Source organism: Anolis carolinensis, chromosome 1 (genome assembly GCF_035594765.1).
Source record: "Anolis carolinensis isolate JA03-04 chromosome 1, rAnoCar3.1.pri, whole genome shotgun sequence".
In the NCBI taxonomy this organism is placed as follows: Eukaryota; Metazoa; Chordata; class Lepidosauria; order Squamata; family Dactyloidae; genus Anolis; species Anolis carolinensis.
Genome location: NC_085841.1, coordinates 74,651,480 through 74,723,568, shown reverse-complemented (window position 1 = coordinate 74,723,568; position 72,089 = coordinate 74,651,480). Strand labels below are relative to the sequence as shown.

General features: G+C 41.3%; 1 long non-coding RNA gene across 1 annotated transcript; it reads right to left on the bottom strand.

Moving 5' to 3' along the window:
- Window positions 1–43,454: 43,454 nt before the first annotated feature.
- On the bottom strand, window positions 43,455–65,097 carry LOC134297972 (uncharacterized). The gene is made up of 3 exons (XR_010004925.1): window positions 64,321–65,097; window positions 52,097–52,223; window positions 43,455–45,775 (listed from the first exon to the last, which is right to left on the bottom strand). It is a non-coding gene; the product is annotated as an uncharacterized LOC134297972 (long non-coding RNA).
- Window positions 65,098–72,089: the final 6,992 nt, after the last annotated feature.

Genomic DNA, 72,089 nt, shown 5'->3' with positions numbered 1-72,089 from the left:
TCATGGGAGTTTTAGTTTTGCAAGGTCTTTATCATTCTCTTAAAAAGAAAAATAAATTTGAATAAAAATTGTAAGCTGGCTGTCATGTGATGCTGTATGTTAGCATCCATAATTCGGTTAGAAGCCACATGAATGCCCCTTTCCTAGAAAAAGGAAAGAAAAAGAATGTATACCTTCTTGAAGAAGTAATTTTTGCAGATACGATGGAGGCAAATGCCTTGAGTGCATATGGTATCGAGCCACTGCACCCCCTCCAAAATTAATCTCGACCTTTAAAGACTTCACACAAAGTTATAAAAAATTATTTTTAATTTTTAAAAAACCTTTTCTGCTCTATCAAAGTTTCACTGAATCAAAGCTGCTGTAAGCCTCGGGGGAAACCAGCACAAAACTATATTAAAAACTAAACAATTTAATAAATGTACTAAATGATATTTTGGGTGTAACTTGTATTACTTGTATATTGTATTAATTCATAAGTGTATAAAGCTAGAATCAAATGTGTTGTGAAGGCATCCATTCTCCCAGTCCCCTCTATTAGCATAAACCCCTGAGAAGATCACTGAACCACCAGGAAATATTCTCCTCGCAGACCTGGAAAATGTAATATTTTTGTGTATAAGTGAAAGACAGTTCATCCCTTTATTAGTAGGGCTGTGTTTTATACTGTTTACCTGGCCTGGATGTGTCCAGAGGTTTATAGCTCCCACAGAAGACAAGGCTAAACGAAGATGAATAAATTAGCCTTTTCAAAGGACAGAAAAGCCTCTAAATATTCAGCATTGCCACATTTTGTCTTCCATGCCTTACACCTTGTCTTTTTGGAATTGGGAACTTGAGTTAATCCAGGAATCATCTGCATACACATGTCATCATCATCTTCAGTTTGACACCCTCCACGGGGGCGTCTCTGCAACATAGACCTTTAAACAAACCAATAATCAGCTGTTCTTCTTCCCTCCTCCTCTCTGTATTGAAAGGGAAACTCTAGGCCAGTCCCTGCATGGATCCTAGCTGGCCCATTTCTCAGCCAATCAAGTCTGAATAGCTGTCAAAGGTGAATAAAATGGCATGTATTTCTATGAAAGGATGTGCCTGTACATTTTTGAGCGGCATCCCTTTTGACCAAACCTCTGTAGTTAGTCTTCACATTCTGGCTGATCTGGTCTAGTGTTGGGCCTGATTGTACTGCCATTCTTAACCTAATTGTATACAATAGTGTCAGAACCCTGCTACTAGAGCCTGGGTATGGCTCTGAGTTTCAGGGTCACTGACAATGTGGACTGATAAGATACCTGCATCTCGGGATCCCGAGAAGAAACGGCTGCTGGACTTGGCGGGGAAACTTCGCGGGGTTTTGTTGGGCGGGAAATGCGTTTTCAAATGAGGGGGGAGGGTATATAAAGGAATGCTGGCAGACGCCTCCCATTCTTGGCTTTTTCCATGTCAATGTTTCCTGAAGTAAACTTTCTGGTGACAACACAGCTAGTCTCGTGTATTCATTCAGGAGCGGCTGTAGTGAGCCGACATCAAAGCCAAGAATCTTGGCACCATCCCGCTACAGCGGTGAGGTGTAATATGCAGACAGAGGAAGACAAACTCCTGGGCGCAGGAGTGGATCAGTTGGGTCGGGGCACCCCCGACGAGCCGGATGCTGATTTTCACCAGCTGGCAGCCCTAGCGTCATCCACTGCTTATGCCCAGCCGAATGGGGTAACCCAAAGGCGTGGAGGAGTGCAGAGAGACAGCACCGGAGGAGAGGGAGATCTACACTTCCCATCCCCACAAAGGATGGTGTTCCTGGAGGGGAGGATGTTGGCGATGGAGACCACCCTGGCAATAATGTCGAAGGCTATAGAACGCCTAGCACCTTTGGCAGAGCCAGATAAAGGAAGGGAACTTCGGACTGGCTCAATGGGGGACTTGAGCATGGGAAGCAGCCAGAGCTTCGCAGACCTCCCAGCACCGAGGGGAAAGGGAATGCGAAAAGAGCTCGGCGCCCGACCCAAGGCCTTAGCAAGCTTGACGCGGGTGGAGGAGAGCGACAACGAAGGGAAAAGGCTCCCAGGAATCCCAGCTACGTTCCAACCGGAACCTCTGGTGCCCCTGGCGAATGCCAGGCGTGGCACAGGGCAACGGGAAGCAGCGGCGGGGCCTCCGAGGCCTCAAGGGGGCTTGCGACGGGCAGAACATTGGGGATTGCCGCCACAAGGGCCCCAACAGAGACAAGAGGAGCTGAGAATAGAGTATGGAGGAGAGTCCTCTGAACTGGATTTTTTCCTAACCACGGTGAGGGGCTATATGGAAGACAATGCCCATACCTTTAGAACCGAGTCTAGCCGGGTCCGGGCCATCGGTGCAGTGCTGAAGAGGGGAGCAGCTAGCTGGTACGTCCAGCTGCACGCGCGGCATGACCCATGTTTGGGATCAGTTAGGCACTTCATGGAAGCTCTGGAGGCCCGTTTCCGAGACCCATTGGAGCAGATCCGGGCGAGGGAGAAGCTAAAGACCGTCTCCCAGGGACAGAGATCGGTATCTGAATACGCGGAGGAATTCCAGTGCCTTGCCGAAAAGGTGCCAGAATGGTCCGCAGTGACCAAGATTGAGATCTTTAAGGAAGGACTCAGGCGGGAGATTCTCTCCTGGGCAGTGCATCATGATGAGCCTGACACATTGCACGAGTGGATCCAGCTAGCAGGGCGCGTCGAGACATCACTGGCCCAAGCAAGGAGGCACAGAGGAGGGCAGCATCAACAGCAACAGATGAAAGAGGGAAGCCGGAAGGGAGAATCGACTCCAACCGGGAGGAGAGCAGAGCCGAAAGGGAATGTGAAAACAAGCAGGAGCAGTTGTTTTGTGTGTGGCTGACTGGGGCACAGGGCTGCCGAATGCTGGCAGAGGAAAGGGGAAGGAGGAGGTCTGCCCAAACCGAAGGCTGTGGCCGGCAAACGTGCAGAGGAAGAACCACCAATGAGGGACCGTTCGGGGGGTTTGGTAAGTCAGGACAAAAGAATGTTAGTAGTTCCTATTCAGCTCGAGGGTGGCAGTAAGCAGGCAACATGTAAAGCATTTATCGATTGTGGATGTTCCAGGAACATCATGATGCCTGAGTTAGCAGCGGGGCTAGGATGTGAAAGGACGAGCCTAGAATCCCCAATAGCCTTTTCGCAGTTGGACGGATCTACGGCATCAAGGTTCGCTAGCTAGACACAGTGTCGAGGGCGTGAAGTGTAAGATAGGGCGTTGGGAAGGAAGGTTGTCATTTGTGATATCGTCAATAGCCAGCTATAATGTTATACTGGGCATGCCATGGTTAGGGCAGGCCAACCCGCAAATCAATTGGGAGGACAGGAGTATGCATTTCGGAATAAGGTTGGGAGAGTGGAGCCAGAAAGTCGAGAGGGAGCCAGGGAACAGGGGAGAGGAGGATTCCATCAGGCTAGCAGAACTGGCGGGGAAATTGCCCCCAGAGTACCGTGATTTTGTGGACGTGTTTGACGAGAAGGAGGCAGACAATTTTCCACCAAAGCGGAGTGTGGAAGTGAAAATAGAGCTAGTTCCAGGAGCAGAGCTTCCCAAGGCGAAATTGTATCCAATGTCGGCTAGAGAAAAGGAGGAACTAAGAAAATATATCGATAAGAATCTAGCGAGGGGTTTCATCGAGCATTCAAATTCCCCTTTAGGGGCACCCGTGTTGTTTAGGCGGAAAAAGGACCAATCATTGAGACTCTGCATTGACTACAGAGGCCTGAACGCAATCAGTACTGTAAATAAATACCCACTACCCTTAGTAAAGGATTTGATTGCCCAATTGTCAGAGGGAAAGATATTCACCAAATTAGATTTAATTGAAGCATATCACAAATTGCAAATCAGGCCAGAGGACAGGTGGAAGACGGCCTTCTCCTGTGCTTTCGGTCAATATAATTATCGCGTCCTCCCTTTCGGACTGAGTGGGGGAGGGGCAGCATTCATGCAATTGATCAACGAAGTGTTGCATCCATTACTGTACAGGGGGGGGGGGTGTTTTCCTGGATGACATATAAATTTTGTCTCAGGACAAAGAGCAACACGTGAAGCTAGTTAGGGAAGTCCTCCAAAAGTTGAGGGAAGCAAAACTGTACACGAAGTTAGCCAAGTGCGAGTTCAACAGAGACCAGATAGACTTTCTAGGGTATAGGATTTCTCCCCAGGGAGTGGCAATGGACCCTGCGAAAGTAGAAGATATAAAGGGGTGGGAAGCCCCCAAAACGCAGAAACAGCTGCAATCCTTTCTAGGGTTTGCAAACTTCTACAGAACATTCATTAAGGACTTTGCGCGTCTCACTTCACCATTAACTGACTTATTAAAAATGAAAGGGAGGGGAGAAACAACCAAAGTGAAGGCCCCTGGGGCCAAACTGACCTGGACATTAGAATGCCAGGAGGCTTTCGAAGCTCTTAAGAAGCGATTCACAGAGGAGCCCATCCTACAACACCCTGACATGTCTAAAGCGTTTGTGATACATTGTGATGCATCAGACTGTGCATATGGGGCAGTTTTGCTACAGAAGGACGAAGGGGGGAATCTAAAGCCATGTGGTTATTTGTCGAAAAAGTTTAGTGATACAGAGAAAAACTGGCCGATCTGGGAGAGGGAGGCCTTAGCAATTTTGAAGGCATTAGAGTGCTGGAGACACTTCCTGGAAGGGAGTGGGATAACGTTTGAGGTGTGGTCTGATCACAAAAATTTGCAATACCTGAGATTCCCTCGCAAACTGTCAGCAAAGCAAATAAGGTGGGCCCAGTACTTTAGCCGCTTTGATTTCAAGCTAAAGTTCTTCCAAGGGAAACATAATGTACTCGCTGACGCTCTTTCTCGGATGCCCCAGCATGGGGGAGGAATTCAGGAATCTGAGGGAAGTATTTTCCTAGATAAGCAATGGGGCCTGGTGATGTTAACTCGAGCACAGGCAGCTAGAGAAAACAAACGTACTGCCATTTCCACAGGGGGAGGGGAAATGTGGGAAGGAGAGTTGAAGCGAGCATACGGGGAGGATGTCTGGTTACAAATGAACAAGGAACGGGGGGAACTGTGTGGGGATTTGGTGTTTGTAAATAAGAGATTGTATATTCCCGAAAGTTTGAGGCAAGAGATGCTGAGGAAATGCCATGATAACAAGGGTGCAGGTCATCTGGGACCTACCAGGACAATTAAACTGTTAGCCAAACAATGCTGGTGGCCCGGAATGAGGAAAGATGCTAGGCTGTACGTCACTCAGTGTGAGTTGTGTGCAGAGAGCAAAACACCACCGGGAAAACCCCAGGGACTCTTGCAAAAGGTGGTGGAACCCATGAGGCCATGGGAATGCGTGGCAATGGATTTTGTCGGCGAGCTACCCCCCAGCAGAGGCCACAGGTACATTTGGACAATATTGGACCTCTTCTCAAAACAAGTGCATTTTGTAGCCTTGCCGAAACTCCCTTCTGCTGAAAAACTTGCTGATTTGTATGTAAAGCATGTCTATCGCCTACATGGATGTCCTGACAAAATAATTAGTGACCGTGGAGTCCAGTTCACTGCTAAATTCTGGGGAAAATTCTTACAGCTGTTGGGAGCAGAAAGGAATCTGAGCTCAGCCTTCCACCCCGTGACCAATGGGGGGGTCGAATGCACTCAGCAAACACTGTGTCAATTTTTGAGAATGTACACAAACTATAGACAGGATGATTGGGCGGAACTACTACCTTTTGCTGAAATGGCGTTTAACGGGGCTGTACATTCGGCTACAGGTCGTTCCCCGTTCGAAATAGTGTACGGACAGGATGTGGCACCATTCCCCAGACTACCCGGGTGGAGGGAAGGAGAGGGCCAGACAGACGAGTGGCCGGCCAAAATCAAGCAAGGGTGGCAGGACGTGGTGAAGGCACTACGAGAAACGCAAAGGAAGTACAAACTCTTTGCTGATCATAGGCGCCGAGAAGGGGACGAATTGGGCGAAGGGGATCTAGTTTGGCTGAGTACAAAAAATCTGAAGTTGGGATTTCCATCGAAGAAACTGGCACCACGCTATATAGGGCCATTCAGAATTACAAAAAGGGTAAATGAAGTAACCTATCAGCTGAGGTTGCCCAAGGACTTAGGGAAAGTACACCTGGTTTTTCACTGCAGCCTTTTGAAAAAATACAAAGGAACATTGGACAGCGGAGAACAATAGTTGTATTTAATCTTTCTCTTTCAGGACGAAGGGGAGGAGGACGCCATGTCAGAACCCTGCTACTAGAGCCTGGGTATGGCTCTGAGTTTCAGGGTCACTGACAATGTGGACTGATAAGACACCTGCATCTCGACGGGGAAACTTCGCAGGGTTTTGTTGGGCGGGAAATGCGTTTTCAAATGAGGTGGGGAGGGTATATAAAGGAATGCTGGCAGACACCTCCCATTCTTGGCTTTTTCCATGTCAATGTTTCCTGCAGTAAACTTTCTGGTGACAACACAGCTAGTCTCGTGTATTCATTCAGGAGCGGCTGTAGTGAGCCGACACAATAGAATACAAAATCCACCAAAGAGTGATATCTTTATTGACCAGCCAAAATGCAGAACATACATCATGTAAGGACCAGCAACAAAGGGCAATCAAAATAGACAATAATAAATTTTCAGCACCATTAGCAAAATAAAAGTGATTTTTCTTGAGATTCTGGCTGCTCCTGTCCTGGCATATAATATTGAATTTCTCTAGAAATACTTGATGTTAAGAGTCATTTTTGTTCTCTCACATGCTATCTATTTTTTTTTTGCTTGATGAAGATATTTGTGAAGCTTTGACAACTTACATGATGCATTTTCTGAATTTTGGTTAGCCAAAAAATGTATCACTCATTTGTTGCATTTTGCTTCATAGTCAATACTGTTACCCTTGAATATGTTGCCTTGACTTATATGACCCCATTTCAAAAGATGTAATTTGGTTCTTCCAGGCAATACCACAGCTGCAAGCCAATGCTGCCTAGGAGCTCAAGTTCAGTTCAGAAGGTAAGTCTTACAATCGGGCAACACAGATTCAAATTCTAGTTTAAAAATTATTCACATGTTGCTGAAATATAGTTCAGGAGACAGAATGCCACCTTGTGCACCAATATCTCATAACTGTTGCTCTAAAATTTTGATAAGCTGGTTCTCACATTATCAAAATGTCAGCTGGCTCAGCAAAGCCTCTGAGAAGCATACAAATTGTATCTCTTTTTAGTTCAGTGTAATATAATACCCACTGTTTTATGGAGATTTAAATTGGATACTGGCATAATTAATAACAGAATCTTTTTTCAGTATTGGTATATAATGTGCTTCTATATCAAGAATCTTCACATAGTAATTGGATGGATAAGCTTTGGTAAAGTGTACTTTAACATTGTAGGAAACTGTGAGATGGAAGAGAAAAGGTCTTATCTTGGTTTTGAGTCTGACTGGCATTTAATTTTAAAACAGCATGGCTTATTAGACTTATGACCTCATCAGACGGGGTAAAAATTGGAGGCATATGCCGGTTCCTCTTTAGTTTTGCAACAGGGCCAGCCGGCTCCCATCCCACAACATAGAGCTACTTCCAGTGGGGCTCTGTCACAAAACTGAAGAGGAACCAGTGTAGGCCGCCATGGCAACACTGGGATGAATGGGATGAGGATGGGGGAACCAGACAGTGGATGCTTCCCCCCATAGGATGGGGCCTGGGATAAGTTGGCCAATGCATAGCATGGGGCAACAGGTTCCCCCCACCAGGCCCCACCGGATTCACCACAATCCATGGCGATTCCAGCAATACGTATTATGATGTCCCTAGCCCATGTTCATACTGGCTCTGACTAATCACTGCTAAAAGACACCTATATTATTCACTCTATTATCTTGTAGTCAGGCTGACTGGCCTGTAGTTTCAAGGGTTTTCATTTTGGCCTTTTCTTGACTTAAAGACAGTGTTTGCTCATCTCCAGTCCTCTGGCAACATTCTCAAAAATATCTTCAAAATGATGGTTATGAATGATTCTGCAAGTATGTCAGCAAGTTCTTTCAATGCCTGGGATGCAATTCATCTGGTCCTAGAGATTTGACCTTATTTAGATTAGCTAGAGCAGTGGATCTCCAGGTATTTTGGCCTACAACTCCCAGAAATCCCAGCCAATTTACCAGCTGTTAGGATTTCTGGGAGTTGGTAGCCAAAATATCTGGGGATTCACAGGTTGAGAACCATTGAACTAGAGGATCCCTGACTAATTCTTTATATATATATATATATATATCAGTCCTCTTTGATGGGTGTACAGCAAATGGATGCAATATACTGCAGGTATTGAACAGTTCTGCTTTTTTTGCTGTAATCATACTGCATGCTCATTTTTTTTAAATGTCCACTAAATGCTACATACTTATTTCTGTGCAAATAAACATCACATGAGATTGTACGTTAGTGTTGATAGTTGATTGAAGTTCCATCTGCTCACCACTGACAAGTATAGTGTAGAATTATAATCTTTTTGGCCAGCTCAGATGTTGGGGCAGTGCGAATTTCTTTAGTGCAGTCTTTCACCCAGCACTTTAAAAACATGTTGTCAAGATTTATCTAGGTGGTTTCAGTCAACTGGAAGCAGTTGGATTTTCAATAGGGATGCAATTACAACACAACAAGCCCTAGGCTGTTGAGTCTGTATGAGTCAGAAGAAATAATCTTGACAGAGGTAACAGTCAGTAGCAGACGTTTGAGCAGCAAAATCAGAAGAGAGGAGATGCTTAAGGTGGATGATATAGGTAGACACAGATCTGCCTGCAGGACATTTTCATGATGGATGAGTTACCTATTTTTTTTGTACTGGTTAAATTTTTACAGAGCTTGTAATGTAGAATACACAGCTAAATAGACAATGCTTTCTTGAATGTGTCTTCTGTATTCCTTTCAAATTTCGATGTGTGCATTCAGTTTTGGAAGATTTCCCCTAAAACAATGACATTATTAAAATTAGTTTCATTATATAATATTCTAAAGGACTGTGTTTTTTAATTAAACTCTAGATCTGTCTGAGGACATGAGAAACTTATTTCCTGGCAATCATCTATCCCATTTATTTATGTGTGACCTTCTATTGTGCCTTTTGACCAGATATTGTGAATTTACTAGTGCCAACCAGAAGCAGAATCTCAAGAAAAGCATTCTGAATTATTGGATTTTCAGAGTCCTTTTCTCATTATGCAATTATAAGTTTTGTCACGCCCCTTTAATTGCAACTATTAAAAGTACCTGTTGTCCAAATATTACAATTTTGGACATTATACAACAATCTGCCTTTAGAATCCTGCCTTTAGTGATTTAGGTAAGGATGTTTAGAATTCCCAGCCAGAGAGCAATAGTGCCTCACCAGACTACAAACTTCAGAATTCTATTGGGAGGCAGCCAGGCAGTTAGTGAAATCATATTTTTCTGTCTCTCTAGTATGAAAAGGGCCCAACCTAATGTCCTTTTCTGAAATAAAGATAGCTCCCTGTTCAATTAAACTAGGACTGTGACACTGAGAAGCAGGGAATATTTTAAATAATGTTTTATTAGATAATTTCCAATATAATAAAATAAAGTGAAAGGGGGGATATATAAAAATAATAAAGAGAAATAAGAAAAAGAGAATAAAAGCAGAAAAAACTGTAAATTACAGTTGACCTCCAACTTCCCTAACATTATTATACATCTTACTACAGTAGAACTTCTATATACGAATGTCCCAACATGCATACATTTTAACTTATGAATTGTCACTTGGGCTAGAGTGACGTTTTGACATCCAAGCGCTGTTTTGACATCTGAACAGCACGTCGTTGGGAACAGAGGAAGAGGGAGAGGAGGATGAAGAGGAAGATGGAGGCGCTGCTCTGGAGGGACCCCTTTCAAAAGAGCAGAGCAATAAAAGAGGGACCCATCTAGTGCGGCACCTGCTTGGCGGCTCCCAAGGCTCTGTGTTTGCAGCAGCTGGCCTTCCTCTCCCTCCCTCCACCTTGAGCCTCCTGGCACCTATTAGTTTGCCACAGAGCCACGAGTCTGGAAGAAACGGGCACCACCAAGGAGCTGGAGGGCTTTGATGGAGAGGCCTCAAGCAGCTCCATGTTCTCAGGGGCCTGCGCCACCTTGAGCCTCGCGGGGGCCCCTCACAGGTGGCTCCCAAGGCCCTGTCCTCATGGCAGCCAGTCTCCCTCTCCTTCCTTCCTTCCTTCCTTCCTTCCTTCCTTCCTTCCTTCCTTCCTTCCTTCCTTCCTGACTCACTGCCTGTGCCACCTTGAGCCTCCCGGGCACCCTTCACAGGTACTGGGCATCATAGTGGAAACCCCGTCAGGCTCCATGGTGGGTTGATACTGAACAGTACTGGGGTGATCCTTTGCCTGCCAGAAACGTCAATTTCAGTGGCATGACACAGACACACTGTGGATTTTGGTCTAAACCCTAAACCTCAAAAACGACATCTGCAATGCTGAACCATATTCCTGAATGAAGTTCAACAGTGAGATAGTTCTGTTAACATTTATACTAAAAAAAATAGATTGGACTCAATAACCTTCACTCACATATTTTATTTAAAGATGTAATTCACTAACTTTGTTCCCAAAGGAAGCAATGAGAAATTTTTGCAATTTCATTTCTTCTGTAGTTTTATGCAAGGGTTTTTTTTTGTTATGTATTAATTGTTGCCCCTGATATGTATTAATTGTAGGGGCCCCTGGTGGCACAGTGTGTTAAAGCGCTGAGCTGCCGAGTTTGCTGACCAAAAGGTCCCAGGTTCAAATCCCGGGAGCAGAATGAGCGCCTGCTGTTAGCCACAGCTCCTGCCAACCTAGCAGTTCGAAAACATGCAAATGTGAGTAGATCAATAGGTACCACTCCGGCAGGAAAGTAACAGCGCTCCATGTAGTCATGCCGGCCACATGACCTTGGAGGTGACTATGGACAACGGCGGCTCTTCGGCTTAGAAATGGAGATGAGCACCAACTCCCAGAGTCGGACACAACTGGATTGAACGTCAGGGGAAACCTTTACCTTTACTTTTACATTAATTGTTGCATGGTGATGACAGGAAACAACATTTCTTGTTGATATATGCTGATAACAGCATTTTCTGATAATACCTCCATCCAGAAATATTAATTACTTTGCAGATAATTATGCAGCTGAGAAAAAAATCATATGTGAAATATGTGCAGTATAAGTCCCAAAGTGTGAAGATACTTGCCAAGGTCCTCTGGCACTTGAAAAACATGTTTTTGAACCACTTTTTGAAAAATTCCAGTCATTATTTTCATCTCTGGTTTAATTGTTAATTAATTGATTGACTGACTTAATAATTTTAGATTACATTTCACTTGGGACAGCCCCATGGTCATCATGGCAACCATGAAATCATGAGCTGCACCTGTTAAGGTGGTCTCAACATGAACATTAAAGTCCCCCAGCACTACTAGTCTCTGGGAGACCAATGCCACACTAAAGATCACCTCTGCTAGCTTGGACAAGGAGATTGCTGTGTTGCAGGGTGGACGGTACACCAGCAGAATACCCAAACTGTCCTGGGATCCTGCCGTAAGATGAACACATTCAAAACCTGTAGATTGCGGTACGGCACACCTGACCAGGGAGATGGACTGCAGAAAGACCACCGCAACCCCACCTCCCCGCCCTCCAGGTCTGGCCTACTGATGCACCCTGAAGCCCGGAGGACACAGCTGGGCAAGATTTACCCTTCCCAGCTCATCCAACCAGGTCTTGGTGATGCAGGCCACAAATACTATACCCAAAGCTTGGGAGCTGCTAGTTTTAGATAACAGCTAACTTATAGTAAATGTATTATATTACATTTGTAACTTAACAAGGGGCAGCATGACTTTTTTTCATTGAACCTAAGACTAGATTCTGTATGACACAGTGTAGCATAATAAAAGTGGAGTATCCTTCATCCAGAAATCTGAAATGCTCCAGAATCCAATACTGCTCGCATGAGTGGCTGAGGTGGTGATACCTTTGCTTTCTGGTGGTTCAGCATCCACAAACATACTTTCATGCACAAAATTAGGAAACATAATTTCAAGCCTTTGGCTTGTGGAGTCCTGCAAGGTTCAATTCTACCCCCCCCCCCCCCCAATGCTATTTAACATCTACATTAAATTGTTGGATTAGGTCATCCGGAGCTTTGGAGTTCAGTGCCTTTTGTATGCAGATGACACCCAACTCTATTACCCATTTCCACCTGAAGCCAAGGAAGCTGCCCAGCTCCTGGACCAGTGCCTGGCAGCTGTGATGGGCTGGATGAGGGCTAGCAAACTGAAACTTAATCCTGACAAGACAGAGGTCCTCTTGGTCAGTTGGAGGGCCAATCAGGGTATAGGGTGGCAATGTGTGTTCAACAGGGTTACACTAAATAGGGTTACACACACACACACACACACACCCCGGATGCAGCGCTGACTCTTGAAGCTCAGGTGTCCACGGTGGCTGAGAGGGCTTTGCATAATTAAAACTTGTGTGCCAGCTGTGTCTATACCTCAAAATGCGTGATCTGGCCACAGTAGTCCATGCCTTTGTTACATCTCAGATGGATTACTGCAATGCACTCTACTTAGGGCTGCTTATGAAGATGGCTTGGAAACTGCAACTAGTGCAATGAGCAGTGGCCAGATTACTAACAGGAGCTGACTAGAGGGAACATACTATTCCCTTGTTAAAGCAGCTCCAGTGGCTGCCTATCTCTTTCTGGGCCCAATTTAAAGTGCAGGTTATTACCTATAAAGCCCTTTACTGTTTGGGTCCCACCTATTTGTGTGACCCTATTAACCTACTCAGGCCCTAAGGTCTGCCGGGAAGGCCCTACTCATGGTCCCACTACTCTCACAGGTGCAGCTGGTGGGGATGAGGGCCTTCTTGGTTGTGGCCCCCCAGCTCTGGAATGCTCTCCCGAAAGAGATCAGGTTGGCTCCCACACTACTGTTCTTTAGAAAAGAACTAAAACATGGATGTGGAGAGAGGCTTTTGACAATGGTTAACTACAACTTAAGTGATGGAGGCTTTTAAATTGATCCCAATACTTACTGGTTTTACCTGTTTTATCAATAGGAGCTGGTCTTTTTGCCTCTTGTATAAAACACGTTTTAACTTATCACAAAGTTTTATATTTTTTACGCTTTTGTGATGTTATAATTAATATGTTTATTGTCTGGTTTTATTTTTGTCCATGTATTATAATTCAATTGATGTATTGGTTGATTAATTTTATTAATTTGGTTGTTGACTATTGTTATGCATACTGTTTTTAGTTGTAAACTGCCCTAAGTGTCTCTGGGGAGAGGGGGGATATAAATAAAGCTTATTATTATTATTATTATTATTATTATTATTATTATTATTGTTGTTGTTGTTGTTGTTGTTGTTGACTACATTAACCAGAATTCTGCTCAGCATCAGAAAATCCCAATCAGGATATGGGAGAGCTGTTTTCCCTCCGTAGCAGCAGCCAGCCAGAATTCCAATAAATTGTTGAATTTGCAAAGAGGAGATCTGACTGATACTTCTAGTAAGCAAATCCCTGTGTTGGACTGGGAAGAAATCCCTAAATTGAAGTTATATTGCTTAATATGAGAGACATTCAATGAGATAGCTGTTGTGGCTTAAAAAACCGTTTTTGTCAAAAGTTTTTAGAAATCCTTAAAATTAGTAGATGCATGTATATTTCTAGGAGCCCCGTGGCGAAGTGTGTTAAAGCGCTGGGCTGCTGAACTTGCAGACTGAAAGATCCCAGGTCCAAATCCCAGTAGCGGAGTGAGTGCCCACTGTTAGCCCCAGCTTCTGCCAACCTAGCAGTTCAAAAACATGCCAATGTGAGTAGATCAATAGGTACCGCTCCAGTGGGAAGGTAACGGCGCTCCATGCAGTCATGCCAGCCACATGACCTTAGAGGTGTCTATGGACAACGGCGGCTCTTCGGCTTAGAAATGGAGATGAGCACCAACTCCCAGAGTCAGACATGACTGGACTTAATGTCAGGGGAAACCTTTACCTTTACCTTTATGTATATTTCTAAAAAATGAAGGAAATGATCCTCTGTTATCCTCTGTCACTGTATAGAAAATTCAAGAAGATAGCTTTTGTAGATTTTCGTTTTAAAATGTTGATTATAAAAAAAAAAATTGAAAATCCCCCAAAAGTCCATGGATAAGTGAAACGTTCTGCAATTTGATGGGATAACAGTGGTCAATGTGTCCTACCATTGTAGCAGGTTTCACCCCAATAGCTGTAAAAATGAGGGAGAAAGGAGCCTATGAAGTTCCTCACTTGTGCAATTACTATAATGAAAAAGTAACAAAATTTCATTAATAATATAATAATGAAGGTTTTACTAATGATACATTAGAAACACTTTAGAAATGAAACGCCAGTGCCCCAAATTTTGTAATGACTTTTCAAACATTTTAAATCGATCTCACATGTCTAGGGTGGACTATATATGCCATTTATTGTCTATTCATCACATTGGTTTAAGCTTGTATGTAGCAATAACCAGTTTAAATATAAAACAGTTTTTCACCCAAAATTCTAAAGATAGATTTTCTACATCACTTTTTAACTGAATCTCTTCTTCATGAAAATCTACTCATGACTGCAGTTGTGCTCAAAGGCCTCAGAAAACCCACCACCTGACAAAGGTTTGATATATTCAAGTACAAATTCATGGTGTAAAAATATTTATGAGCTGAAGATATGCAGTCTCCAAAGAATAAAAGAAATGAATACTGATACTAAACACACACACCTTTACAAAACTAGCGTACAACTCAGTACAGAAAATAACAAAGAGTTTTGTGCACTTTTACTGAAAATACCACCTTCTAAATTTCTGCAACAGTTTTGAAAAGAACTTTTTCCCCCTGAGGAAAATAAAACAGAGAAAAAAATGAACTGTGATGATTTTCTTCATATGTCTAAAATTAAAAACAAAATGGTTCTGAATATTAGAGCTACCGATGTGGAATTATTCTTACCAATAAAATAGGTTAATTCTATCTAGCCAGCTATGGGAAATTTTCTACTAAAGCATTTGTTTTTCTAGACTTTCTACTATTACAAGAAAGAATACTCAAAACTATTAAAGGGGGAAATGAAATATTTTTTTAAAGATATGATATATCATGCTATGATATGTGTGGGAAAACATCATATATTCCAAATGTACTAATTTATTTTCTAAAGTGAAAGGTCTACTTAAAAAATTAAGGTGATTGTGAATGAGCATTTCCAATGCATTAAATTAGCAATCTGGCATTTTACATATGCATGGAATTAAGCACTAACTCTCTATATAGCTGCAACCTGAATCTGTGCTAACACAAGTGTAAAGAGGACAATTCTGTGGAACCAGAGTCTTTCACCAGTTCAGGACCTGCCTATCTCCATGATTGTCCCCTCTCCTACAAACCGACATGAACCCTAAGATCATCCGGGGAGGTGCTCCTCTCGCTCCCGCCTTTGTCTCAAATGCGACTGGTGGGGATGAGGGAGAGGGCCTTCTCGGCAGTGGCCTCCCAGCTCTGGAACTCTCTCCCCAGGGAGATCAGGTTAGCTCCTTCCCTGCCCATTTTCCGCCGGGAATTGAAAACATGGCTGTTCCAGAGCGCGTTTGAATAGAGTTGTCATCAGAATAATTTTCTATGTTAGTAAAACTGTACGGCACTTTAGCACTGTTACTTATGTCTGTGATATAGCACTTTATGAAACCTGTCCCCGCTGATTTGCTTTTAATTGCTCTGATTTTATCTGCTTGGATTTTAATGTACTGTTCATTATATTATTTTGTTTATTGTTGAAATGTTTTAAGTTTTTGTCAAATATGTTGTGTCATTGTTCGGCTTGTCCCTGTTGTGAGCCGCCCCAAGTCCCTTCAAGGAGATGGGGCGGGATATAAAAAAATAAAGTTTATTAATAAAACTCCAGTACACAGTGGACAAAAGCCAACCTCATTTTCTTAAAGCTCTGTTCCAAATGAGATCCTTCAAAGGCAAGATACAGAAAAGCCTCTATCCACAGAAACTGGATGAGCTCATACTTTGAACTCTCTCACTTGTAGCAAAACTGGTCTTCCAAGACCACATCTCCATGTCATCTGTCTATCATATTCACCTCCATCCAAGAATACCAGCTGATTGACTAATCTCAGAAACAAGCCTCATGCCTCCTCATGTTGCTAGAAGTTTTCACCCTTCTTATAAGAGGGGAAGATCTCAATCTGTTGAATTATTTATTATTATTATTTACTGCATTTATATACTCCTTTTCTCACCCCTGGGGGGACTCAAAGCAGTTTACAACATAATGGCAAAATGCCAACCATACATTAGAAAACATAACAGACTGATCAAATCATAAACAATAAAATGAACAACATCAGGTGTACTTATCAAACAACTCAAAAATAACAAAAATAGAAATTCAAATATATAAATCAAACATTTAGGACATGTTTACTAATATATCTAATATTAGTAAACAGTTAAAACATTAAATGTAAAAAGGCAATTTGCAACAAGCCAACAGGGCAGATGTAGTGTGAGAGTGTTTAAAGTGCTGTCTGAATTAGAATTATTATATCGCACAATTCCACAAGTTAAAAAGGGCCAAGTTAAGAAGGTTTGGTTACCATTCCTCTCCCCCACCTGCCTCTCAAATTCCCTCCCCATAATGTCTAGCCCCAGTCTTTATGCCCCCCCCCCCAAAGATTCCCAGATCATTGCAAATAAGGACTCCTCAGGCAAAGCCCAGGTCTTCATCGGGGGCGGGCGGTGTAAACTGTGATATGAGGTCTTTGGGGAAGTAGATGGGGGTGTTTTTTCTTGTGATGGTGAGGTGTCTCTATCCATGTTGGTAAAAGTTGCTCAGCAAAGCGGGCTCTGGATCCAGTGATGGCGTTTTTATCTGCTGCTGGCTTCTGGTGAAATAGTACAGCTGTGGGGGCCACGCCCAGTTTGTTTGGTGAGGCTGGCCCCAGGCAGAAGTTCTTAGGTAGAGCTCTCACCCTCTGGCTACCTCTGTTGATCAGCAAAGATGTACTCAGTCCTGTTTACAGTTCATATTTATATGGCCACTCAAGGACACTACCACTAAGAAAGATCAAATTCACAAACTTCACTAAAACAAGACCAGTTTAATTCTAGGCCTTTACTTACATAACCCACTCTCATTTTTTAACTAAATTCAGAAGCGGCAGAAAATTCTTCCAGAAAATGGAGGTCAAACTTTTCACCACAAAATGGGAAATATCAGATTCCTTCTAGGAGAAGCAGGGCTGTGGCTTCACCTGAATGTAAAATCGCTAGGCTTTCTTCCAGACAAAGTCATCCTAACTTTTCTGCCAGAACTCAAAAACCATTGGGATATATCTGTTTGGAATCTTCACCTGATTAAATAAACAGGTTGCAGGGGTCTCCTGAGTATAGTTGGTTTGGTGCTGTGCCAAAGGTGAAGATGAAATTTCAGTGGTATCCTGGAAGTAGTTATTCTGGCTTGTCTCTAAGGCCTGAGAAACAGAAGTCTAGAACACTACTGTGGCATAAGCTTGTTAGAGTGAACAAGACCTCAAGACTGTCCTCGGGGCAAGTGTGGTTTGTGCTTGTCGAACCCTGGAGCAACTTTTTACCTGGTCCTCCCAGGAATGGGAGAAATCAAGTGCGGAGGCTGTCATGACCAGAAGTTTGGTTGGTTTGGTTCAGCTGTTGCTGAGTGCTTGGAAGGGGTCAATCTAACTCCTAGAGGTCAGTTTGATCTTCCTTTCCTGCGTAATGCTTCAAAGCCTTCAGGGATTACTGTTGAAGGACCAGTGATTGAGCAAAAACTGAGAATCTTTGCATAAATGGAAGAGATGGTGGGACAGATGCCTTTTTGGGAACAGTAACATCAAACTATGAGATGTTACTGTATAGGATGTGATCTGTTTCTTGGCTGTGAGCCCTGGGTTGGATCTTGATACCCAGACCTGATTCTGGCGACCATGTCTTGTATTCTACTGAACCCTGAAATCCTGCTTGATACTGTGTGAAACCTTGACATCTTGTATCTGGACTGAAATCCTGACTTGTTTAATTGACCTGAATACTGGTGTGTACTCTTTGAACTTTGAACGTGTTTACTCTACTTTCCTGACTTATTTTTGGAACCCTAACAACAGATTATGCCTTTGTAACTTTAGATTTTGTTTGTATTATCTCCGCTGTGTGCTATATTTATGTTCTGTTGTCAAACCTTGAAGAGACTCAGTGTTTAAGTTATTGTTTAAGGAAAACTGGTTTTGGCATTTCCTGAGTTTAATTGGTTAAACTTTGTTTTTGTTATCGGGCAAGAGCCCTGGAATACAACAAGAAATTTATCACATTTATCCAGAAAAAAATGGAATGCACTATTATAAGATAGGTGACACCTGGCTTGACAACAGTACATATGAAAAGGATCTAGGAGTCTAAGGATCCAACCAGTGCTGGATGGGGTCACACCAGCCCTGAAGACACAGGTCTGCAGTTTGGGGAGGGGGGGGGCTCCTTGAGTCAACACTGAATCTGGAGGCACAGGTGTTGGCAATGGCCGGGAGGGCCTTTGCACGATTAAAACTTGTTCAGCAACTATGCCCGTTCCTTGAGAAGCCAGATCTGGCCATGTTGGCACATGACTTAGTTAAGTTCCATCTGGATTATTCTAACATGCTTTATGTGGGGCTGCCTTTAAAGAGTGCTCGGAAACTTCAGCTGGTCCAAAGATCTGCAGCCAGATTGTTCATTGGGGCTGGCTACAGAAAGCTGACAGCCCCCCTGTTACAGCAGCTCCACTGGCTGCCAGTCTGTTTCTGGGCACAACTCAAAGTGCTGGTTATGATTTTTTATGTGGAATACTTTGCATTGGGATTTGATGGAGTTTCAGTATCTGGAGATTTTTAAACAGAGGTTGAATGGCTATATTGTGGCAGTGGTTTGTGTTTTCCTATGTGGCAGGCACTTCAAGCAAACCCTTGTTGGGACAGTCCTCCATCTTGAAATCAATGCCCTCACTGCAAAAGACTATGTGGATCCAGAATAAGTCTCTACAGTCACTTACAGATCCTTGGCAAATCATATTGAATCACAAGTGATACCCTATGATGATCAGTTAATTCCTCCATGTATTTGTGGGGGAATATATTTTTGGAATTGAATATATTTTCATCACTTTTGGATGATTAGATGAAGTACTTGAGTTTCCATTATAGAAAAAAATGTAAATTTAAAAAAAAATTTCCCCGTGAATATTTTTCCCCTCAATGTGCAATAAGGTGGTCCAATGGGAATTGAACTATATCATGTTACATAATTAATGTAATATAACCTATAGAATATAAGGCATAGCACAATGACTTATTCAAACAACCAGTTTTGTGAGAAAGAAACATGTTTTCATTTCTAAAAACAAAAACAAACCCCCTGCCAGATCCCAGTAAGTAAAGCTAAGAGTACATACAACCTGACCTGGAGTGAACCTGCTAGTAGGACACTGGATGACACTAGATGACAGTAGAAGTGAAAAGACATCTGGGCTCTGAGCATTAGACAAGGATGCCTCTAGTGTATTTGGCATATAAAAATCCCCTTTTGATTGCACAGCTGGCAAGCAGAGTGAGCATACAGAATCAATAAAAAGAGATAAAGTTAGCGCATCAGATCTTTGGCCAGCATGATTCCAGCAAAGAAGATTGTTGTCAATGACAACCATGCTCATAACATGACATACTGCCAAAATGCTGATTCTAAGATACTTTTTAAAAAGTAGCTTTCAAATGCATATATAGTAATGGATGTTATGAAGATATTAATGATGCTCAAAGAGATCAACTTTTGAATGCCTGTATGTTTACTGAAGCTGTTGGATAGGTACAGTTCTTATTTGTCATTTAGCTGGCATTTATTGTAACTATTTATATTTATCATTTAGCCAGCATTTATTGGCTATTTATTTATGGCCAAGATTCTCCTTCAGGAGACATAGCTTGTTGATGGGAATGATGGAGCTACATATGTGGGATTCCCACTTCTACATGCTTTGACCTAAGGTCTTGTCCTATATTTTGTAGTGACAAAATTTCCAGAGCTAGAAATTATAGGCAACTTCCAGGAAATACATAAATGTGCAGTATGTGCAAAAGGCAACAGTGATATCCTCTGAAAAGCCACTGTTTGAGAAAGGACAAATAAAATCCACAAAGGTATGAGAAAATCTAAATGTTATTTTTTGATACAGGAGATTATAATCTATCAAGCTGCCCTGATCAGTATTACGGTACAGTATTACGGTGAATCTAATGCTCACCTTTTTTTGACTAAATGACCTTGCCAAAATTGAGGTGTGCAATTGATTCACAACATACACTAATCTTAGTGCTGAGCCAAAGCAAAAGGGGAAGCTGCATCTAAAGCTCCTCTTTGAAGGATGTCATCTCTAATTAAATGGCCAGGACTCAATGCTATGCAATCCTGGGATTTGTAGTTTGGTGAGGCACCAGCATTCTTTGGGAGAGAAGGCTCAAAACCTTGCCAAACTACAGCCCCCTACAGCAATTAGAGTGGATTTATTCTACAGCACAGATGCACCACAATGTTTTCTTTTCTATCTCTGGAAGCTTTGCTATTCTAACACATTGGTTTATAGCGAAGGAATTCGAAGCTGGCAAGAACAGTAATGCTCACCTTTTTGGCCAAATTACATAGAACACACTTTTTGCCACTTTTTTTTTTTTTTTGGTTTCAGGGTTTTGAAAATTGAGGTTCGCGTTAGATTAGACTCGAGTAAATACAGGTATATGTGAGCTTGCCTTCCTACTCCTGTTTATAAAGCCATTGTCCTCCCAACCCTGCTCTACGCCTGCAAAACGTGGACGGTCTACAGACATCACACCCAACTCCTGGAGCGTTTCCATCAGCGTTGCCTCAGAAAAATCCTACAAATCTCTTGGGAAGACAGGTGGACAAATGTCTGCGTGCCGGAAGAAGCAAAGACCACCAGCATTGAAGTGATGCTCCTACACCATCAACTCCACTGGAGTGGCCACGTTGTCTGAATGCCCGATCACCGTCTCCCAAAGCAGCTACTCTACTCCGAACTCAAGAATGGGAAACGGAATGTTGGTGGGCAGGAAAAGAGATTTAAAGATGGGCTTAAAGACAACCTTAAAAACTGTGGCATAGACACTGAGAACTGGGAAGCCCTGGCCCTTGAGCGCTCTAATTGGAGGTCAGCTGTGACCAGCAGTGCTGCGGAGTTCGAAGAGGCACGAATGGAGGACTTAAGGGAGAAACGTGCCAAGAGGAAGGCCCGTCAAGTCAACCCTGACCGAGACTGCCTTCCACCTGGAAATTGATGTCCTCACTGTGGGAGAACATGCAGATCAAGAATAGGTCTCTTCAGCCATCTACGGATCCATCCCCAAGATAGCGAAGACAGAGGACCATCATCCTCAAACTACGAGAGATCACCTAAGTAAGTAAGTACTCCTGTTGTGGAAGTGAATTGCTGAGGTGGGGGTACTGCCTTAGCCCAGCATGGAGAAAGCACAATGATGTGTTTTATGGTTTAAAATCCTTGCCTGAGGTTTGATTGAGAATAGAGCAGCTGGAAATGTTCCTACCTGTTCAATAGCTAGAAGCTCTCTTTCCTTTTTTTCTGATAACTATCTTCTGAGATCATTTTTAAGGGGTATGAGGTTCTAACTTATTTATATATATATATAGTTTGCACACTACCTACCAGGTGCTGGGAGCAATGTACCAGAAAAATAATTAAAACTCATCATGAAATAAAGTGAGATAAAACAAACAACAACAAAAATCCTTGAAAATATGTTAGTGATTTTTTAAAAAAGGAAGTGCAATTAAACTAGCAGGAAGGCTCATAGCATGGCTCTTCTCTCCAGTTGAAAACGTACAACCCTTCTTCATTTTATTGATTCAAAATGTTTAGACTTTGGTTTAGAAATGTATTAATTTAAAATGTTGAGCTAGCATAGGCATTCAGATACATTTTAAAAATAGAGAAAATCTATTGAAGCATCAATTGTGAAAATATCAGCATGGTTTCTCTTAAAACTTTACCCAAGCTTTCATCCCCACCATTTATTCCTGCTTTTCACTTGATTCCTTATACATCGACATGATGATTTTTGTTTGGTTTGGTAGGTTCATTAATATCATGGCTAGTTTTCTATAGTGGATGAGAAAAGATTTAATAAATGATCTTTTGGACTTCCGGTAATGGCTGTGATGGCGGACGCAGCAGAATGCTGAGGCTCTGAGCTGAGTCAGCATTCTGACCTCACCGAGCGCTTTTTGGTTGAGCGAAATGGGAAAAGCTCCCCCTCACTGAAGCTGGAGGCTTGTGAGGTGCAAAACCGTTGGTATTCGGAGAATCTAGAAGAACAACAAGAGCCTTCTTGATTAACCGAGCCAGAGGTAGGCGAAGCGAGGTGGAGGTTACCGGGCCGAGGCTTGGTTAGAACGCCTGTCATTATTTTAAAGATAAAGAAATAGAGGGAAGAAGAAAGAGTTTAGGAAAAAGGAACTTTTGCATGACAAAAGATAAGCTGCGGCAAGGAACGGTGGCAGAAGCTGGCGTGATTTGGGAGTACCGGGAGGTGCTGACAAACGCAAACCTAAACAATATTGAAAATCTCATACCCCAAACTTAAAGTGGACGCAATTTGGGAGAAGGAACCGGACGGTCAATAACGAGGTTTGGAATAATAACGAGGACTGCAAAACGGACTTCTATCTTCCATCTGTATAGCCAAAAACCTCGGTAGAGCGAAAGACAAGCAAAAAGGGAAAATACCAGAGGAAGACGAGTAACCCTTGACGTGGATCGGGACCCGGCAGAGGCGCGTGATGGAGTAACGAGCAGCGAGCAACAGAGGGCGTAGCTGCACAGACGCGACTCGGCGCGTGACGTACACTGCGCACGCTGAGCACGTTGCGCACGTTGAAGAGAGGAGGAGAGGGAGACGTTCCGGTGGCAAAGGGAGAGGAGCGGCAAGGAGAGCGGCAAGGAGAGGACATCGTTGTGGACAGCAGAGGAGAAGGAGAAACAAGGAAAGCGAGGGAGGAGTCGCAGTAAGGTGGAAGAGCTTTAAAGGACAATATTGGGGCAGTAATGGACGATATTGGGACTAAAGAACAAAAGTGAAGCAAAGTGTAATGGGTAATGTGTAGTACAAACTGGAATATGATCTAGAGAGGGCGAATCCTTTAATTTCTAATATAAAGGGTCAAGGTTGCAAAGGACTAAGGACAAAGATAAGAGAGACTGTATAGAGGGGTCATAACGATAAGGACAGAATTGATCAAGGTTCTACACAGTCAGAAACGCCCTATCTCCAGGTTTTGTGTGTGTTTTTTTTTGTTTTTGTTTTTTTCTCCCCCCCCCTCTCTCCTTCCCTCTCCCCTCAGCATCTCTCTGTAGGGCCTTCCCCCCCCCTTCTTTTCCCCACGCCTTTACCTCTGCGACGCATAGGTTTCAGACAAGAGGAAAGTTGTAAATAGGCTGTTATCATATCACCAAAGCCTTAGAGATTAGAAGTCATGAATACATCAAAAGTAAGGATGGAAAAGGATAAGGAAAAAAGGGGGGCAGCAAGAAAAGAGTCATTGACAGAAGATTATAGTATTAAAGATGTGATGTTGGAAATTTTAAAATTGCAGACGGAGGTAACCAAGGTGCAAGAAAGACAAGATAGACAATTTATTGAGATTAGAGAGGAGATAGCGGGGATGAAGAAGGATATAAAGGAGGAAATACAAACATTAGTCAAAGAGGAAATAAGCAAAATAAGAGAGGATTTAGACTCTATTAAAAAAGGTTGCAAAGGAAGGGATAAAGAATTGGAAACGATCAAAAAACAACAGGAGATAACGAAGAGAGGGATTGGATCATTAGAAAAAACAATTGATGGAATTAAGATACAGCAGGAAATTATGGAAATTAAAGAAAAAGAATTCCAATTAAGATTCCGTAATCTAAGGGAAGGAGAAAATGAAAACATAAGAGAGAAGGTCATAGAAATTGTAGCTAATATAACACAAAGAACCAAAGAAGGGGTCGAAACGAATATAGATAGAGTGCTCAGAGTACACTCCAACTATGCTAAGAAATACAACACCCCTAGGGACGTAGTGGTTTTTTTCAGCAAAAAAACACTGAGAGATGAGGTTCTGAGGGGAAATGCCAAGAATCCAACAATTGACAAAGGGAACAAAATCGCAATTCTAAAAGAATTTCCAATGTCAGTGCTCGAAAAAAGACGCAAGTATCTTTTTTTGACAGATGAATTAAGAAGAAGGAATATAAGATTCAAATGGGAAAAGCAAGAGGGTCTGATGCTGACTTGGGAAGGAAATAGATTATGGATTACAACTGAATACAAAGCTAGATCATTTTATGAGAAACACTTTAAGCAGGGGACGGAGAGGGGGGAGGGGGTGGGGCCAGGGGGGGGGGTGAGACGGCGGAGAGAGGGGGGAATAACGAAGAGGAGATAGGTAGGCAAAAGAAACGGATAAGAGAAAAATCACCGGAAGATGTGTTAGACCTAATAGAGTTTGAAAAGGGGATAGCAAGCAGGGACAGAGAGACAAAAGACAATGACGGATCAAAGATTTAAAATATATTCTAACAATATCAACGGTTTTAACTCGCCCAATAAAAGAAAGAAAATATGGCACCAAATTAAAAAAGGCAAATACGCGGTGATTTGTTTGCAAGAGACCCATATAATGAACAAACATGTCGCTCACTTAACGCAAGATAATCTCGGGAAAACATATCACTCATCAAGTATGGAAAAAAAAAGGGGGGTGGTTACCTATGTTAATAGGAAAATCCCATCAGAAAAAATGTTCAGCGATCAGGAGGGTAGAATGTTGGGGGTCATGATAGATGTAGAGGGTAGAAAAGTACTAATATGTAACATATATGCCCCGAATGGCAGCAAGGGAAAGTTTGTAGAGGAGTTATATCAAAAAATCTTAGAGCAAGAATATGATGATCTTTTGCTTATGGGAGACTTTAATGGGGTAATAAGTAATAAATTAGACAAGTCGGATCATGGAAAGGCCAAAAGAGGGAAAGTGGCAGGAGAACTCTCCAAAAAATTTAAACAACTAAAAGAAGAACTGGGCTTAGTAGACATTTGGAGACACCAACACGAAGAAGAAAGAGATTATACTTTTTTCTCAAGTAGACATCTAAGCTGGTCCCGAATAGACATGATATGGGGCTCCAAGACAATAACGAACCAAGTGAACAAAATCAAAATTATGCCCAGAGTAAATTCGGACCATGCACCTATAGAGATGACAATTGAGAGTAGAGGTATGAGAGAGAAAGAATTTAGATGGAAACTAAGCGATCTTCTATTGAAAAAGGCTTCTGATCAGGAAAGATATAGAGAAAAGATAGGCGAATATTTTAAACTCAATAAAGAGGAAGACACCCCAATCGAGATCATATGGGACGCCAGTAAGGCGTATGTAAGAGGGCTTATGATACAACATAGCGCCAGGATGAAGAGGTCAAGGCAATCAAGACTCAATAAGATCCTAGGGGAAATGGCTAGACTGGAAGCCAACCTAAAGGTGAAACCCAGGGATAAGGAAACCAAACTTAGGTTAGACGTGGCTAAGAAAGAACTAGAAGCGTTACAGGTAGAAGAGATGGGAAAAAGATTGAAATATATTAAACAGCACTACTTTGAAAACGCGAATAGAGTAGGTAAATGGTTGTCAAGAAGATTAGCAAAAAGGAGACAAGTAAATACCATCAATAAAATTCAAGAGGGTGGAAAAAGTTATTATAACAACAAGGACATCGAAAAGCAATTTACCAAATATTACGAAAAATTATATTCGGAAGATAAAATCCCAAAAGAAAAAGTAACACAATACCTGGGGAAACAAAATATACCGAAGATTACGGAAAATCAGAGGGAGATTATGAATAGAAAAGTAACATCCGAAGAAATAAGTAGGGCTATCAAAAGACTTCCATCCAATAAGGCGCCTGGTCCGGACGGATTTACAATGCTATATTATAAAATATTTCAGGAGACACTAACCATACCATTACAACAGGTCATGAATAAAATCTTAGAAGATGGCAAAATGCCGGCAACATGGAAGAATGCAAACATAACATTGCTTCCTAAAGACAAAGTAGACACAACTAATGTAAAGGGATACAGACCAATATCGCTGCTGAATGTAGATTATAAAATTTTCACAAGTATTCTAGCCGCCAGGCTCAAAGAAGTACTTAAAGATAGGATTAAAGAAGAACAAGCGGGATTCCTACCGGGTAGGCATATGAAAGATAACATCAGAAATATCCTGAACGCAATAGAATACTATGACAAGAATCCACAAAAAGAATTGGCTTTTCTTTTTCTCGACGCAGAAAAAGCATTCGATAATGTCAACTGGTTTTGTATCATAGAAATTCTGAGAGAAATGGATGCTGGCTATTTTTTCATAAACGCAGTTAAGACGATCTACTCCCAACAAACAGCAAGAATAATAACGAACGGGCAATTATCAAGCGAAATAACTATAAGGAAAGGTACCAGACAAGGGTGTCCACTCTCCCCGTTACTGTTTATCATGACGCTCGAAATACTACTAGAAGCAATTAGAAGAAATAAGGATTTGCAAGGACTGAGAGTTAGAAATCATAGTTATAAGATACGTGCCTTTGCAGACGACTTGGTCTGCCTGATAGAAAATCCCTTAGAGCAGTTTGATCTATGGTGGGTAACTATTTTAAACTTTGGAGAAGTGGCAGGGCTGAAGATAAACCGGGAAAAAACTAAGATTTTAACAAAGAATATGCCACAGGAAAAAAGGGAGAGGCTTCAAAAAGAAACGGGAATAGAGATAGTGAAAAAGATAAAATACCTGGGGATAGAATTAACTGCGAGTAATGCCCAACTCCAAAAAAACAACTACGATAAGAAATGGAGGGAACTGAAGGATAAAATGAAAAGATGGTCCTCACTAAAGCTATCCCTACTAGGAAAAATAGCAGCAGTAAAAATGAAGATTCTGCCCGAAGTTTTGTTCTTATTTCAGAACATACCGATCTTGAGAAACAAAAGAATCATAAAAAATTGGCAGAAAGAAATTAGCAAATTCATATGGGAGGGCAAAAAGGCCAGAATTGCTGTCAAATACTTAAAAGATGACGTGAGAAGAGGAGGACTCGGTCTCCCAGACCTCCTACTATATTACGAAGCGGCGAGTTTGAGCTGGGTAAAGGACTGGGCAAGCCTAAGGGAAAAGAAAATGTTAGACCTAGAAGGACATGATCTAAACAAAGGATGGCACAGCTATCTGTGGAGGGAGAAAACTAAAAAAGAAAAGAATTTTAAACACCATTACATAAGAGCTGCCCTGATTCAAACATGGGATAAATTTAGAAAAAGATTTTACACTAAAGTCCCAATGTGGTTCTCGCCATTGGAAGCGGAACATAAGAGAGAGCTACCGAGGGAGAAATGGTTAACCTACAGAGAGTTGTTGAAGGTGGGGTACCAAGGAACTAGCTTGAAAAGATACGAGGAAGTAAAACAATTAGAACCCTCAATAACATGGTTAAATTATTGGCAAATAAAAGAAAGTTTCAGAGAAGATGAAAAAATAGGGTTTGAAAACAAAGATACGTGCTGGGATAGAATGATGAAAATGGAGAAAAAAATTATGAAGATATTATATAGGCAGTTATTAACTTGGGAAACGGAAGAAGAACAGGTTAAAGAAGTAATGACTAAATGGGCAAGAGAACTAGGTCGCACCATAAATATGTCAGAGTGGGAAAGAATATGGAACAGAAACCTTAAATACACATATGCGGTGGAATTAAAAGAAAATTGGTATAAAATCTTCTATAGGTGGTACCTCACGCCGGACAAACTCGCTAGGATGAGTAAAGGGAAGGGAGACGGTAAATGTTGGAAATGCGGGGAACACATTGGTGATTTTATGCATATGTGGTGGAGGTGTAAAAAAGTCAAAAATTTCTGGCAGATAATTCATAGGGAAATGGAGAAGATATTGAAAAAGAAATTTGAAAGAAAACCGGAGTACCTTCTTCTAGGAATAACGGACTTCCCAATGGATCAAAATATGGAGAAACTTTTCACCTATATGACGACGGCAGCCAGAATTTGCCTGGCAAAGCTATGGAAGAAACAAGAAGTACCATCGAGGGAAAATTGGATATTAAGACTCATGGATATTAAAAATATGGACACATTGACTCAATTTATAAAGCAGGATGAGGTAACAAGACACGAAACTGATTGGTCACTACTGAGAGGCTATATGAACAGCGAGAGTATGATCAATGAGTAATTATAATGTATAAATAATTGTTGAGTTTCAAGCTATCAAAGGAGCCGCAAAAGTGTATATGATGATCAAAGATGTTGTTGTGCAAAAGGGCCGGAAGGCAAATCTGGGGGGGCTTTTTCTCTTTTTTCATTTTTTTTTTTGTTTCTTTTTTCTTTCTTCTTTTTCTAAGTTGCGGGATGTGGAGTGTATGTAATAGGGGTGCATTGTCTATGTATTGGTATGTCAATGTATTTGTATGCATGTATGCATGTTGACATTTTATGTAAAATGGAACTTATAAATAAAATACTTAAAAAAAAAATAAAACTTGATGGGCTAAAAGTGGTAAAAATAAAATAAAAAAATAAAATAAATAAATGATCTTTTGTTGGTGCCTGAGGAGGAGGAGGAAGAAGAAAAAAGGAGAAGCAAAGAGTCCACAGTTCAATTATATGCATGTCAACACAAAAAGAAATCCCCATACAATGCCCTTCCCCAGTCACAAATAGTCTCTCAAGTCTCTCAAGTCTTATCTCTAATCACTGAATGAAACTATCAGTCAAATCTGGCTGGCGTTCCCATTCCTGATCTATCTCTTCTTTGCCCCTCATGTGTATTGTAGTTGCACTCCAGCATAAAGGTAAAGGTTTTTCCCTGACGTTAAGTCCAGTTGTGACCGACTCTGGGGGTTGGTGCTCATCTCCATTTTTAAGCTGAAGAGCCAGCGTCCGTAGACACCTCCTAGGTCATGTGGCCGGCACGACTGCCTGGAGCGCCATTACCTTCCCGCCGGAGCAGTACCTATTGATCTACTCACATTTGCATGTTTTCGAACTGCTAGGTTGGCAGGAGCTGGGGCTAACAGTAGGCACTCATTCCGCTCCCGCGATTGAACCTGGGACCTTTCAGTCTGCAAGTTCAGCAACTCAGCAGCTTTAACACACTGCGCCATTTATATCCCGCACTCCAGCATACATCTCTCCAAATTGAATGGAAACTCTTTTCTCTCTCAAAAAGTATAGTGCCTCCTCCTCCTTAACATGAGAAGAACCAGACTGTTCTTTCAGGAAAGCAATAATGTTGTAGCCTGCTTCATAAACAATAACTAAATAATTCTGATTGGAGTGACTTTCATAAAGGCAGAACATCCCCCTAAAGGCTGCAGATGTCTAATCGTTGCAGGAACTGCTTGTCAACTGTGCCAAAAGAAGAATCTCTGTGTCAATTTCCTTGGGAAGAGGAAGGGCAAGAACCCCCAGAGTATGCATTTATGTTAATATAAAAGAATAAAACTCAAAGATAAGGAAAAATGAGACTATAATCTCAGGGGAAGAAGACAAATGGAACAGCGAAAGCAGGGGCAAATGCTGCTGAATCAAGCTGGGAGTTTGTATCGTCAAAAATATAGGGCCAGGTTATTTGTCAGACTGTTTCTTTGCATAGCAGTCTGCCTGGGCTCAAATTTAGATCCTCAGGAGAGGTCTTTACTTCAGAGGCCTTTACTTACCACCTTTGTAGGAACCTAGCAGCTGGGGATGGGAGACGACAATGCCTTTTCAGTGGCTGTCTCTGGGATCTCAAACACTGGCAAGCAAAGATCATTTTATTCTGACAGTCTTTTGAAAACTGAAAGTTTTTTTTCTGTAAGAGTTGTTAGGAGGAAAATGTATTCTTCTTTTTGTTTGGATAATATTGTTCTTTTAAATGGTTTTTTATTATTTTAATTGTATGTTGTAAATGGTTTTAAATTATTTCAATAATTTAATTTCACTTTAACAATGCTACATAGTTATGTGCCTTCAAATCATTTCCGACTTTTGGTGCCCCAAAAGTGAAGCTATCATAGAGTTTTCTTGGCAAGATGTGTTCAGGGCTAAGTACATTTGCCTTCCTCTGAGTCTGAGAGAATGTCGTTTGCCCAAGGCTGTCCTTGGGCAACCCACATGATTTTTCATGGCCAGGTGGGCTTTCAGAGTCATAACTCAATTCTTAAATCACTACACTATCCTGCTCCTCATAGGTTTTGACTTTATTTTAATGTAACTTGGAAGCCACCTTTAATCCCTATTTTGAGATGAAAGTCAAGTATTAATAATTTTGACTTCCTTGTCATCCACCTCCAGCATTTTATTTTTTACTTGATTGGCACAGTACTTTCAGGAAGTCTGTGATAGGCTACATCTTTTCTCATCCCACTTGCGCTTCATCTCTGAAATGGAGTATGTCCACTTACTTTTGAAGTCTATATTTTCCAACATTTCACAGATAACATATGCAACCAAGCAAATATGGCTGTAATCAAGATGCCCAAAGTTATTAATGAGGAAGAAACACACAAGTTAGGAAAAGCTGTAGTAGCTTACTCTGCTTAAGCCTCCTAGGACTCATGTCTCCTCTGCAAAGATAATGGAGTGCAAACTTCTTTTTCACTTTTACATCATTTCACATCAACTAAAGTAAACTGGAAGAAAGGGGGAAAGTGGGAGGTATGGAGAACAAGTGGAACATTTAAAAAACTATTGCCCTAAGATTGATCGGGAACCTCCCTGTCAAATTGGCACAGTTGCAGGGTATGTAAACATGCCAGTCTTGTCAGAGCTAGCATGTTTGTAGTGAAATGCGTAACTATATGGGAAATTTAGAACTTGTTGTAATAGTTAAGACATAGCATACCTTGCAGGGTTGGTGGGTGAACTGCCATTTTGTAGCACTTGGAATCTGACATCAAGAGAGGAGCTAATTTACATAGCAACGACCGGATTGGTCATATGTAAATGAGCGTGTGCCAGAGTTTAAAAGTGTAGTAGGCAGTTGAGAGAGCAGCTGAACATTCTAAAGCAGTTAGGATGGGGAAAGCTATCTGTTAGGACAGGTCAGTTAGTTGTCAGTGAAGATAGATTAAGGAATGTGTTAACAGAAGATATTTGCTGGAATAACTAATATATTAAGTTGAGAATAGTCAGAGATCTACCCCTGTGAAATAAAAGTGTTCCTTGTTGTGTTTGCAAGACTGTGTGAGAGAAAGTAATACTGTAACATTGTATTTCAACTAAGAAACCAAAGCTCCAATGTAACCAACACGCTTCTGTGCCAGACAACAATAAAATAAACTTTGTTACTGTTTCGTCAAGCAAAAGACTGTGACTCTAAAACACTGGGTGAGAGTTAAACAGAAGTTTTCCCTCTGAGTGTGAAGAAACCTCTGGGAAGAGGATCCCACAGATTAATCTCTGTGAAGAGAGACCCCTACATATATCTATTAGGCTTGAGCGATCCATGAAAAAATTGATTCTAAACTCGTTTCAAAAGTAGGGGGCGCCAGCGTTTCGTTTCTGATGTCATTTCCGAATTTTGCCCCCCAAAAAATTCGAAATTAACGAAAATCCGTTATTTTCTAAATTAATTCGTTAATGGCGGACGCGCATGCGCAGTGGCCAAAAAAAAAAGCACATGGGGAGATTTTACAGGACTCTCCCGCCCTCATTTTTTGAGTGATCTTCTTCAAACTTGGTACAGTGGTAGAACACATTTAACACTGATAGCTCACCAAAATTTGGAACGTTTCCCTTATCCTCTGATTTTTGGAGAATTTTCATAGCTTTTATAATAAACCATTTTTTAATAATTGCAGAAATCTGTTCCTGGTTTGAAAGTCTTATTTCCTGTTTCATTGGGTTGTCTTTACTGTGAAAGTCATTGTTCTACTTCAGAAACTTTGTTTTTGTGGCTGAAACTTTGTTAAATTGGTGGACCAAACCATAATATGTTCCATCCATGTCGCTTGCACAAAGTTCAGGCAGTGTCATAGATTTTGCCATGTTTCTATGACAGAACCCATTAGGAAATGACATTTATCACCCAGGAACAGAAATCATAGTACACCATCAAATCCTTCCTGACAGATGGCCATCAGCCTCTGAATAAGGAAATTAGTTCCTGGTTTGAAAGTGCTATTTCCTGTTCCATTGGCTTTTCTGGGCTGAGAGTGTGTGACTTGCCCAAGTGGGTGGCAGAGTGGGGAATCATGCCACAATTGGAGTCCAAAATTCAAACCTCTTCCTCCCTCCTTCTCTCTAAACTTCTCATACTTTCCAAGAATTCACATACTGTATGAAAGTTTGGTCAAGATGGTCAGAGGAGGGCAACTAAAATGATCTAGGGTCTGGAGAACAAGCCCTATAAGGAGTGGCTTGAAGAACTGGGCATGTTTAGCCTGCAGAAAAGAAGGCTGAGAGGAGACATGATGTATAATATGTGAGGGGAAGTCATAGAGGGAGCAAGCTTGTTTTCTGCTGCCCTGCAGACTAGGACACTGAACAATGGCTTTAAACTACAGGAAAGGAGATTTCACCTGAACATTAGGAAGAACTTCCTCACTGTGAGCTGTTCAGCTGTGGAACTCTCTCCCCGGGCTGTGGTGGAGGTTTCTTCTTTGGAGGCTTTTAAGCAGAGGCTGGATGGCCATCTGTTGGGAGGGATTGGATGGTGTCTTCCTGCCTGGCAGAAGGGGTTGGGCTGGATGGCCCACGAGGTCTCTTCCAACTCTACTGTTCAATGACGCTATGATTCTAAGTGAGGACAAAAGGGGGTGGGGAATGTTAAGAGGAGAGAGGGCCTGGAACACCTGGGAATTGTAGTTTGCAAGTGGGCATAGTACTATTGGAGAAACGTTTGCTTCAGCCCAATGCTTTTATAAATGGTCAATATTCAGAGGCTTCCTTCTCCTGCATTTTGAAAGCTATTATGATGAAATTTGCCAGAATGGAAGCAAAAATTAAGTACTCTTAGCCTATCAAGTTTCATAATGTTTGACCCATCCACTGATTTTTGGGGATTTCTGAAGCAACATTTTTTTAAAATGTTAGCAGATCGATAGCCACGCCTCCCTGTCCTTCTTCCTTCCACTTTGATTGGCTTGCTAAGGCTTCTGGGAAATGGAGTTTTTTCTCTCGTTATGGCGAATTGCTTCATTAATGGTCAATATTCAGAGGCTTCGTTCTCCTGCATTTTGAAAGCTATTATGATGAAATTTGCCAGAATGGAAGCAAAAATTAAGTACTCTTTGCCTATCAAGTTTCATAATGTTTGACCCATCCACTGATTTTTGGGGATTTCTGAAGCAACATTTTTTTAAAATGTTAGCAGATCGATAGCCACGCCTCCCTGTCCTTCTTCCTTCCACTTTGATTGGCTTGCTAAGGCTTCTGGGAAATGGAGTTTTTTCTCTCGTTATGGCGAATTGCTTCATTAATGGTCAATATTCAGAGGCTTCGTTCTCCTGCATTATGAAAGCTATTATGATGAAATTTGCCAGAATGGAAGCAAAAATTAAGTACTCTTTGCCTATCAAGTTTCATAATGTTTGACCCATCCACTGATTTTTGGGGATTTTTGAAGCAACATTTTTTTAAAAATGCTAGCAGATCGATGTCCATGCCTCTCCCTCCCTCCCTCTTCCGCTCTGATTGACTGAGAGGCATGCCAACATGGCTTCTCCTCTCAGAGGGGCTACAGCTTCATCCGAAGACATCAGAAACAAACGAAAAAAGGTACTTTTATTATTCAAATTCGTAATATTTGTAAGGGCAGTGAGCAGATGGTTCAATATTAATTCAAAATTGCTTACGAAACGAATTTTTAACGAATTTAACGAAATAACGAAAAATTTGCTCTAGCCTAATATCTATTAGTGGCAGTGATTGGGATGACAAGATTATCCTCTGCCTGAAGTTGAAGAGGCACGTCTTCACAATGTTCTTCAGCTCTGGCAGCAAAATATCTTGAACAAGCCCTGGCAACACTCCATTAATTATATCAGAATATAATTCCTCATACTTTCCCAAGTTTCTGAAATTCACAGACTGCTCAAATTCTTGCAAATCTATTCCATAATTCATACTCAGCATCCTATGCTTGTTTAGGCTGGACGTAGCCTGCATGCTAGAGAAGGTTCACATGCAGACATTTTTGAAGATTTGAGATTTGCACAAGAAAGCTAAACAAGGAGCACTCTGCATTCTAATATCTACACATACTAAGAATATGTAAGAATTTGGTTTCCATTTGGTTTTTTTCAACCTTCATAAACATTGGGAGAAAGTGAAAGTAACAAGCTGTCAATCATAATGTTCAAAATGTTCATCTACTTCTTCAACCCCAGCTCAAAGGCAATATCTTGTCTATTAACACATTTGAAAAGATATTTCTGGATTACAACTCCCAGGTTGCTGGCCATCCTGGCTTGGGGGTTATAGGGGTCCTACACACAGCCATATGACCCAGAATATCAAGGCAGAAAATCCTACAATATCTGCTTTGAACTGGGTTATCTGAGTCCACACTGCCATATTTTCCAGTTCAAAGTAGAAAATATGGGATTTTATTCAGCTGTGCGGAAGGGTCCTAGGTGTTTTGTCTACTAGGCATGTCCAATCAATGAATAAAATCTTTCAATTCTCGTTTCTAAAGTAGGGGCACTGGCGCTTTGATACAGAAAGTATTTCTGATTTTTTTCACCCAAAAATTTCGGATATTTCCGAAAATTCGTAATGATTCTAAATGTTTCTGAAATGGCGGATGCGCATGCGCAATAGCCAAAAAAAAGGAACCCGAGGGGGGGGACTTTTACAGGGCTCTCCCGCCCTCATTTCTTGAGCTATCCTCATCAAATTTGCAATGCCCTTGCAAGTTGTGCAAAGATACTTTGAAAACTAGAAATTCCCTTGCTATATTTGTAAGCAAGAAGGACACTGGAAATCAATGGTGTCTCTGGCTATGTAATCCCACAAGCCTCAACCTAATGCCTTCAATTAGAAATGGACCAGTGACCACCACGCCAAGCAATGCCCTGGCAAGGAGTGCAAAGATATTTTGAAAACTAGAAATTCCCTTGCTAAGAGAACCAGCAACAAAATCCTAACCCTTTCTCCAAACCCCTCTGTAGAAACAGCCAGCCTGGGCCCCTTCACCCTCTCTCTCCCTCAAGAGGATTGCTTGCTCTCCATTTGCAGACCACCACCCTCTCCACACAAAGCCCAGCCCAGAATGGCTCACCCAGGCTACACAACGGGCTTTTATGGCAATCTTCCACATGGACGCAGAGGACCCTAGCCCCCACCTTTGTGTCCATTGTGGAAGCTTCTGATTGGCCGGGGAGCAGCAGCCATGTTAGGCTGCACTAAGCTCCCATTCAAGGTAGGTTGCAGAAACAAAAAATTAAAAAAATATATTTTTAAAAAAATTTTTTTTGGGGGGGGGGGAATTAACGAAACATTAAGAGACAATTAGAGAATGGGCCAACAATGGTTTGATTTACATTGCTGGTTGCGCTGTGAGACAATGTCTCGGAATGCATATCAAAAAGCGAGAACAATCCGAAATAAATCCAATATACGATTCAAAATGATTTTTGGACATGTCTATTGTCTACAGTGTGCCATTGTATCTATGGTGTTTGGTTCCAGGATTCCCTAAGGAGTGCCAAAATGTGTGGATGAACAAGCCCCATTATAAACAGTGGTGTCCCTTATATAAAATGGCAAAATCAAGGTTAATTTGCGGGATTTTATTTTAATATTTTTAAGCTACTAATGGTTGAATCCATGTTTACAAAATCTATGAATATGACTGTATTGCCCTTTCTTTTCATATCTCTGTCTCCCTCTTTCTTGTGTTGTATATTGTTCTGGCAAAGCAAAAGGCAAAGGACTGATGCCTGCCAAGGGCAAAGAAGACCTCTGTAAACAGTATGCCATCTGCCCAATCAACAACTAATCATAATTATGTTGGCAGTTTATCTTCACCACTACAGAATAAACTGCTGATAAATGCATGCAGCACTGAATAAATATGGATAGTTTTCATACTCCTGAATATTAGGTAACATGAGTTGCAAGTATTGAGTTGAACCATTCCAGTTGTTTGATAATCTGGGGCTCTCACTTGACTGGGAATTCTTAAAGAAAATAACTGTCAATGATGAAACACACTGCGGCAATGAGACAGTGTAATGGATTTTGCAATGACAGATGCCTCAATCCAATCGAGTGCCATCTGCTTGTAGGCAGATTGCAATAACAAAGACAATGAAGACAATTATGCATACATCTCCCTATAAATTAAATATGGCTTAGATCCAAATATACTTTCATTCATTCAGGGCAGAGAAATTTCCCAATTCTTCCCTACTTCTTCATCTCCCAGAGGTCTGGGCAATCCTCTAGACTCTAGAGCAGCATTTTTAGGGAACATGGAAAGCTACAGATGTGAAGAAACTGACAATCTCCCATTTATTGCATTCAGAGTACCTAGCAAAATCTTTGGAGGTATTGTTGTGTATAGGGGGAGAGCTAAAGATAGACAATTTTTCATATTGTTAGCCTTGCCACAGGATTGCAAAAAGACTATTTTTTGTTTAGCTCCAGATGTTTAGGGATATTGAATTATTTTAATGGATTAATCGCATGCAGATTAACTAGTTGTTTGAATATAAATAAATGCATGCATTACCAAAACTATAACAGGATGTCTATTTTCAATACTTAAAAAGCACGTGCTAATTTTCAAAGTCATTGTTAGTAGAAAAAGAACTGTTTTAGTTAATGTTCAATGGACTGATTCCATGGCAGTTCAAGAGAGTTGGATAACTGATTTACAAGGCTAGTAGTATAAACTTCAGTAAATAAAGCTAGTTTTCCAGGATTTCAACTTATGGGTGATTCTTGACTACATGGACAATGCTGAAGTGTAGTTTAAGAATATGTTATGCTTAGAGAAAGATAGATACTGTATAGATGTGGAGTTAGATAGACACACAAAGGTGCCCATTTATATCAGTGTTATACATATACATCCTTCTTGGATTAGCCACCATTGCATGTACTTTGTCTCCAGCCTTTGTGATTGACATGGTGTATTAATATTTCATCACGATAGATGTCTTGCATTATAAATAAATTCAGCAGAAGGCGACATATCAAGCAGATATTAATTGTATGCCTGAGTTTTATGCTACAGTTTTATTCCTAAGTGTTCTTAAAAGCTTAAAGGTTACCCCACCCACCAACACATCAAAGAAATATCAAGGTTAAAAGTTTAATTCCATGTTTATCTCAAAAGCTGGATGGAACAAGCTTAGAAGTAGGAAAGATCTCACGCACGTCTATATTGACCACTTCCAATAAACCAACTTTAACTATGGGAGGTGGCAGAATTCATAAGCATTGATAAGATCAAAGAACATAACTTACACAGCAAGTATAATTAATTAACCTGTTGGTAAAATGTGCATGTTGCAGCTAAAGATCTTAATTATATAAATCTCCATGATTTTGCTCAGATTGGACTTCAGTACAGAGCTGTATTACAGAGCAGCTGTGTTGGTCATCTACTTATGGTTTCTCCGTTGCCATGTGCTTGGAGCTCCTAACAACTAAATGGAGAAGTAATCTCATCCTGTTTAAGATATTTTGCTCTATTTCTTTGTACTACCTTTGGTTGCCACTTAATAAAATCTTAGACTTTCAAGTATCTTGTATGCTCATTATCTTGAAATCTTCTAAAGAATATTTTCCTCTTGGCTGATGATATGACTGAAGAGGTCATAAAGGTGTGCGGGACAAGAGCTGAATACATTCACTGTTTCCTAGATGATTGGTTATTCCATTCTATCTGAATTTTTTAAATGATTCATTTCATCAGGAAATGTTTAAATAAAAAATAAGGTAAAATTATATTCTTATCTCATGCCAGCAGTGGAGCTTTCCATTTCCTGAACTATTCAAAGAGTGTTAGCCAGCAAATGTGTAAAAATGATAGTGTCTGCTTATTTTGTCATGATCCTACACAGATGAAGCACGTGTGGGATGATGCCTTACTTCAGGATAAACCCTGATTTGAATTATAAATCTTATAATTTGAGTGAATCTCAGTTTTGGACTGTGTTACATAATTGCAAATAACATAGATAGCTGGTATCTTTAATTACAGTTTAATACTAGTCAAAAACAAAAAGCACCTTGAGGACTCCATGAGCTAGCAGCTAAGATGTTGATCAGGAGTTCCTTAGAGCCACATTTGGGTTAATTCCCCCAGGAAGAAACAGAGCTACTGTAAAATAGTGCCTTCAAGTACCATCCCAGTAAGGTGGTCCAGAAAGATACCATGGTTGATGATATCAAAACCTTCTCAGAGGTCCAATGAAACCAAAAGGGATGAACTTTCCCAGTTCAGTTACTTGTATTGGTCATCCAATAAGTCAACTAAAACTCTGCTCCATATACAGTCCTGTTTCATCCAGGAACTCCTGGAGCTAGGAGGCTAGCACAAGCTCCAGTATCTTGTCCAATAATGATGTAGTGGAAACTGGCCACTAATTATCTATTAAAGAGGAATTTAGATAAACCTTTTTCAACTTAGGGATGATAACTGCTTCTTTACAGAAGTTGGAATTCTGCTTTGTTGTAAAGATGCATTGACTATCCCTCCCACCCATTCATCCAGTCCCGCTCTGGCCTTTTTGATGACCCAGGCAGGACAAAGGTCTATCTTACATGCAGTGGCTGTCAGTTTTTCAAGCATCCTTTCCACCTCTTCATGCTGTATAAATTGAAAAACATAAACTAACGTATGACAGGAGCCAAAGTTACAGCAATTACAGCATCTGAGTCAGAGTTGCTCTGGATTATTTTATCTACAAAGTGCTGTGCAAATTCTTCACAGTAGACTTTCAAGTGATCTTCATTTTGTACTTGAGGGCCGACATATAATAAATCCTGACCACCAAAACAGCTCCACTGAACATACCGCACTTTAGTGGCATAAAGAAATCATTAATTTGCACACTGTAGGCTTCACATAGGCACTACCTCATGATTTTGCTTTGTTTAGTTTTTTTCTTCTGATATAAGCACTCAAGGTGGCTAACAATTATTATAAAATAACAGTAATTAAAACAATATGAATGCATCAAAATATATTAAAATGCATTAAACCTTCACACCTACCTCAAAATCTTAATCATATTATCCTCAGAAGCCCACCCTTCATCAGTCCATAACTGCCCGATGGCAAAGGAACATTTTCACCTGCCATCCTGGTCTGTCTAGGGAGAGAGTTCCAGAGTGTGAAAGCAGCCACCAAAAATGTTCTCTCTTTTGTTACCACCAAATGAGCTAGAGGATAGTGTAACACAAAGAAGGCCCATTCCAGATTATCGTAGTGTTCTGATATGTTCATAAAGCAATTCTTCAATTAATCTGGACCCAAGTTGTATGTTCAGTTAGATTTGCTCCAAGTCTTCTTCCAATGTCACATTAGACTTTGTCTTGAACATTTCATCACCAGTAGAATCATAGAATCATAGAATAGTAGAGTTGGAAGAGACCTCAAGGGCCATCTAGTCCAACCCCCCGCTAAGAAGCAGGAAATTGCATTCAAAGCACCCCCGACAGATGGCCATCCAGCCTCTGCTTAAAAGCCTCCAAAGAAGGAGCCTCCACCACGGCCCGGGGGAGAGAGTTCCACTGCCGAACAGCCCTCACAGTGAGGAAGTTCTTCCTGATGTTCAGGTGGAATCTCCTTTCCTGTAGTTTGAAGCCATTGTTCCGTGTCCTAGTCTGCAGGGCAGCAGAAAATAAGCTTGCTCCGTCCTCCCTATGACTTCCCCTCACATATTTGTACATGGCTATCATGTCTCCTCTCAGCCTTCTCTTCTGCAGGCTAAACATGCCCAGCTCTTTAAGCCTCTCCTCATAGGGCTTGTTCTCCAGACCCTTAATCATTTTAGTTGCCCTCCTCTGGACGCTTTCCAGCTTGTCAGCATCTCCCTTCATCTGCGGTGCCCAAAACTGGACACAGTATTCCAGGTGTGGTCTGACCAAGGCAGAATAGAGGGGGAGCATGACTTCCCTGGATCTAGACGTTATTCCCCTATTGATGCAGGCCAAAATCCCATTAGCTTTTTTAGCTGCCGCATCACATTGTAGGCTCATGTTTAACTTGTTGTCCACGAGGACTCCAAGATCTTTTTCGCACACACTGCTGTCAAGCCAGGCGTCCCCCATTCTGTATCTTTGATTTCCATTTTTTCTGCCGAAGTGAAGTATCTTGCATTTGTCCCTGTTGAACTTCATTTTGTTAGTTTCGGCCCATCTCTCTAGTCTGTCAAGATCGTTTTGAATTCTGCTCCTGTCTTCTGGAGTGTTAGCTATCCCTCCGAGTTTGGTGTCATCTGCAAACTTGATGATCGTGCCTTCTAACCCTTCGTCTAAGTCGTTAATAAAGATGTTGAACAGAACCGGGCCCAGGACGGAGCCCTGCGGCACTCCACTTGTCACTTCTTTCCATGATGAAGACGACGCATTGGTGAGCACCCTTTGGGTTCGTTCGCTTAGCCAATTACAGATCCACCTAACCGTAGTTTTGTCTAGCCCACATTTTACTAGTTTGTTTGCCAGAAGGTCGTGGGGGACTTTGTCGAAGGCCTTACTGAAATCTAGATATGCTACATCCACGGCATTCCCTGTATCGACCCAACTCGTAACTCTATCGAAAAAAGAGATCAGATTAGTCTGGCATGACTTGTTTTTGGTAAATCCGTGTTGACTATTAGCAATGACCGCATTTGTTTCTAAGTGTTTGCAGACCACTTCCTTAATGATCTTTTCCAGAATCTTGCCTGGTATCGATGTGAGGCTGACCGGACGGTAATTGTTTGGGTGATTGTAGCTTCTTGGAAAACCAGGGGGCTGGTTTGGCTTCACTATGTGAGAGGGGAAACTCATGTTATTGTGTCCACCACCCTGGCTATTTTCACATTCCAGAGGTCATTTAGATTTTCAACAGAATTGCCTGTTGGAAAATCCCCAAGAGCCATCAGGAAACCATCTCAATCCAGTTTCCTTGAGAGGACTATCCTGATCAGTCCTCCACCCCTACAAAGGTTCCAGTCCCAGTGAGTCAACCTAACCAGGCAATGACCTGTCCATGAAAATGAATTGCAGAAAGTTCTTCCATGCAAAGAAAATTGCCACTACATTCAGGAACAAGGTCCAGAGGTGGTAGTGTATGGGTCCAGATACTAAGACAGAAACATGGTCGCAATGGAGTCCATGGAATCCTGAGCCACTCTTGACAGGGCAGTTTCAGCAGGATTTTAAACTCTCCAGCATAACAGGTCAAGAGACTCCAATTCCAACCCCTGGCTAGTTCAAGAAGAGTGGTCTTGGGGTTGGGACTGGAGCAGTGGTTTAGGGTACACTAACAGAATCCATATTTTATCCTGGTTAGCCTCCTTCAGGTATACACACTCAAAAAGGGCATCTGATCAGGAAGATGAGATCATGATAGATCCCTGCAAATCTTCTTCATCATCTGCTACTGGACAGAAAAAAATTGGAAAGCAGGGCTGAGAGAGATTAGTCACACCCCATAACCTCCTCCAGGTCTATGATAACCCAGATCTGCATACTCATCTGGGATCAAGTCCTTAAATATAACAAAAGATTGATAATTTGAAATCCTTGTCTCCATTTTGATAATATAGTCCTTTTATATAGCTCATTTCTCCTCTTGAAATTTTGGCCTGTCTGGAAGGGCTCTCAGTAATCATGTTCAACTATTCAGCTGTTCAGCCAAAAGGCACATTTACTATAGGCCTTTTTGATTTCCACCAGAAGCAACATTGCAAAACTGAGGTAGAGAAGGCAGGCCAGGAGTGTGTGGCTTTGGTTCCCTCTATTCATGTTTCTCGTATTTTCCCCTCCTTTGTAAATATTATGTTATTGTTAAAGTCATATTCCTCTCCTCCCTTGTTTGTGATTAACTGAAATATTTCAAGAAATACATGTTAAAATCCTTAGTATACAATGCTTTCAGTTTTAAAAATATTTTCCTGCTAGGGATGAAAAGGATCCAACTATAGCCAGCAAATAAACTTCAAAATAAAAATGTATACTGTCACTTCAAAAAGAAAATCAGAGGACATTGTTATTTCAATTTTTATCATACACATAGAATATAAACTATTTTAAATTTGCCACAAATAGTAATACATCTAGTTTCAAGCAGTTCTGCAAATTTTTTACTGTGAAATTGTAAGTAGTATTGGCAACTTTCAACTTCTGTTGGTGGCTTTTTGCATAATCTCGATAATGGCTAATTCAATTTGGGATAAAAATCAAATTTCTTCCGAATGCACCTTAACAATATAAGCTCTACAATTCTTCAAAAATGTGTGTATGTTTCGTCAAGTCACTGGCAGAGTTATCACTTTCAGGTTATTCTTCCTATGAAATATAACTGACAATATCTGGTATTCATGGTGGTTTCCCGCTATGTCTGTATATTGAATGACAGCTTAGACAATAGTGTTGAGATTCTGGGGTTTTTAAAATTGTATTTTACCTGTTGTTCATAAAATGTTTTCTGTTGAAACTAGAATGAAATTAAAATGTACTTAGATTCAACAAAAAAATTCTGAGGAATAATTGAGAGTGCAGAGAAAATGCATTTCGATTATCTACTCAGTGAGTTGCGGAAAAATAAAATAGCACCATTTTATAAAATTAGCTTCTTCTGTGATTGCTCTCCAATCCCCTTATGTCAGTATTTTGTTTTCTCTGTAGTGTGCTTGCAAAACAATTGGGTTCCCATTTATGTTGGCTCTCATATTTTCCTTTTGATTTCCTCAGAGAATAATGAATCATTTTTCTTTATATGCCTGTCATATTTGCTGTAAGATTCCTGTTGTTATTATCAATTGTTCCTATGGTCTAAAAACTCAGTTTAACTTCGGTCATTTATCTAACACACATGTCTTGTTCAAACTTTTCTTACAATTGGAAGAAGAATCCAGGAGCTAGAGTATATATTGTGCAGATTCAAGACTGATTCAAAGTGTGCCTGAAGAAAGAAATATATCACCATATAATACAGTGAACTAAAGGCTTGTCTACACCACCAAAATAACCCAAATGTATTTCAAATTATTCAGTTCTGGAGTTCCCCAAGATTCAAAAAAAAAAAAAAAAACCAAAAAAACGAAAATATATTGCTGCCCAAACTTCAAATTTGAATCAGAAAATTTATTTCTCCTTCTCCTCCAAAGTAATTTCCCTGTTTCTGCCTTGCAGGCCAAATAGCTTCCCAACAGAGCATCACTGGAAAATCTCAGGATGAGGTACCCAGCCATGCAGCCAATAGCAAGGAGCTATAATGATTGACCCTGGGCTCCTCGTTCTGAGCAAATGACCTCCCAGTAGGGCTCTGCCAATGAGCTGTCTGGCAGGGACCGTCCTCCCCACCTCCACAGATTTCCCATCTAAAAATATTTTATTTTTGTGCTGGGAAGCAGTAGTGGTAGGGATGGAGTCCCTGACATTTCCTTTCTGCTTGGGTCACTGATTCTACTTAGAGTAATTTGCCATTGCCCCTCTCCCCCACCCCAACACTTCCCAGTGCAAAGAAAGGGAGATCTTTAATATAAAAAAGCATACCCCTCCATTAAGTCACGGTGGACATATAAAAAAGAAAAGGGTGACATTTTCCACCCAGCAACCTGTCCTGCCCCTTGTCACCAAAACTACCCCAACCTAAATTGTACACAGATACAAAAAAGCAACAGACCAGATTTCCCCAGAAACTACAGAGCAAAGTGAGTTTTGCTATATCACATTAAATCCAAAAAGAAGCACCTTCACTCCTAAAGAGGTGACACATCATGTGTTAAGATCAAGACAGCTATCAAGTGAGTACTATATTTTTCTTTTTTCTTTTTTTGGGGTAAACAGTTTATTAAAGTTATGGTACATAACAGAACAACAAATCAAAGCAGATATAGTCAGATAACAATAATTTTGATGTATACATGCATATCTACAATAGTCAATCAAACAGTTAATTCTGACATTGAGTAGATATTATTATCAGTAACTTAAGACATATAGACATATATCCACTATTTTCAGTCTAAGCTTTCTACTCATTTTTAATTAAAAAAATTAAATATAAGAGTTCACCCTAACATTCAAACAACAACACAAGACATATTACACACGACAGACCACACACACACCCAAACCCCCTATCCCACACAAAATAAAACCTCTTCCCCACAAATCTTTGCTTCCTTTATTCTGATAAATGAGATGTAAACATCTTGTAGTTTTTCTCCCCATCTATGTAATATTTTCTGCTTTTTTCAGCAAGAGCTTACGTTTTTCTGAAAGTCTTTCCATATGAGTAAGAAGTACCTGGAAGTCCCCTTTTTTGTTCCTGTGTGTACTGACTTTATTTTAGAAATCCATATCATATTTTCATCCTGAAACATTTTCTCGAAACTCCCACTATTGCCAAGGACTTCTTCCAACCTATTCCCCAGATCAGTTTAAATTAATTCATCTCACTCTGAATTGAAATGTATATCTACTGGATTGTCTATTTGAATTATCTCAAAATTTAGCTAAGATGCCTACCGCTAGTAAACACAGCTATTGTTTCCAGGACACAGATCAACAAAGATCAAGGGATGGAAGGAGGAACTCAATGTCCCAAGGCTACGCCAAGGATAGAGTGAGTTCCCTTCTACAAAAGAGTTGCGAATAATTGGACCATCAAGTCTGTTATGTAGCTGATAATTTATTCATGTACATTGTCACTTAATATTTTTTTAAAAAAATATTATCATCAGTCAATGTGACCAGTGCACTGTAACCCTCTAATTCCATGATTTGCATCAGGGGATTTGGTACATATTAAGCTTGGAAAAATGCATGCTTTGTATTTCCTGCAATCCTGTTACCTTTTAATGTATCTTCATATTTTACCATGTCTACACATGGCTTTTTTGTCTTCTAACGTAGTGTAATAGTTTTGGTATTTGTGTCCTAAGCAGTTTTGCATAGATTGAAGAGGGCATGGCATTTGTCTCTATTTGCTTGATATATTAATGATGCCTTGATGAGATAGCTTGAACTTTAATAGCTGTGTTCACAAATGTAGGGCTCTGGCACCATTTGGTGGGTCTAAATATCCTAAAGGCACCAGAGCCTATTTGATATTGGAAGCTAAATAGGGTCAGTCCTGGTTAGTACATGGATGGAAGACTGCCAATGAATATCAGGTATAATAGGCTACATTTCAGAGACAAGAATTCACAAAACCACCTCTGAATAACCCTTGCTTAAGAAAATCCTATGAAAATCATGGGGTTGCCATAGGTCAGCAGGTAATTTGAAGTAGTTCTACTTGCTTCTCATTGCAGTTCATTGATTTGTTTTGATACTGATGTGGCTTCTAGTCCTGTACCCTCTGTCTCTCTGTCACTCTCTTTCATTTTCATTCCTAGGCAGAGAAGCAAAAGGGAAATCATATTATATTCTTGATAGGGATACAATTAACATGTCCATCCCCCTTTCAAAAATTAATTTGGCATTCCTTTTTAAAGCATTGTTGCCAGCACCTCCTTCATCACTTTGCATGCCAAATTTTAAGTAAATTCTCTCATTTTGAAAAGAGTGCTCCAAATCTATGTTGGCAGCTGTCAAGGTGCATTTTCTCTCATATATCAAGTTACATTACACTACATTATGTCTATTTCACAACATGGAGGATGCGTTTAATGTATGCAAAATTGTTGGAAATGCTGTATATACTTGTGTATTGATCAAAAAAATACAATTAAATCACCCTCAAAATCCTGGGTTGACTTATATATGGGTCAGTACTGGAATAGGGACCCTGTGTGAAGTAGCAAAGGTGAGAAGCTCCCATCTGATTACCTCTTACTTGCTCAAACTGGAGAAAGAAAACTGTCCCCCTTTCTTCCTTTTCCCTCCTTTCTTTTCCCTCATGTATTAAAAAGGATCATCTAAGGGTAGATCTACACATTTGACGACACTTTTACTGTCAAGGACCAATGCTATAGAAAGCATCAGCACTCTTCAGCAGAGAAAGTTAAAACTATGTAAGATGACAAATCCCAGGATTCCACAGTTTTGAACCACGGTCAAACTGCATTAATTCCATAGTGCACATGCCCCATAGTCTCGCTACAGAGAATCTCATGAAAAACAAGCCTTTCTTTAAAATGACAAATGTTCTACTCTATATCATGGACCCAAAATGATTCTTCCACTGCTTCTGATCTCTACTCAAGTCAAAAATGAAGGCTAGGAAAGAAGAAAGACTGCCTTTCTTTTTCTGGTCTGTGTGAGGTTTTGTAAAAAAGGCACCATGACGTGGTGAGTTGACTGGAAAGGGCATGTGGCGATACCTGATTGGCTGAACCAGTCAGGAAACAGAATTCCAATGCTGAGGCAAATGGTTTTAACTGCCACTTTCATCTGGAGAGGGAGGAGAGCAACTGACTGAAATTGCCAGGGAGGAAATGGCTGCCATGCTCTCTGAAGCCTAATTATTTATAAGCCAAATGAGGCATATTTAAAGAGACTGTTTATTCTCTTTTGTTCTCTGTGTGAATTCAAAAGACTATTGTATATATTGTTGCCCTGTTTGAACTTTTGAACTGAAGTAAAGGTACTTGTTGCACAAGCCTGAATGACACTTTATTACATTGCAGGGTTTATCTTGATTCAAAAACTGTGGTAAATCTTCTATTTATTTCTATTTATTTATATCTACAACCATCAACAGTTTGGACAAGAATGGGGGAATGGGATAAAAGTTTCTCATCTCTGCCCCTTATCACTGCCTTCCCAATAAAGGCAGATTGTTTTTCTTACTCTTCTTTCTGATGCATTATTTTTCTCATTTATGTTCCTTTTCTGATCCGCATTTGTAGAGATGTAGACATTTTGAGATCAGCAATGCAATTGACCACCCTGGCTGCATTGGAACTCTCCTTCTCTTTAGCTCTTCCTAAGTATGTTTTCTCTATGCATTTTAAAAAGAATATATTTTTTGTAGCATGTCTCTAACATTTACCTTCTACTTATTCATGGGTTAAAGCAAAATTCATAATTTTAGCACCTAATCCTATCCTTAACTTATACATGACGGCCACTTATACACAAGTATATACAGTTATTTGGAACATTGAAAAACAGAATGGTGACAGGGTTTTCTTTCAACATCAAATGCATTTACAATTCACTACTAATAATTAACTACTAACTGCTGTTTCAATACCACTACTTCTGTACCCTGGGGCTGACCTTGTATTTTTGTTTAATCAATACAGCTCCAAATCAATTGGTCTTTAAAGGAAACTACCAAATGCTGACATAAATGAGTGCCAAATGCCTGGCTTTAAACTGCTATCCTGTATCCAAAAACTATCAATCCTTCCTTATATGCAGTAAATCACAGCAAATTATTCTGGATAATTCAATTTAAATTGAAACAACATATCTAGTAACCACACAATTTTGGATCATTAATTTTCAGAGTGATAATAATTCTCTCTTTTTGTGAACAAATTCAATATCAATAAATACAGCAATATAACAAATGATCTGGTGTATTGCTTAGAAGTATTGCAAATATATGCATTACCATTTATTACAACATCACAACCAAGTGAGGAAGTCAGAAAGTGCTATTTCCTCTTCCCTTTTCATTCCCGAACCATCATGTTTATGATGGTTCAGTAAAAAATTACAACTTATGCTGTATAGATTTGTACTCCTGTATTTTTATTTGCCTGCATAAAAAGATAGAAGTTCTGAAAAAAGGAACAACACTAAAAATAAAATAAAAACCATGCTGTTAATTATTTGCATATTTTGGTTTCTGAACACCATGAAAGGCAGTTGTTGTAAGCTGCCTTGAGTCCCCTCAGGTGAGAAAGGTGGGGTAAAAATGATGTAAATAAATAGATAATAAATAAATAAGAGATGCATACCACCATCTGTCTCAATTTAACAAGAACAGACTGGCAACCTCCTCACATGGGGCACAAATGCCCCGTTTTGTCACCTTCATGCACGGCTTTGACAGAGCCTACCATTCACAGAACTCGTGGCAGGCCCCACCCACTTTTCCCCCAAAGTGGAGCTACCTGCACTTTTGGTCCCAAAAGCCAATGTGATGGCAGAGAGGGCTTTGCTATGCATTGCCTCCCTTTTTGAAATGTGATGGGGATGGGAAAGGGTACCAATGTACCCTTTCCCGCCCTCCATGTGTGATGAAGTGAGGAGGGAGGGATATGTTCCCAGACTTCATGTGCATATACAAAACTGAGAATAATAACAAAAGCTTTTGAAATCAAGCTACCGGACAATAGAGTCATAATAAAAATACCTAGAGAGGACATCTTTTGTCAGATGTGGTTAAATGAAACATTAATAATAGACTTGCAGATGCAGAGGTCATACTGTAGTTTACACTCAGTTAACCCAGCTGGGGGTGGGGGGAGACAGAGAAGGGAGGGGGAAAATGCAAGGCCCAGGCAAAAGCAAGCTGCAACAGCCTCTTAGCTTATATATATTACTAGCTGTGCCCGGCCACGCGTTGCTGTGGCGTTGTCTGGTGGTGTTGGTGAGAAATTGTTGAGTTAGTGGTGGTATTGAATGTCCGTTGTATGGTTGTCTTTATGTTTAGTATGTATTTGGTTGTTTGTGTAATGTGAAAGTGGTGAGAGTAGAGGGGGTCTTTGTCGCTGTGTAGTATTGTATAATATGCATACATTGTCCAAGTGTTGTGAATGGTTAGATTGTGTCTTGGTGCATAGTAGAAAGGGTTGGGGTGGATGGCCATTAGGGGTGTCTCCAAATTATTGGATGGTATAGTTCTATGATTATTATTGTTGTTGTTGTTGTTATCATCATGATTATTATTTTTATTATCATGATTATTATTATATATTGGGTAGATGGCCATCTGTCAGGAGTGTTTGGATTGTGTGGTCTTGCGTGGTAGAAGGAGGTTGTACTGGATGATTCTTAGGGGTGTCTGCAAACATTAGGATTCCATGATATTGTTATTACTATTATTATTATCAAGAGGCTATATGGCCATCTGTTGGGAATGTTTGGATTGTGTTCTTGATGGCAGGAAGGGGTTGGACTGGCTGGCCTTTAGGGGTCTCTCCTATCTCTGTGACTGTAGGATTTTATTATAATTTTTATGGTGGAGATTGTGGAGATATTGGCTGGCCACGGATGATGGGCGGGCGCTAGGACTCAGGGGACAGCTTTTTCCCATTGCCTGCCTTCCCTCTCACGGCAGCCATTATGCTTTCTCTTTCCCTCCCTCCCAGCATGGCTTCCAATGGTGCGATGTGGGTTCTGTCCATGTGGAGGTGCGTGAAGTGATTTTGTGTTGTTTCAACCTTAAGGCGTGGATGATGGGTTGTGTTGTCCAATGTCGAGGTTGGGGGCCCCGTAGTTTAGTTGTTTTGCTCGGTGCCGCGATTCCATCACTCTTTTATATATATAGATTTATTATTTATTTACTTAATTTATATCCTGCCCTTCTCAACTCCTAAGGGGCAGCAATTCGATGCCAAGAATAAACATACAATAAATAAACAGTTTCATTAAAAACCAAGACATTAAAACAATACAATTTAAAACCAATTATTAAAATCATGCCAACCAAAATCATAATCTGAGTCCGTTCCATGTGTCGGTTCACTATTCTTATTCTCTTTCACATTATTGACATTTGTCATCTTGGTCATACAAGTCCCAATTTGATGTTGCATGGGCACATGTGGAAAGTTGGAAGTTATGGAGACAGTTTCCACTGGGAGTACAGCATGTGGGGAAGGGCGATCTAACCATTCTCTCACCAGACCTGATGCTCTATCCCTGCCTTGCCTATCATGTTAGCTGTGGTGACCATTCTGACTACAATAATTCTGACTGAGATCTTTATGTGATAAGATTTTTATATTGATGAACAGTACCCCCCACATGTGCTAGGTAAGTGTGATTCCGGCCTACATGCTCCTGGGGCCGTACTCAATCTCCACACCTTTTTGGCATGTCTTTCGAAGTTCCTTGACCAAGGATACTGTATTGATTGCAGCCATTCCCATTAAAAGGGAAGCTGTACCAGGTGTTCTATTTTCTGTCACTCCACTTTCAAAAACAAAATGTTTGGTTCATCATAGTTTGCTATAACAGAAGTCTATAATTATACCCACAGTGGTTATTGAAAATCAGATGTAAGTTCTGTACACCAGTGTTGTGTTTTGTTTAACTGATAGTGAAATGCCATCTGGAAATTTGAACTAAACGGTGAGCATGAAGGCAGTTTATCTCCAGAAAGCTCAGACAATTTCCAGTGGATATTGGCCAAAGGGTTGTGCTGGAAGACCTAGAGAGAACATAATCACATTTACAAATGAGGATGTCTGATTGTAATTCTGGCCACAGAAGATCAGTGTAGCCATTGTGACTAATAACTGTTAACAGACCATGACTTTATGTGTTTATTCAATCCTTAAAAAAAAGAGTTTTATGCTGAAAATATAGTTAGAGCAGGTATATCACTCCTTAATTAATTTTCATTTTATTACACAAACAAAATGATGAAGCATATCATGCAGTGGACATCATATGTGTTCTACAATGTGCTCTTCAAATCCTGTTTTGCTCATGTAATTCATTGTTGTATATCTTGATTTGCATGATGCATTTAATGGAATTCTGTAAAAAAGATTTTTGAATGTAATTATTAATTACACTTATTTGTCTCCCCTTTCTCAAGCCCATTGTACTGCCTTGTTAAGAGACAAAGATCTTAATCAAATGAGCTGTGAAGTATAAATCACCACTGTATTCAATCAAGAAAGTTATTGGAACTGGTTATATTCCTTCATTTGTAAGATTAAGTAGAACACTAAGGGCCATTATCTGTCTTACCCTTGCCAAAATGAATAATATAAAAATCATTATGGAACTGTAGATTTAATCAAATTGAGATCATAAATAATAATGTATTTGTCAGTTAAATATGTGTAATAGTTAATGTTACTATCCTGCTACTGAAATCTGTAAAGTACTCTACTCTTTAATGTTTTAAATGTTCTTAATAGAAAAAGACCTGCTTGGGTCTATAATGGTCCATACTTCCTTCTATCCAAAACTGAATCTGTGAGTTAATTCTTGCACATTTTAGGACAAGAAAGGTCCAGGTCATTTCTTTTGAAAACAAGTGCTTAGACTGAGCTTCAAACAGCTCAGAAAGTCCAAAAATGCTTTAGAGTTGCCAGCAATTTGAAGGCACACAACAAGGAGCAATGAGTTCCTAAGTCTCCAACACTTTTCCATTTCTATTAGTCTTCAGTTCTCCAAAGTTGCCAAAATGATAAAACTACTTGGTTCTGATTAATACCCTAATTACAGAAAACAAATTACCAAACAATTTAAAGAAACAGCATAGCTACATTAATGTTTCCTAATCTGACTTGATCACATAACACACAAATTCAATCTGATCATCACTTATTTAACTAGAACAAGTCTATATATTTGTATATGGAAATCACGTAACAGACCACTCACGTATGCACTTCCTAAAATAAACAGATTGCTATTTCTCAACTGTATTTCTGAGGGCATTTCTTTGAGCTAACTTTGTCACTTTTTATAATGAGCCAGTTTCCAATTTCTGTGAAATTGCTTCATAAATATTTAATATTTCTATAAACTAATCTCATTTTTGGGTCATAGGGAGCAGGGGGTCTTTACTTACCGCTCAATCTTACTCTTTTCCTCTCTCTGAAAGTATAAAGAGTTGGTCTTGTGGTTAAAATGTTGCACAGGGACTTGCTACAAATACATACGGATCCATGAAACATATTCAGGGGTAGCTGCTAGGCCTGTACAATCAATAAAAAATGTTTCAATACTCATTACGAAATTAGGGGGTAGGGGACATTCTTTCTCCTCATTTTTACAGCTATTGGCATGAAACTTACTACGTTTATAGAATACATTTACCACTATTAGTCCGTTGAGTTTCAGGATGTTTTGGGGAATTTTCAAAGTTTTTACAAACAACATTTTTTAAGAGCTCGTATCACCTTGAATTTTCTATACAATGACACAAGATAACGGGATCATTCCCCCCTAAGTTTCAGAAATATTCATAATCTACTAATTTTGGGGAATTTAATTTTTTTAACAAAAAATGTTTTTTAAAAAGGCACAGCAGCTATCTCATTGAATATTAACCAATTTAACTTCAATTTCATGATTTCTTCCCAGCCCAGCACTGATTTACTTATTTGTATTGAACTATCAGTCAGTCCTCCTCTTTGCAGATTCAACAATTTATTGGAACTCTGGCTGCTGCTAGGAGGGAAAAATCTCTCGCCCATCCTAATAGGAGCTTTCTGATGCTGAGCAGAATTCTGGGAAATGTAGTTTAGGGCAGGGCCTTTTGAATTCTCTGCCATAAGGCTCCTCATCTTCCCAAACTACACTTCCCAGAATTCTGTGCTTTCTCAGTCTTTCACTCAGTTTGTCCCACTCTGCTGCTTTCATAGAATCATAGAATCATAGAATCATAGAATAGTAGAGTTGGAAGAGACCTCAAGGGCCATCTAGTCCAACCCCCCGCTAAGAAGCAGGAAATCGCATTCAAAGCACCCCCGACAGATGGCCATCCAGCCTCTGCTTAAAAGCCTCCAAAGAAGGAGCCTCCACCACGGCCCGGGGGAGAGAGTTCCACTGCCGAACAGCCCTCACAGTGAGGAAGTTCTTCCTGATGTTCAGGTGGAATCTCCTTTCCTGTAGTTTGAAGCCATTGTTCCGTGTCCTAGTCTGCAGGGCAGCAGAAAATAAGCTTGCTCCCTCCTCCCTATGACTTCCCCTCACATATTTGTACATGGCTATCATGTCTCCTCTCAGCCTTCTCTTCTGCAGGCTAAACATGCCCAGCTCTTTAAGCCTCTCCTCATAGGGCTTGTTCTCCAGACCCTTAATCATTTTAGTCGCCCTCCTCTGGACGCTTTCCAGCTTGTCAGCATCTCCCTTCATCTGCGGTGCCCAAAACTGGACACAGTATTCCAGGTGTGGTCTGACCAAGGCAGAATAGAGGGGGAGCATGACTTCCCTGGATCTAGACGTTATTCCCCTATTGATGCAGGCCAAAATCCCATTGGCTTTTTTAGCTGCCGCATCACATTGTAGGCTCATGTTTAACTTGTTGTCCACGAGGACTCCAAGATCTTTTTCGCACACACTGCTGTCAAGCCAGGCGTCCCCCATTCTGTATCTTTGATTTCCATTTTTTCTGCCGAAGTGAAGTATCTTGCATTTGTCCCTGTTGAACTTCATTTTGTTAGTTTCGGCCCATCTCTCTAGTCTGTCAAGATCATTTTGAATTCTGCTCCTGTCTTCTGGAGTGTTAGCTATCCCTCCGAGTTTGGTGTCATCTGCAAACTTGATGATCGTGCCTTCTAACCCTTCGTCTAAGTCGTTAATAAAGATGTTGAACAGAACCGGGCCCAGGACGGAGCCCTGCGGCACTCCACTTGTCACTTCTTTCCATGATGAAGACGACGCATTGGTGAGCACCCTTTGGGTTCGTTCGCTTAGCCAATTACAGATCCACCTAACCGTAGTTTTGTCTAGCCCACATTTTACTAGTTTGTTTGCCAGAAGGTCGTGGGGGACTTTGTCGAAGGCCTTACTGAAATCTAGATATGCTACATCCACGGCATTCCCTGTATCGACCCAACTCGTAACTCTATCGAAAAAAGAGATCAGATTAGTCTGGCATGACTTGTTTTTGGTAAATCCGTGTTGACTATTAGCAATGACCGCATTTGTTTCTAAGTGTTTGCAGACCACTTCCTTAATGATCTTTTCCAGAATCTTGCCTGGTATTGATGTGAGGCTGACCGGACGGTAATTGTTTGGGTCGTTCTTTTTTCCCTTCTTGAAGATAGGGACCACATTCGCCCTCCTCCAATCTGCTGGGACTTCTCCTGTTCTCCAAGAACTCTCGAAGATGATTGCCAGTGGTTCTGAAATAACTTCCGCTAGTTCCTTCAATACTCTTGGATGTAGCTGATCTGGCCCTGGGGACTTGAATTCGTTTAGAGTGGCCAGGTGTTCCTGGACAACTTGTTTCCCTATTTGGGGTTGGATTTCCCCCAATCCTTCGTCCATTCCATGTTGCTGAGGTTGAAGATGGCTTTCTTTTTGTGAGAAGACCGAGGCAAAGAAGGCATTAAGCAGTTCTGCCTTTTCCCTATCCCCTGTCACCATCACCCCATCTACTCCTTGCAGTGGCCCTATCGCCTCCTTGTTCTTCCTTTTTCTACCAACATAAGCAAAAAAACCTTTTTTGTTGTTTTTTATGTCCCTGGCAAGCCTGAGCTCATTTTGCGCTTTAGCCTTGCGAACCTTTTCCCTACAGGAGTTGGCTATACGTTTGAATTCTTCTTTGGTGATTTCTCCCCTTTTCCACTTCTTGTGCATGTCACTTTTGAGCTTTAGCTCAGTTAGAAGTTCTTTGGACATCCATTCTGGCTTCTTTGCACTTGTCTTATTTTTCTTCTTTGTTGGCACTGTTTGCATTTGCGCCTTGAGTATTTCACTTTTGAAAAACTCCCATCCATCCTTAACTCCCTTGTTTTTTAATATCGGCGTCCATGGAATGCCGCTCAGTAATTCCTTCATTTTTTGGAAGTCAGCTCTCTTAAAGTCCAGAATGCGTGTTTGACTTGTCTTAGTTTCAGCATTCCTTTGTATTGCAAACTGCAGGAGCACATGGTCACTTGCCCCTAAGGATCCAACCACTTCAACTGTATTGATCAGGTCTTCCACATTTGTTAAGATTAGATCAAGAGTTGCTGATCCCCTTGTTGCCTCTTCTACCTTCTGGACCATAAAATTATCTGCAAGGCAAGTGAGGAATTTGTTGGACTTTGTACTCTTGGCTGAGTTTGTTTTCCAGCAGATATCGGGATAATTGAAATCGCCCATGACTACTATATCTCTTCTTTGTGCCTGTTTGGTCAGCTGTTGACAGAAGGCTTCATCAAGTCCTTCATCCTGACTCGGAGGTCTGTAGTAGACACCCACGACAAGATCTTTTTGAGTCCCGGTTCCCTTGATTCTTATCCAGATGCTTTCAAGCTGGTTTCCCGGATTACAGTCTTGCATTTCTTCTGCAACGTAACTGTTTTTGACATATAAAGCTACTCCCCCTCCTCTCCCCTTTGTTCTATTTCTGTGAAAGAGGTTATAGCCCTCAATGGTTAAATTCCAGTGATGGGAGTCATCCCACCAGGTTTCAGTGATGCCTATGACATCGTATGTGTGGTGCTGTGCTAGGAGTTGGAGTTCGTCTTGCTTATTTCCCATGCTCTGAGCATTAGTGTAAAGACATGTAAGCCCCTGTGACCTCCCCTCGAACTGTTTATTTGGGATTATTGTGCTCTCTGTACTTGGTCCTTGCTGTGTTTGTGCAGCCCTCCGTTTAGCCTTACGGCGGTTCCCTGTGGTCGTGGGTAATATAGTGTTCGCCAGGCTGTTGTTCCCCTCCCCCAGTGGATTTAGTTTAAAGTGCGCCTGATGAGGTTTGTGAGTCTGTGTGCAAAAAGATGTTTTCCTACTTGTGTGAGATGCACCCCATCGCTTGCCAGTAGTCCATCCTCTTGGAAGAGTAGACCATGGTCAAGGAAGCCAAAATGCTCCTCTTGGCACCATTTTCTGAGCCAGTTATTGACCTGTACTATTTTTCCGGCCCTTGTAGAGCCATGTCCTACAACGGGGAGGAGGGATGAAAAGATCACATGTACATTATACAGTTTTAGCTTTGTTCCCAGAGCTCGAAAATCATTTGTGATCTTTTGAAAAGTATGCCTAGCGGTGTCATTGGTACCTACATGAATCAACATAAGGTGGGGAGGGTGATGGGGCTTTAGGAGCCTGCTGAGCCTCTGAGTGATATGGTGTATTTTTGCCCCCGGGAGGCAGCATGTTTCTCGAGCCATCCCATCCGGTCTGGAAATGATGGCTTCCGTTCCTCTAAGGAGGGAGTCACCTACTACCAAGACCTGTTTCCTTTGAGGATTGACAGGGTCCCTTTTGTGCAAGACAGTGTGTATGTCCCCTGAAGAGTGTTCCTGTTGAAGTGAATCATGTAGGTGTAAAGTGTTGTCCTCCTCCTCAACATCCCCAGTGCATTCATCAATGACAATCCATTGAGATACATCCGAGAGCCCATTACTCTCCCAAGGATGTTCCTGTTGCTCCTGGTCTATGATTGGGGATGGAGCATTTGCATGATTACATAAGTGTGACTGTGGTGATGCACTGTCCCTGTCAGGGCTATCCCCTGCGCATTGATCCAGGATGGTCCACTGAGTGGTATCTAAGAAACTGTGGTCCTCCACAAGATGTGTTTCCTGATTGTATGTTAATGATGTAAGAATTTCAAATCTGTTGTGTAAATGCAGCTGAGCAGAGGAGTTCTGTGGAGGCTGCCTGGTCCTGCGTCTCCTTCTATGGGTGACATCCTTCCAAGCCTGAGGGTTGTCTACCTTTGAGTTGATCTCCCCATAAGGTTCCTGATCATGGTCTTGGTGGTGTTGGTGTGATGCAGGCTGCTGATCTACAGCAGCGTGTTGTGCAGTGTCCAAGAAGAGCTCGAGTGCCTGAATGTCCTTAAGGGTCTTAATACGGTGCTCGAGCTGTTGGATCCTCTGCTCCATCAGAGTCATCTGTTTGCATTTGGAGCAGATGTAGTTGTCTAGTTTTTGTGTGAAAAAGCGGAACATGCCACAGCTGGTGCATGTGATGGGAATGTTTTGCTTTTGTTGCATCTCTTGGTGAGCGTGGTGGCCAAGTGGGATCTTTGTACAGTTAAGTAATATGCACGCACTTTATGTGCAGACTGCAACAAACCACGTCTTTGTGTATTTGTTTATGTTGCTTTGTTTCCTGTATGTACTGCAAAGGATAGTTAGTAAAGGTGCCTTTTCAACACAACAGTCACACAACAGTTAGACTTTGACCACAGGAGCCAAGCCCAAACTCAGTTTAAAATCTTAGCCAAATCTTAGCCAAATCCTACCTGAAGCCAGGGAGCAAAAATGTCCTCCTGCTTCCTCTGCTTCTGCGAGAACCAACTGCCCTTCTGGGATCAGGCTCTGGCAGAAACTCACACTGGCAAATAAAGCTTTCCCAGAAACTCAATTAACAGGGGACAATGCCTGCTGTCAATCAACTTAAGTACCTGGCTCTCTTTCAACACAACAGTCACACAACAGTTAGACTTTGACCACAGGAGCCAAGCCCAAACTCAGTTTAAAATCTTAGCCAAATCTTAGCCAAATCCTACCTGAAGCCAGGGAGCAAAAATGTCCTCCTGCTTCCTCTGCTTCTGCGAGAACCAACTGCCCTTCTGGGATCAGGCTCTGGCAGAAACTCACACTGGCAAATAAAGCTTTCCCAGAAACTCAATTAACAGGGGACAATGCCTGCTGTCAATCAACTTAAGTACCTGGCTCTCTTTCAACACAACAGTCACACAACAGTTAGACTTTGACCACAGGAGCCAAGCCCAAACTCAGTTTAAAATCTTAGCCAAATCTTAGCCAAATCCTACCTGAAGCCAGGGAGCAAAAAAGGCCTCCTGCTTCCTCTGCTTCTGCGAGAACCAACTGCCCTTCTGGGATCAGGCTTTGGCAGAAACTCACACTGGCAAATAAAGCTTTCCCAGAAACTCAATTAACAGGGGACAATGCCTGCTGTCAATCAACTTAAGTACCTGGCTCTCTTTCAACACAACAGTCACACAACAGTTAGACTTTGACCACAGGAGCCAAGCCCAAACTCAGTTTAAAATCTTAGCCAAATCTTAGCCAAATCCTACCTGAAGCCAGGGAGCAAAAATGTCCTCCTGCTGCCTCTGCTTCTGTGAGAACCAACTGCCCTTCTGGGATCAGGCTCTGGCAGAAACTCACACTGGCAAATAAAGCTTTCCCAGAAACTCAATTAACAAGAAACTCATTTCCTTGTGGCAAAAGGCCATTAATTTAAAGAGGAATAGCAGGCTTTTTGGCTTCACCCCACACTGAAAATAAAACTGACTTTGATAGGCTTCCGAACATTACAGAATTCAAACCAAAAAGTATTGGTTGAATTTTTATTCTTAAGTTTTTGTGTGGGCGCCCCTCATGTTTCTCAATATCTGTTAGTGTATACAAATTTACAACGTAGATACAACTTACTACTTAAAAACAAAATTATGCACGGCCCTAGTAGGTACACTGGATATGAAGCAAAATCTATGATAAAACTCTGAATCCACAAAACAGCAATACCTTTATTGGACTAACTAAAAGCATAAAATATATCCTGCAAGTTTTCAAAACACTAGGTGGAGAACCTTTGGTGGTTTCTTCTTTGTTGTCCTTTCAGTGGCAGGTTGAGACCTTTTTTTCAGCAAGCCTTTGGAAATCCAATTTTAACAAATTTCTTTTATTGTTCTGCACTGTTTCTAATCTTTATTTCAATGAAAGAATATAAATGCTCTAATTCTAATTTAAAACTTATTTTTGCATATTTTATTTTAATTATATTTTATTACTTTTTGCAAGTCACCTTAAGTTCCAGTTTGTGGAATATAAATAAAGTTGAAATACATTAAACCTCAAATTACTGAGGAAGAGGACTTAGAAATATGTTGAGATATATTTGCTAAATATTTTGCAAAGAAAATTAAGCCACTTAATTTTTGCTTGGGATGGAACTACGCAGTTGCATAACCTAGGGTCAATCCAACGAACTGCATGTCAGACCAACCCCAGCTATGATCCTAAAAGGGACTCCCGCAGCCATTGCAGAGAGGGGAGGGATTTACCACTGCCTGAATGTACCATAGTTTGGTGCTACTGGGCAGCCACCCTAACTAACCCACCACCCACCATGTCATGGGAGTTTCTGGCATGACAAAGATCCTACCTGTTCATTGTTGCATGCCTTCACATCACCCTGGACAACAGGACACTGTGCAAGGGAGGAAACAACTCCTCTCCCATCTTCCCACCACACCCCATGACCCCAACTGATGACAGAACATGTGACACCAAACAGGTGGGACCCTTGTCACAGCTGGAGACTGCTGTGATAAGGAAGGTGAGAATAGAAGACTGTCATCTGTGTCCTTGTGTCATGTAAGCCTGAGAAACATGGGGTAGCAGTGGGGAAAATTCTGTTTGGGAACCAACCCAACTATCATCACAGACCCTAAGTCAGGGGGAAGACTAATTTAAACCTATCTATCCTACTTCTCAAGAAAATTCCTTGTTCTTCCACTTCAACCAGCAATGTGATAAAGCTGTGGGAACACAATTTAAAGGGCAGTTTGGCGAAGCAACCACAAAATTGAGCATTGGCATCAGCAGCAGCTTGGACATTTGAGCGATGTGAAAGATCCCTGAGGACCACATATGACTCATGGATCAGTGATTGTGTCTTATAGGTTAATCTGATTCCTACAGGTAGTTCCTATAGGAAACCCCAGCTTGCATGACCAAATGAAGGGAAGATGGGAATTGTTGCCCAAAACTTTTGGAGATCTCATAGTTGAAAATTTAGGATGTTATGTGTCTGCTGTATTACATATGCATTGATTTATTTTACAAAAATTAAAAAAATAAAAAGAAAGAAAATTTAGGCCAGAATTTACTTAATTAAAGATGTAGGTCAAAATGAATTTAGGCAGTTATGAATGCAATAAACAGCACAGTTATAAGGTTACCAGAAACTCCCAGCCCGATCCCAACTCCATTCCTATTTACCTGGCAGCAGCCACTGCAATGAACTTGCATTGAATGAGCAGTATCTATTTCAGGAGGCCAAAATAGGGTCCCTATTACAATTTTCTCTTGAGCCTAGACTGCTAATACGGGGTGGGGGTGGAAAGTCTGCTTCCCAATCAATAATAGGCCCTCATTCATCACAGTAGCTGTTGGCCAATGTGTGGGAAGTGGAGGACCAAACTAGGGAATTCATGCAGATTGTGGATGCAAAACAGTCACAAATGTGTAATTCCTGATTATGCATTTGTAACTGCCCAAACAAATGCTGGATATGGATTTCTTCTGATCTATTCTCTGGAGTTCTGGAGCTATCACATCTTGCTATTATAACCTTCTCTTCTTCCCTTTTAAACTCTCTGTTTCCATAAAGTCATTTAAAAAAGGAAAATCCTTTCAGCAAAAGATGTAGCGTTGCTGAAGTCAGGGGGAAATGATCATCTAAATGAATGCTTGCTCATGGCTTACTTGGCAGACCTAATTACTGTCACTTGCAAAGTAATGAAGCATGGAAAGGCTGTGAATGTCATTCCATCTTTACAACTATTCCTCCATGCATTCATAAACAAGGCCAAATAAGCTTTTTTCAAAGCTTGTTATTTGCTTGATCCAGTCAAGCAGGTATCCAGTCAATGCTCACATAAGACTGCGCATTAAGATCATTGATCATATCTTGCACAGTCAAATGCTTGTCTTTACAGAAATCCCTATGTTTGTTCTTTCCTCTGTCAGTTACTTCAGTGGCTAAAATAGTACAAAATATAGAGGGCTTCCAAAGGAGCTCCATTGGAGCCAGTACAAAATGGAAAGCCTCCCATGTTGCTGGGAAAGCATCTGGTGACTCTTTCACACCGTTTGGGGATGGGGCTTCCACAGAAAGCTCCCCTTGCATTGTCTGATAGGCAGTGAGCTCATCAGTCCTCCAGATGGGGTGGAAGCATTCTAGGATGCTAAAATCACCCCATCTGATGAGGTGGATAGATGAGTGGCTGGATAATAATACTTTTCCACTGCTTCATTTTCACTTTCCTGTAGATGACTGCTTAGATAGCAAAAGCTTCTGACTTGCATCTTGTTGTTTAGCACCAGGGTGACTGAAAGGCCACTTTTTTCATATATATTTACAAGGGTGTCCAATCCGTTTCTTGTCTAGCTTTGTTTTGATGGTCTGTTAGGAGGTTCGATAGTCGATCCACACTCATGATTTCCATCATTTTTATTAGCCATCCCCTAACTGAAACAAGAAAAAATGAAGATATTGATTTGACTTTACAAAAGGGCAAATATTGACCTCTTGTGACCCAAAAATTAAGGAACGACCAAAACAAGAATAGGGAGTTAAGTAACTAAGGACTATTATAGCCCAAGATACAGAAGATTGGAAACCTCTAAGGTCCCCCAACACCTTATCCCCTTCCCCCAATCTTTCCCCCATGATCCCTGACACCGCCCTCCCCCACCCTTCCATTTCCCTCTCTCCCTCTCCCATCCCTTGCCCTTTTCTCCTTTTACCTATTTTTAAATTTTTAAAAAATATTTAACCCCCTTTGGAAATACTTCAATAATTTTTTTAAAAGGCCACTTTTTCCATGTGCTATCTCTGAGGACTATTCACCATAAACAATTATTGTGATCCATCCCATTCCTGCTATCATGATACCACTCTGTAGAATCCTGGAAGTCAGAATTTGGGGCATTTAAAATTCTCACCAGAGTGATAATTTTTCAGCAGCTGAGGGGAATTCTTGCCACATGCAATGATTCAACAAACTGGCACAAGCTCTGATTTGCCCTTCAGTTGCTTGGCTCCTTGACCTCTAGAACAGCTATATCTCTTGTTATTCTTCTTTGGTTTTCTTCATGCCTTGGAACATTTGAGAACTTGCTACTTGTAACACCCCTAGGCAGTGTGAACACTGGGAACCAACACGGAGGCCAATAAACAATCTAATGTCTTTATTAAAGCAATAAAAGTTTCAAACAAAAATAAGCAGAATAGATAGTCAAACAGTTGACCTTTTTGTAAAGATCAGAATTAGTCCAAAGAATGAAAGTTTTATGTCCAAGAGTCCAAAGTCCAAAATCCAATCACCAAAACACACTCAAACTTATTGGAAGTTTGAGTGGGGAAAGGAGCAAAGTTCCTCAGGAAAGTACTTGAAATAATAGTCCAGAACCAGGTTTCAAGGCAAGGCAAGGCTGTTCATGGTGGATCTGAAACGCAGTCCAAACTTGGCAAGGGACGAGCCGCTACGCCCGGTCTACTCGGGAGTAAGCACGCCAACGGGCCGCTTAGAAGCTCAGGATCAAGAGACGATGTATTCTTCCTTTAGAAGTCCAGTTGACACCGCAACAGAGATTCTCTGCACAGAACTTTTATTGAAGTCCAACAGCTTCCCTCAAGCAGGTGCGTGACTCCCCAAATGTTCCCAAGAGAACGAGCTGCTAACAACGAGGTGCCAGATGCCTGCCTCCTCAGTTCTTCCCAGGAGAACTGGCTTAGCCACAATCTCCTCGCTCCGCTAATCTCACACTTCTCCTTAAACTTTGTCTTCGAGAGCGATCTGTTTGGAAAGTAGCCCTTCTATCAAATTCTAAACTCTCCGGAGATCCGGGAAGAGCCGGCAACATTTCAAGGGCATTCCTAATTGGCTCTGGCTCTGCAATGTCAACAGGAGACATCTGGAAAGGGATTGAATTTTGCTGAGGTGGGAAAAAACCCCAAATTCTCTTCATTTTGATCCGCAATGGCTGCTGGATCAGGGGCCAAAGGTACCTGAGACATCACACTACTTTGCCTTGGACAACTTTCTAGGCTCCATGTATGTATATGACTTTTTTCTGGTCAGATAATGAGAGTGTGCCTCTCGACTTGTAGAGACTGGTCACATAGAAGATTTTCATGGCTGCATGGGGATTCAGACCCTAATCTTCAGAGTCATAGTAGTTCATTCATACCACTAAACCACAAGTAGTCCATTCTGTATATCATACTGGGTGAACTATGATGCAACAAACCCTGGCATGTTCTGATTGTCAATAGGGTGGCCTCACTTTGGGAAAAATTGGTCAGAAAGTATGCTGCACTATAAGATGTACATTTGAGGGTTTTTTTTAAAAAAAGTGTATTTTATTTGAATTTTAAATTATTCCACCTGATTTTATTTTACTTTTGTGGCTTTCAATGTTTGCAAGAAATACAACCCTTTATTTCAACATGGAGAATTTCTATACTGTATACCAAATACATTGGAATTCTCATTAGATCCATAAAATTCCCTACAGAATGCATGAGCTGACTTACCAGGCTATGCCTGTTGCTGTGTGGGGTGCTCTCTGGCCCCGTCATGGCACCGGTGGGGGGCTTCTCCTTCCCAGAAGCCCCCTGTGCGGTAGGGAACTTTCCTGCCACTGGGACCCTGGGCCAATAGGAGGCGGGCCCATCCCTGCCTTCGGATTGGCTAGACCTACAGGGGGGCTGGCCCAGCAGCCCCATTTTAGGCCTCCCGGTAGGCCTGAACAGGCAGTTGGCCTGCTTTTCTTTGTGCCATCCCTCCCACCCTAGATTTTCATTGTTCTTGTTTCTGTTACTTGTTGTTTCGGTTGCTTGTTCATCACAACTCCTGGTTGGAGTTTGGCATAGGCCCTGGATCTGGCTTGCTTACTCCCCCCCCTCATTGGTAAGAGGGGGGAGTATCCGGTGGTCCCCTGGGGGTGTACAGGTACCAATGACCTGGTTTGGTTTCGGTAGCACCCAGGCTTGGTTTGATGTATCGGACTGACTGATCTTTGATCCAGGACCCATGCATGGCAGCCAACCCTTGTTCTGTAACCAATAAAAAGTTGTGGCCTATTTTATACCCAAAATGTTCTTGAGTTTGTGTTGTTCTTGGATTCTCCTCCCCTATACGGTGTTATCTCATCAGATGAGTATTAAGAAAGAAGCAAGACAGACAAACAATTAGTGGATCATAATTTGTGCAGTACTTCCTTGAAAAATTTTAAATATAGTCAACAAGAGATCATGCAGCTAAACACTGTGTACTTGATTGCACTTTCAGTTGGGCAATTTCAGCTGAATATACCATTGTGCATTGTCTAAAAAAGGTTACTCTCTGTGTATAACATAACTTACATATTCATATGTTGCAAAAAGATCTTGATCCCAATCTCTGGCATTCTCTGTTATCCTAAGACAACAGATAAATCTTTATGAAAGATAAAGTTTTTATTAAAACAATAAGTAATGGGAGCACTTTTTGTTAATGCAGTGAATCAACATAACATGCCAAGCAACTTGTCTTGATTCTACTCCAAGAAATCACACACTTTAATGATTCCTCTATCCAGAAGATGACAGAACATTTGCAAATACAGATAGCAAATTTCTCAGGTTTGACACATCACATCACATTGCTATGCTAATGCATTTATCCCACTCATAAGAAAAGAAACTAATTTCAAAAGGATATTTGATTATCATAGGAATATTTTAGCCCTAATAATTTTCTGTCATTTTTTGTTCTCTTTTCACTGATGGTAAAAATAATGCAAATGAACATTAGCCTCAGCTTCAATTTTCTTCCTTCAAACTAATCTCTCTGAGAAGGCCAATGTGATCTCTTTCCCAGGACAGACTGTGCAACCTATACAAAATGACCTTATGAAACAACAGTCAATTTTCACAATTATAAATGAAAGCCACTAGAAGTCAGCATGTAGAAAAGTTACTGATAGTTACTACATGATAGTCCTGGGATCCCAGCACCATGGAAAATAGTGGCAGCTGACAAAAGCAAGGCCCTTTAAAGCTCTGTCAAGTAAACTATTTATATTGTAAGGAGCCCCAGTGGCGAAGTGTGTTAAAGCACTGAGCTGCTGAACTTGCAGACCAAAAGGTCCCAGGTTCAAACTTCGGGAGCGGCGGGAGCGGCCGCTGTTAGCTCCAGCTCCTGCCAACCTAGCAGTTTGAAAACATGCTAATGTGAGTAGATCAATAGGTACTGCTCTGGCGGGAAGGTAACGGCGCCTCATGCAGTCATGCCGGCCACATGACCTTGGAGGTGTCTACAGACAACTCTGGCTCTTCAGCTTAGAAATGGAGATGAGCACCAATCCCCAGAGTCAGACATGACTGGACTTAAGATCAGGGGAAGCCTTTACCCTTCTATATATATAAATGAGTGATGGCATCACAGTGACTGACAAAACAACAAAACTACAGGCCCCCCAACCTTGAAATTTGACAACACAACCCATCATCCATGCCTCTAGGTTGATACAACAAAAATAAAAGAAAAATAAAGTCCTAATTAGAGGGAAAGGAGTAATTGTTTTTATCCAGTTGCTGTCAGTTAGACGGCTAATCTCTGCCCACTTGGTCTCCTAGCAACCAACTCAGCCCAGGGGACAGGCAGACTTAGGCCTCACTTAGGCTTCTTCCACAGATTATCTAATTTGCACTGGATTATATGGCAGTGTAGACTCAAGGCCCTTCCACACAGCTATATAACCCATTTATAATCTTATATTATCTGCTTTGCACTGGATTATCTTGACTCCACACTAACATATAATCCACTTTAGTGTGCATTTTATACAGCTGTGAAGAAGGGGCCTCATATAATCCAGTTCTAAGCAGATAATATAAGATTATCAATATACAGTAGAGTCTCACTTATCCAACATAAACAGGCCGGCAGGATAAGTGAATATGTTGGATAATAAGAAGGGATTCAGGAAAAGCTGATTAATCATCAAATTAGGTAATTGTTATACAAATTAAGCACCAAAACATCATATTATACAACAAATCTGACAGAAAAAGTAGTTCCATGTGCAGTAATGCTATGTAATAATTACAGTAGAGTCTCACTTATCCAACACTCGCTTATCCTACGTTCTGGATTATCCAACACATTTTTGTAGTCAATGTTTTCAATATACCATGATATTTTGGTGCTAAATTCATAATACAGTAATTACTACATAGCATTACTGCATACTGAACTACTTTTTCTGCCAAATTTGTTGTCTAACATGATGTTTTGATGCTACATTTGTAAAATCATAACCTAATTTGATGTTTAATAGGCTTTTCCTTAATGCCTCCTTATTATCCAACATATTCTCTTATCCAACATTCTGCTGGCCCGTTTATGTTGGATAAGTGAGACTCTACTGTTCTGTATTTACAAATTTACCATTAAAATATCACAATGAATTTAAAACACTGACTACAAAAACATTGATTACGAAAAGGCAGACTGCGTTGGATAATCCAGAACATTGTATAAGCGAATGTTGGATAAGTGAGATTCTACTTTAATATGAAATAATTACTGGGATAGAATAATGCAGAACAATATAATCTCTAAAGCCAGGACAGTAAATAAAGAGCAACACTCTGAAAGCAGGAAATTGGACATTCCACAAAGGAAACAATCAGGGCCAGCTAACATTTCCCAAGAAAGGATTCTTCAGAAAGGAAGCTGAGAAGGGGGTGAAGCACTGTGTATTACGAAAATCATTATTATTATTATTATTATTGACACAACGACGTTGTATGACACAGCAAATAAGATAGATATGCTGGATTTCGTTTCACAAAACCACAAGTCGAACACTTCCCAAGTGTCTAGGACTGTGTGATGTATTTTCGGATGATGCGTGCAGATCCCAGCAGGGTGGCCTTTTGCAGTTGGCAGATCGTGATTTTGTCAATGTCTATTGTTTCCAGATGCCGGCTGAGATCTTTTGGCACGGCACCCAGTGTGCCCATCACCACCGGGACCACCTGCACTGGTTTCTGCCAGAGTCTTTCAAGTTCAATCTTGAGGTCCTGGTAGTGGCTGAGTTTTTCCTGTTGTTACAAAAATCATCATCATCATCATTATTATTATTATTATTATTATTATTATTATTATTATTATTATTGTGTTGCGGTATTCAAAAACAATTTGGCTCCAAGTATTCAAAAACACTAAAATCAGAATATATAAAATTAATATGGTATAATAAAACAGAACAATACAATCTCTAAAATCAGAACACTAAATAAAGAACACCACTCTGAAAACAAGGGAATGTCACGCCCAGGCAGTGGAGCACTAAGAACCAGACACGGAGGCCAAATACAATCTAATATCTTTATTAAAGAAATGTAATAATAAGATAAAAACAAGTAGGTAATATAGTCTAGCAATAGACCTTTCAGATAAGGTCAAATATAGTCCAGAAATATTTTGTCCAATATGTAATATTAGAGTTCAAAGTTATAATCCCAAAACCGAAACACACTCTCCTTCCAAGCAGTAGAGTGGGGAAAACATCCAAGGTAATTCTGAAGTTCAAAATAAGTCCAAAGCGAGGTCTGGAAACAAGGCTAGATACTGGAGACAAAAATCCAAGGCTGGAAACGAGACTAGATAGTTCTTGAAAACTCGACAAGGCAAATCAAGGCACGACAAGGCAAGGTAACTGGATTTGCAGACTTAACGTAGTCCACACTAGAAATGGAGCCGATGTTACTCCTGAAGTTGATCAGTTGACTCCGCACGGAATCCTCCGTGTCGGGCACTTTTAACCAAGTTCAATCTTCCTGCAAAGCAGGTGTCCAGAGCTTCCTTTCCCAAGGGAAAGAGAAGCGAAACACATCTTCCTCCAGATGCGTTCCTCCCTAGAAATTCCCAGGGGAAACATAGCTAATTAACGTCTTGTTTAGCTGCTAATCTGAGGCTTCTCCTCGTTATTTCCTTCTGGCCCCGACTTGCAGCATAGGAATTCCTCCTCGAAAAGGGAGGGGAGACACTAGGAGAAATCTGTTCAAGGTCCCTTTTAATTAAGTCCTGGGTAGATTCGTCAACAACAGGCATCTGGAAGAAATCCGTCTCCTGCTGAGACGGCAGAAAACCCATGTTTTCGTAATCATTATCCATGATGGCGCTAGGATCAGAACTCTGAGACCCATGAGACATCACAGGGAATTCCAGACAGGAAACAATCAGGGCCAGCTAACACCTCCCAACAAAAAATTCACTCAGGGAGGAAACAGCCAGGCTTTAAAGCTGCAAGGCCATTACATCCTAATCATTTTTCCTAATTGCAGCATTCATACTTGCCTCCAACAGACAAAAAAACCCCCAAACAATCAGAAATATTGTATATTCACAACCTTTAGGAAATAGTATACCCTGATGGCTGAGCTGCTGAACTTCTGGACCGAAAGGTTTGAATTGGGGGAGCAGAGAGAGCCCCCACTGTTAGCCTCAGCTTCTGCCAACCCAGAAGTTCAAAAACATGCAAATGTGAGTGCATCAATCCAGCAGCTCAATGCAGTCATCCCACATGACCTTGGAGGAGTCTACGGACAACGAAGGCTCTTCGGCTTAGAAATGGAGATGAGCACCAACCCCCAGAGTCAGACATGACTGGACTTAATGTCAGGGGAAAAAGTTTACTCTTTACCTTAACTACCACCAATTCCTCAATACTTTATTTCCCATACCACCATACTTTGCCACAGCAATGCGTGGCCGGGCACGCCGCGGGAAGTGGGGCTGGCTACGCCTCCCGCGGCGGGCACCTGTCCCAGCCAAGCTGCAGCACGCCTGCTGCAGCTTGGCTGGGACAGGGTAACCCGCCGCGGGAAGCGGGGCTGGCCACACCTCCCGCGGCGGGCACCTGTCCCAGCCAAGCTGCAGCACGCCCGCTGCAGCTTGGCTGGGACAGGGTAACCCGCCGCGGGAAGCGGGGCTGGCCACGCCTCCCGTGGCGGGCACCCTGTCCCAGCCAAGCTGCAGCACGCCCGCTGCAGCTTGGCTGGGACAGGGTAACCCGCCGCGGGAAGTGGGGCTGGCCACGCCTCCCGTGGCGGGCACCCTGTCCCAGCCAAGCTGCAGCACGCCCGCTGCAGCTTGGCTGGGACAGGGTGCCTGCCGCGGGAAGCGGGGCTGGCCGCGCCTCCCGCGGCGGGCACCCTGTCCCAACCAGACTGTGGCGGGAGTCCAGTCCTTCCAGGCCGCGGCTGGACCTTCACCGTGGCCTGGAAGGACCGGATTCCCGCTGCAGCCTGCCTGGGACAGGGTGTGCGGGGTGGGAGGCGTGGCTAGCTCTGGCCTTGCCTCCTGCCGCGCGCACCTTGGCCAAGCTGCCCACGCTGTGGGGGGCGGGGTCAGGGCGCCCGCACGCAGCGTAGGAGGCGGGGCCAGGTCTGGCCACGCCTCCCACGCTGCCCCACGCCATGGGGGCGGGGTCAGGGCACCCGCGCGTGGTGTGGGAGGCGGGGCCAGATCTGACCACGCCTCCCGCTGCGCGGTGGGGGGGGCGCAAAATTTTTTTTGCGTACCCCTGAAGATTCCCTTGGGCCGGTCCTGATTGTATGTATTGTAATGCCATTCTGTTGTTCATGTTTTTCTTGTGTAAGCCGCCCCGAGTCCCTCCGGGGAGATGGTGGCAGGGTACAAAAATAGAGTTATTATTATTATTATTATTACTCTCACCAGTAGGCAAATATCTTTTTAAAAAAATTTTATTTAGATCCCAAAATGTTTTTTAAATAACCATTTTAGAATTATAATCTTTTTAGCCCTGGTTGTTGTCATTTTTCTTTGAATTCACTCTATTTTAGGATTTTTGGTACTGTTCAATTATCCAGGCGGACTCTAAAAGGGGGCCTAGACAAAGAAGGATAGTAAATGTTATTTTCCTATTATTATTATTATTATTATTATTATTATTACAAAGGATGGGTGGCCATCTGTTGGGATGCTTTTATGCTTTTCCTGCATGATATGATATGATATGATAACATTTCTTGGGGCTCCATGAAAAACTTTTGCTTCAAAAAGAGTTCTGCAACTAAAAAATATATAAATAAACAATAAGATTTAAAAACAATGCAACACAAGATAAAACAACATCACAGTTACTTAAAAACTAAGTATAAAATTGTTCTGCACAGTAGAGGGAGACTAGTGTAATGTTCCACAGGGACCGTGGGTAAAATCCAGGCAAGTAAGGGTGGAACGTGGGAACAATTCCACTAAAGTGCTGTAACAAATAGAGTGAGGAGCAAGGTAAGGAGCCAAAACAGATTTGTAAACATAAAACAGATACCGAGTCTGATGGGCCCTTCATTCAAACGCGTTCTGGAACATCCATGTCTTCAGTTCTCAGCAGAAGATGGATAATGATGGAGCTAACCTGATCTCCCTGGGGAGAGAGTTCCAAAGCCAGGTGACCACCACCGAGAAGGCTCTCTCCCTTGTCCCCGCCAACCGCATCTGAGACAGGGGCGAGAGCGAGAGAAGAGCCTCACCAGATGATCTTAGGGCCTGTGTCAGTTTGTAGGGGAGGAGGCGATCGCAGAGATAGGCAGGTCCTGAACTGTTTAAGGCTTTATAGATGATAACCTGCACCTTGAATTGGGCCTGGAAACTTATTGGTAGCGAGTGGAGCTGCTTAAACAGGAGTTTGTACCAACTGTAGTTTCCAAACCATCTTCAAAGGCAGCCCCACATAGAGTGCATTGCAGTAGATTTGGGAGAGTAGATTTGGGATACAAGTATTGAAAACTATTAAGAAAGATTTCCAGTGCAGGGTTGGGAGACTTCATTTTTTTGAACACCCCAGAATATTTTCCAAAATAAATTAGAAATAAATACTCTCTAGAATGCCTTTTCAATGCTATTTTAAGTTTTTATGAATCAAAACACACACATAACTCTACAACATACTTTAAAAAACTTATTATCAGTAAAAGAAATTCAGAAGTTCAAACAGGAAATAGATTTCTGATCACATCTTGGCTGAATTTTTAGTAGATCATGTGTTAGTGCAGCCCATTGTAAGAGCTTGGGAACAAAACATACAATACCCCCTCTCCCCCAATACCACCGCAGCTGCCTACTCCTTGACTGAAGGACAGAATAAGAATACTCCACAAGAAGAAGAAATAAATTAAGCAAAAAATATATAGGTGGGTGATTTTGGGGAAATCATATTAAGAGATTGGGCTGAATTTGAAGAACATAATCAGTAATGTGGACATCACTGTCAATCCAAGTTTAATAAAGTTCTTTTTAGTTCGATAACTCCCAAAACATTTCCACCACCAGATCCATTGAGAAAAAGAAACAGTTTCTTTCTTTCACACCATCTAACCACATATAGAAGATGTGATGCACAAAGATCCCATCCAGAATGAGAAAATTGACAGCAGTGAATAATGCCTTGTTTACCACCTTTGAATTTAGATGCCTGCTTTGAAGCAGTCACGTCATACAAGCTTTCTGTACAGTTCCATGTCTTGCAGTTCCAGTTCAGTTATAAGCAGGCACTGAAGAGCATAGTGCGCTAAATGAATCCTTTTACTGTTCTAGAACAACCTCAATAATGGATATTACCATGGAAGTTGATAAAAGATATAGAGATAACATATATTAATAACATGTATCCTAAAATACATATTCCCATAAACTTAAAGGCGATGAAGTGGGGATTGTTCACCTGTAGTTCTAAAATCCCAGCTAATTATTTATGGAGAATTAGCTTCGGGGAATAATTTTTTGTCTCTACCACATTTGAAAAGCCAAATAGATAAATAAATGTTACCTGAGAATTGATGCATATGTATTTGATAACCTTTCCCCTACCATTCTGCCCAAAAGCTGTGGGTGTTTGTTGTATCTAGGTATCTCTCCCTGCAGCGTTGGAAGGGAAGTTAAGATGAGAAAAGTGGGATGCTGGTCACATTCATCTAAGAAACTCAGTAGGTGACTTAAAGCCAGGTTTCCACTGCTTGAGGCTAGCAATACATATATCACACTTGCTCTAATGCACACACTCATTAAAGAAAACAATTTTAAAAGATTTATTCCTCACCCATTCTGGACTTCTATAAAT